The sequence below is a fragment of the Coregonus lavaretus genome (assembly GCF_964263955.1).
Source record: "Coregonus lavaretus genome assembly, chromosome: 4".
NCBI lineage: Eukaryota > Metazoa > Chordata > Actinopteri > Salmoniformes > Salmonidae > Coregonus > Coregonus lavaretus.
The window spans coordinates 65,938,606-66,010,141 of NC_139991.1; the positions used below are offsets into that span (position 1 = coordinate 65,938,606).

The 71,536-nt window shown below is 43.8% G+C and overlaps 5 protein-coding genes across 7 annotated transcripts in view; 3 read left to right on the forward strand and 2 right to left on the reverse strand.

Annotated features, from left to right (window-relative positions):
* Nucleotides 1–2,564: 2,564 nt before the first annotated feature.
* On the forward strand, nucleotides 2,565–8,229 carry ppiab (peptidylprolyl isomerase Ab (cyclophilin A)). The gene is made up of 5 exons (XM_084160304.1): nucleotides 2,565–2,795; nucleotides 5,426–5,456; nucleotides 6,159–6,247; nucleotides 6,817–6,989; nucleotides 7,797–8,229. The coding sequence occupies exons 1-5, from the start codon at nucleotides 2,727–2,729 to the stop codon at nucleotides 7,927–7,929; spliced, it is 495 nt and encodes a 164-aa protein (XP_084016430.1). The 5' UTR covers nucleotides 2,565–2,726; the 3' UTR covers nucleotides 7,930–8,229.
* A 3,259-nt stretch (nucleotides 8,230–11,488) lies between these two features.
* LOC311128257 (RING finger protein 122-like) lies at nucleotides 11,489–22,079 on the reverse strand. The gene is made up of 6 exons (XM_084160308.1): nucleotides 21,756–22,079; nucleotides 18,838–18,997; nucleotides 16,659–16,704; nucleotides 16,190–16,231; nucleotides 15,907–15,989; nucleotides 11,489–14,105 (listed from the first exon to the last, which is right to left on the reverse strand). Exons 2-6 carry the CDS (start codon nucleotides 18,957–18,959, stop codon nucleotides 13,991–13,993), a joined length of 408 nt encoding a protein of 135 aa, XP_084016434.1. The 5' UTR covers nucleotides 18,960–18,997; nucleotides 21,756–22,079; the 3' UTR covers nucleotides 11,489–13,990.
* Nucleotides 22,080–35,846: 13,767 nt separating this feature from the next.
* dusp26 (dual specificity phosphatase 26) lies at nucleotides 35,847–37,012 on the reverse strand (the record flags this gene model as incomplete). The annotated part of the gene is made up of 3 exons (XM_084160303.1): nucleotides 35,847–36,067; nucleotides 36,433–36,644; nucleotides 36,834–37,012. The coding sequence occupies 3 exons, from the start codon at nucleotides 37,010–37,012 to the stop codon at nucleotides 35,847–35,849; spliced, it is 612 nt and encodes a 203-aa protein (XP_084016429.1).
* Nucleotides 37,013–52,715: 15,703 nt separating this feature from the next.
* LOC311128256 (U6 snRNA-associated Sm-like protein LSm1) lies at nucleotides 52,716–56,656 on the forward strand. Of its 3 annotated transcripts, none has more exons than XM_084160306.1 (4): nucleotides 52,716–52,896; nucleotides 53,368–53,436; nucleotides 53,536–53,651; nucleotides 55,778–56,656. In XM_084160306.1, the coding sequence occupies exons 1-4, from the start codon at nucleotides 52,827–52,829 to the stop codon at nucleotides 55,964–55,966; spliced, it is 444 nt and encodes a 147-aa protein (XP_084016432.1). In that variant the 5' UTR covers nucleotides 52,716–52,826; the 3' UTR covers nucleotides 55,967–56,656. The 3 variants fall into 3 exon arrangements, with proteins under 3 accessions (XP_084016432.1, XP_084016431.1, XP_084016433.1); XM_084160305.1 differs by having other exon boundaries at nucleotides 52,736–52,896; nucleotides 55,757–56,656; XM_084160307.1 differs by having other exon boundaries at nucleotides 52,736–52,896; nucleotides 55,811–56,656.
* A 10,086-nt stretch (nucleotides 56,657–66,742) lies between these two features.
* LOC311128252 (carboxyl-terminal PDZ ligand of neuronal nitric oxide synthase protein) overlaps nucleotides 66,743–71,536 on the forward strand; it is a 135,483-nt gene continuing 130,689 nt past the window's right edge. Inside the window, exons 1-2 of the mRNA XM_084160301.1 lie at nucleotides 66,743–67,353; nucleotides 68,199–68,270. Coding sequence (XP_084016427.1) covers nucleotides 67,249–67,353; nucleotides 68,199–68,270 — 177 coding nt within the window. The 5' untranslated portion in view covers nucleotides 66,743–67,248. The remainder of the gene's footprint in view (nucleotides 67,354–68,198; nucleotides 68,271–71,536) is intronic.

Consider the following 71,536-nt stretch of genomic DNA (forward strand, 5'->3'; position numbering starts at 1 on the left):
ATATTTTTTATAACCCAACCCTGATCTGTACTTCTCCACAACTTTGTCCCTGACCTGTTTTGAGAGCTCCTTGGTCTTCATGGTGCCGCTTGCTTAGTGGTGTTGCAGACTCTGGGGCCTTTCAGAACAGGTGTATATATACTGAGATCATGTGACACTTAGATTGCACACAGGTGGACTTTATTTAACTAATTATGTGACTTCTGAAGGTAATTGGTTGCACCAGATCTTATTTAGGGGCTTCATAGCCAAGGTGGTGAATACATATGCACGCACCACTTTACCGTTATTTTTTGTTGTTGAATTTTTTGAAACAAGTTATATTTTTCATTTCACTTCACCAATTTGGACTATTTTGTGTATGTCCATTACATAAAATCCAAATAAAAATCAATTTAAATTACAGGTTGTAATGCAACAAAATAGGAAAAACGCCAAGGGGGATGAATACTTTTGCAAGGCACTGTATGTCAAGTCTACGCATACAGTTTGATGCACATGTTGGATAAATCCAATGTATGCACCACACAGAACACAGAACAAACGCACTGCAACTGCAGCATTCCATTGGAAATGAATGTATTTCTGGTGTACCAAAACGCAATGAAGCAGTTGGTCTGCTCCAGGCGTAAACACATAAGCCATGTTCCATCAGGAAACTGGGCCCTGGGCAATACCTACAGCAAGCTGTGTACTGTATCTACACAGATGAGGTCATACAAAGCTAGCACACAAAAGGAGATGGGAGGGATTTTGTAGAGGGAGAAAGCGAGAGAGAAGAGGAGAGAGATACAGAGAGAGGTGTCTCATATCAGGCCAGTTGGTAAATAAGGAAACTACTGGATGTTTGAACTGTTTGTTTTGCCCTGGGTAGGGCACATAGAGAGGGGAAGGAGGAGAGGGTGAGTCAGAAGCCAGACATGGGGAGCTCACCTCCACTCACACCCTGTCTGTCTCTGGTACTCCTCCCTTCTCACTCTCTCTGTCTCTCTTTCATAACAACTATACTGCAGAGACATTTAAACATGCACAAATGTACACACACACTTTCAAGACAATCGGAATGGATCAAAGCATCCCCAGTGAACTGTGAATTGATGGAGAAAGGAGAGGTGGACAAATTATGCTGACCATGTGTTTCCCAAATGTCAGGGAGTGAATGTGTATTCTCCCTCCCTTCCTTCCTTCCTCCCTCTCTCTTCCTCTCCAGCCCAGTAACACACATTTAAAACAAAAGCCTATTGCCAAGGTTTAAACAGCCATTCTGCTTCCTCTCCCTGGGTCTTTAGCCTGAGGGGACTATCTGTCTTGTTCCCACCCATCTGAGGTTGTCATTGGTTTGTAAAGTTTTTGTATGATAGGCCTACCTAACTGTTTAGAGCACCAGATGTTGGATGTGCAATGTTTAGTTTAAGAACATCTGTATCCTATTCATTTTTTTATTATCATGATAATATTGTTGTTATTAGAGTAATTAAAGTGTTGGTGAAGCTGTGCACATCTGTCCTATATGTGTTTAAACTAGCAGAGGCTATGAGTTAGGAAACATGTCAAATTCATAATGTCAGAAGACATACGGGGCCTGTATTCACACATCTTTCAGATCATAATGAATAAGATTATATGTACAGGGGGGACCAGATCCTAGATCAACATTCCTACTCTGAGATGCTTTGTGAATATGGGCCATGGTTACTATATGAGACATGAACAGCACATGCTATGTAAGAATTTTTAATGGTTTATTATTGTCTAGATGATGATGCTTAGAGGCCTATGTCAGTTAATACAATTAATGAAATGTTGAATTGTCCTATTTAACTGCACACCAGTTTTTCTAAAGATGATTTCCATATTTTCCATCCGTTTTATAAGTAAAAAATGTCACTTCTGAATGATCATGCTTCCCTAGTTTTCTCTTTACTGTATTCGGTCCCCCTAGCAGGGTAGGCTACAGGAAAGAACACCCTGACGTCATCCCATGTTCAGCAGAACTCAGGCTCGAGTCAGCAACCCGATACAATCGATTCACCCGCAACATTTCAGGCGTGGCCCCCCACGCATGCGGTAGCCATCACGCAGGCACACACACACACAGCACTTTTGCTAATCTGGCAATCATAGAAGATTATTCACGATGCAACACAAAAGCTCTGTATTTTATTACAATCATTCGTGATGATGCCGCATATATTCCGCGAGCGCTTTGTCCAGTGGTGATCGAGAGAAACAGGCCATTCCGGATCCGTTGCACCATACAGATCCATTGATAACTCACTTTTATATTTGACCCATAATGGCGATTTTATTCGGCAGGAGACGCCCTGAAATTCACGAACGCGCCACCACCAGAACACACCCACACTTTCCCTGGCAGCGCATTGGGCAGAATGCGATTTCGTTATATGTATGAACCATAATGGGCCAATCCCGATGTCAATCACTAGTCCGTCCCCTAAACCTCGCTGATCAAACGGGCGTGCAGGGGAAGGGACAATTGTTCTAATTTATTCACCCGCGAGACCTTTAATCGGTTAAAGCTGATGCCACTCAGTGGCCCCAGTCTTCTTATTGGTTCGCATTGGCTCAGGGGGCTTACCGTGGTGCGCATATATATGTCGTGTACACAGCAGCATTTCCGTTCCGATTCAGCTGCGGCACCGTCCAGTAACTACTGTCTGCACACGTGTAGTTTCACGAATTTAAAAAACCGTTAAATCCCAATAATGCCTAACCCCAGAGTTTACTTCGACATCACTATCGGCGATACTCCCGCCGGAAGGATTGAGATGGAGGTAAGGAGTAGAGCAAATCGGCTTTTTGCGACTAAATTAACTTTCTGCTCTACTGAACTTTTTAGGTACCTTTTAAAATAATTGTTAATTTCTCGTTCGGTCTACTCTAACTCGCTGCTAGGTAGTTGAATGTACCCGGGATGCTGTCAGACTCGGTTCCACGTGCTCCTCTTTAACGTGTTGACTAACTAATTACTTGGCTGGCTAACAAGCAAACGTTAGTTTCATTGAAAGCTCCTCAACTTTGCTCGTAGTTAACAGTACCTCGCTTGATTTGCGTACATTTTAAACGATGTCTGTCAATAATTGAAATTGTGGGTTATATTTGCTGTTAGTGTTTACTTTGGGCTTTAACACGATATTTGTGTTGCAATGTTTTCATACCGGTAAATAAATCGAAGTTCTTTCTGAAGCAGAGGTTGAAACACTTGGTATAAAATGTATTTCGCTTTCGCTATGACTTACTCAAATGTTACTGCAATCTTGGAAGACATGTGAACGTAAAATGTTTATTTGCATTGATTCGATTAACATAACTAGCCAGGCTATGTACTGTAGCTAACTAGTCACCGCACATGCCATTTTAGCCGGTCGCCATTTTCAGCATCATTTTTTCGTCTCTCCAGATGCCATTTTGAAAAAGGAGGATGCAGGTTTGGAAGGGAACAAAACGTACCAAAAAGTACTAACCGCAGGCTGTTTTGATTACGTACAATCGCTGGAATTAATTTAGTTTGATAAATCTGAAATATATTAATGCTGCCATATACCAGCCATATTTGCATTTTAAATTCAAGTTAATGCACCAAGGAGCATGTGGCCCATGGGCCATCTGCTATCCGATGTGCTGCGGTTATGCGATCTGTATTTATCGTTATAACGTAGACTATATTTTGCATAAGGCCAGACCTCTTCAGTCGTCTCACCATGTGGTAAAATCTCGCTGTTGTCATTGTGACTGTTCAATAATCGTTTTCCATTCAAACACAAGGCCCAAGATAGCCCGGGTGCCCAATAAACCCCTGCATATCCCCAGTGTCCATTAACTTCACAATAAGATCTCAATTTTACGTTATTACAATTTAGTGACATCAAATCTCAAGATTTTGAATTGAAGTTGTAGGTGGAGTGTTGGCACCAGAACGCACGTCCCATGCTTGCACATTTTGTTTAATCTTCCAGTAGCACGTGGACATGAAGGCACGCTTGTCCACCCGCAAGGCCTCCGCGAAATCCAGGAGTATCAAATGCTAATCCTTTTTCAGATTAAACATTTCACAGTATCTTTCAAATGGCAAAAGGGACTGTAGTGGTTTACTCTTCTAGCGGTGACTTTTGATGCGATTTTACAACTTGGTCTCCAAACCCTTTGTCATCTGGTGGGAGGGAGCACATGTGTCCATGTAGCTGACGCCATTGTTTGACGCAGAGGCCATGCTGGCGCCAGTAGGAGGCCTTGGTTTGGTGGTGCTTGCCAAACTAAAGGTAGCCAGGCCAGCGAGCAAGCCTGTTAGATGTTTGTCCAAATCAGATTCGGGATCAATAGGGCATGGGACACAACTGACCTTAGATTAGCCTCTATGGGGCTTGGGCAACTTGATCCTATGGCATTGGCGAACTCCAGCGGTGGAGTGGGTTGTCCTTAGTTACCACAGCCACAAAGTCAATGGTCTTTGTGATACATTCATGACAAACATTTGCTCTTTGGTCTTAATCTAAGGTTAACAGTGGGGATGGGTTTTAAAATCAAGCGTTTAAAAATATATATGTTAGTAATGTGTGCTTAGCCATTGACTTTGTGGCTGTGGTAACTGGTGACTTCGCTTTTCTGCGTAAACTTGTTCCTCTGAGTGGAAAAGTACTAGCTCCAGATGTGGGTGTGTCTGGGGCTAGAAGGGAGGAGATCTGCTGTGTAGCCTGCGCCTGGTGTTCAATGCAGAGGCCCTCCCATCACTGTAGCTGCCCAGTGGTGGGTAAGGCAAGTTGTGAAGGGGCCTATATGTTGCTGTTATCACTTTCCACAGATGGCTGACACTTGTCAGGAATATAATTGACTGTAACTGGCCCCTAGACACGGATCTAATGTCTTCCCATCCCTCCTAATGTATTCAAAATGTTTTGTGTAAACTGATCCATGATCAGTGCCTTACGGGAAAGTAGAATTTAAACTTATACCATGAGTGTTTAGCTGATAGTGTAATGTGAGCAGGTAGATTGTATAAGGCAATATGAGATGGTGCACACTGCTCATGTGGTGGAATTCTGACATCCTTGCCTGTAGCTGTGGTTGCCAGTTGTTGCTAGTCTGTTGCCGGGACTGTCACAAGGTAGGTTGGAAATGAACAGCTTCTGTAGAGCTGCACCTATCTCGCACAACCAGTGTGTTATCATTCTCACATGGGAGTTCTGGTGGATCAGAACGGATGGAACGGAATGAGAACACAACACCTTGAACAGACGTTGTCTAGCCCCAGTCTGCCTTGGTTCCTGTAGTCAATGCTTTAACGGTCTTTCACTTCCAACCCTGCCTTACCCTCACCTTGCTCATTAGTGACAACTGGTGCTCTTTCTGCATGCTGTTTCCTCTTCATTGATTGTGTATGCTAATGAAAAGCCCTCTTTTCTTGCAGCTTTTTGCTGATGTTGTCCCCAAGACAGCAGGTAAGACTGCTTCAATAATTGAAACTTCCTGAATAATTCACATTCTCTGCAAATGATGTTTATCTCACGATGGTCTTCCAAACCTTGTGGTTGTGACGACACTGCCTAATGGCAACAACTGATGCAGTCTAATCATACCAACACTCCACTCAGCCCCTTCCAATGGTGCCTCTGTCATGTCCCACCATATATACAATGAACCGCTGATGCGTGTAAATGCAAAAGGGCAAGGCTGCTTCCGCAAAGTAAGCAGTAGCAGAGTGTGGCCCGCTGTGAATGGGTTTACTAGGCAGAGTGGGGCCCCAGCCTATTGTTAGTCCTCATGGCCTGGTTGACAGCCTGTGAACTAAGCCCTGCAGACATGGCCTATTTGCTGCCTCTGCAACGGACTGGGGTTACGATGCACAACATGTGGTTAGGTAGCAAACTTGTTTTAGTGATGTCATACATTGGGGCGTTTTGTTTCAATCTGAGTGATTCTATTTATTCAGTAATTGCAATGCTTTATCACCCAAAAAGCCTTGGCTTGTACGTCACTGCTCTGTTTCAAAGATGTAATGCAAGTGTATTTGGAATAACCAACCTTGTCAGTCTTGATATTTCAATGATCAGTAGCATTTTCTCTCTTTAAGCAACCTTTATGCCTTTAAGCAGCTATGCCCAGTCACTGATAGTAACATTGCCTGTTTTTCCCCCCCCCAGAGAACTTCCGTGTCCTGTGCACTGGGGACAAGGGGTTTGGCTACAAGGGCTCCAGCTTCCATCGCATCATCCCCGGTTTCATGTGCCAGGTGAGTGGGGGGGTCGGGACCTGAACATAGGTCAGCGTGTGTATTCTGAGACGATTTCTGAATACAGGCACTGATCTGACTATAGCTGACTGCTTCAACCAGACTCAATGCTAGACCCCCACCCACCATATGGTTAATTGACAGAAATGTAGTGAATAATTTACGTGTTCTCTGCAAGTGATGTTTTTCTCACGATGGTCTTCCAAACCTTGTGGTTATGACGACACTGCCAAATGGCAGAACTGATGCAGTTGGGATTCTTCTAGAAAATAGGACCCTTTCCAGTGGCATGATTTTAGAGAAGGGCTAGTTATACAAAATAAATGGTCATGATGTCCCTAACTCACTTTATCTATCCTGATTGCCTAGTCACTTACCCCTGCTTACATGTAGATATTAACTCAGTTAACTCATACCCCTGCACATTGACTCTGTACCGGTACGCCTTGTACATAATCTCATTATTTTGTTACGATTTCCTTATTTTTATGCACAAATAATCGGGCTTGTAAGTAAGCGTGTTCAGCGCATGTGACAAAATTGTATTTGATTTCTTTGCCTACCTTCAGGGTGGTGACTTCACCAACCACAATGGAACCGGGGGCAAGTCCATCTACGGCAACAAGTTTGCTGATGAGAACTTCACCCTGAAGCACACAGGCATGGGCTGTCTGTCCATGGCCAACGCCGGCCCCAACACCAACGGGTCCCAGTTCTTTATCTGCACTGCTAACACCGACTGGTGAGGAACGCACACACAGTTGAGACTGATTTAATTGAAATTTCATGTAAAATTGATACATTCTCTGCAAGTGATTATCTCACGATGGTCTTCCAAGCCTTGTGGTTGTGACGAGACTGTCAAATGGCAACAGAGCTGATGCCGTCACCACTCCTCAGCCCCGTCACCACTCAGACCCGTCATTGGTGCCTCTCTGATACATGCGTGCACACCACTCGCGCTGTCAAAACAGGCAGCCCGATTCTAATTTTTTTATCCCCTCTCTCAGTAACTTTAAAAAAATCAGATCAGTTTTGAAAAAGATGTGATTGGTCAAAAGACCAATTGGTTGAAGACATTTTGGAATTTGGCTGCTTGTGTAAAACACCCTAATGCTCTGACACGACTGAGATGCTGCAACACTGGCTGAAAGGCAACTTGTAGCACACTGTAAAGTAGTGTCCTTCAGGGCAGCACACCACTGGGCTGCTATGGTAATTGTGTAACCGGCGATTATGGATGAAGAGAAATAGCAGTTTTAATATGGTTATTGGAATGTTTTGATTAACGTTATTTTCAAGTAGACATTGTTCACCCACTAGCCCTGCTGTAGTGCCTACTGCTAGGCTAACATGCCAGGGAGGAGAATGTCTATTTTGCACTTTGAATGGTTATAACAATGACATTTGCCAGACAAATGTTACTACAAACATTGTCTATCCTGTTTGCCCTAAACCTCAGGAATACTGAGCACTGGTTGTTGGTCAAGGAAGAACACTGCTGTAACCTCTCTAGCGTTGGTACCCACACTCTGAACTCTCTCTCTAGGCTGAACGGCAAGCACGTTGTGTTCGGTAAGGTGGTCGAGGGGCTCAACATCATCGCTAGCATGGAGAAGAAGGGTTCCAGCAGCGGCAAGTGTTCCGCTAAGGTCGTCATCGCTGACTGCGGAGCACTCTGAGCACCCGTCCCTCACTCTTGCCCTTTCACCCCCTCCTTCCCGCCCTCTCTTCACCCCTTGTTCCCTCCACGCAGCTCTAAGTATCGACCTCTCCTTACTTCCCTCATCGCTCCCCTCCCCCAGAATCAGAAATATTCCCCTTCATTGAGATTAGTTTTTTTACCATTCCTCTCCCTTAGGGAACGGTTTGTCCTATGTCTGAAATTGTTTCATTTGTGGCTTGCCTTTATTTTGCATTTTGAATTGTCCCATGAGGACCACTTTTGTTTAACAAAATCAGAATAAAGTGGCAAAAGACTCCTTAACTGTGTTGGTGTCACTGAATAAGAGTGGATGTAATGTGAGTTTGAGGTGTTATTTTGGTTCAATTAGTGTTCTGTATATGGCACTACATACAAATGGTAAGTATTTGCTGGGGTAGTTGGAATCTCTGGTAATGTGAACCAAGTTATTCAACAACCAGCCCAAATGAGCTCTTAACAAAGCATGTTATACTCTTGCATGCATCCCTGGCTAGGAGAATAATACCCAGTTAACTTTACCTACATATTCTTAAATGGTTCTTTCAAACAATATAATTCATACTAATGGAATAGAGGTTTATGGATGTGGGTACGCAGAGCCACTGGCCCCTCATTAGTTTTATTTTTACCTCCACACCATCAGTTTCCCATCCCTGGTCTACATGATTAGGTGACCTGCATATACTGATTGAGCCAATGTCATGCGCCGCTATCAATACAGCAGAAGGTGGGACATGTTTTGTGTTCAGTTCACTGGCGGCTTTACTCAACTCCAACCCGCCGAGTATTAGTTGGACATTTTACTATTGTCTAGATGAGGACATTTACACAAACCTGTAGGCTAAAATTGAGGAGCATTTGTTGCTTTTTGTGTGAAACACTTCATACCTTTCACCACCAGAGGTGAGCCTAGTCTTACTTTTTAAAGGTTCAATGCAGCTCTTTGCGACCAAATCATTTCACAATTAAGTGCTTTACTGTGATTTATTTTCAATCAAAATGGTCAAAAACACAGCTTAGCAAAAGGCAATTTATCAAGTAAGGGTTTTGCTAGGACTGTCGCAGTGGTGAGGGGAACCAGAACTAGCTGTTATTGGTAGTTTTGGAACTCTTTCTCATTGGTCTATCTCAGTTGTTGCCTGGTGACTTCAAAATGGGCTGAAATTTCAAGCAGTCTTTTCAAACTGCTCTCACTAAACAGGCATTATTGCCAATTTCACTACTCCTACAGTGTGGAAATGTATATGGTATGTGGTCCTCTGTAGCTCAGCTGGTAGAGCACGGCGCTTGTAACGCCAAGGTAGTGGGTTCGATCCCCGGGACCACCCATACACAAAAATGTATGCACGCATGACTAAGTCGCTTTGGATAAAAGCGTCTGCTAAATGGCATATTATTTATATAACACAGATCATGCTTTTGACTGCACTGGGCTTGAAATGTGAGTGCATATTTGGTATCTAGAACAGTAAGCACGTGATTACCCTCATGATGGACACCCCTACAGCTTTTCCACTCTACTGAGAAAAGACAGTATAGGAAAATGTGGATCTTTCTTGTTTACAAGGCAACAGGAACTAGTTTTCCGTTTAATACTCTGGTGAGTTGGTAAATCGCAGGCATTGTACGTTTGCCCACTGACACAGACATGATCGGTCTATAATTTTAATGGAAGGTTTATTTGAACAGTGAGAGACAGAATAACAAATCCAGAAAAACACATTTCAAAAATGTTATACATTGATTTGCATTTTCTGTAGCTCAATTGGTAGAGCATGGCGCTTGTAACGCCAGGGTAGTGGGTTCGATCCCTGGGACCATCCATACGTAAAAATGTATGCATGCATGACTAAGTCGCTTTGGATAAAAGCGTCTGCTAAATGTCTTATTATTATTGAGGGAATTAAGTATTTGACCCCTCTGCAAAACATGACTTAGTACTTGTTGGCAATCACAGAGGCCAGATGTTTCTTGTAGTTGGCCACCAGGTTTGCACACATCTCAGGAGGGATTTTGTCCCACTCTTTGCAGATCTTCAAGTCATTAAGGTTTCGAGCCTGACGTTTGGCATCTCGAACCTTCAGCTCCCTCCACAAATTTTCTATGGGATTAAGGTCTGGAGACTGGCTAGGCCACTCCAGGACCTTAATGTGCTTCTTCTTGAGCCACTCCTTTGTTGCCTTGGCCATGTGTTTTGGGTCATTGTCATGCTAGAATACCCATCCACGACCCATTTTCAATGCCCTGGCTGAGGGAAGGAGGTTCTCACCCAAGATTTGACGGTACATGGCCCGTCCATCATCCCTTTGATGTGGTGAAGTTGTCTTGTCCCCTTAGCAGAAAAACACCCTCAAAGCAGAATGTTTCCACCTCCATGTTTGACGGTGGGGATGGTGTTCTTGGGGTCATAGGCAGCATTCCTCCTCCTCCAAACACGGTGAGTTGAGTTGATGCCTAAGAGCTCGATTTTGGTCTCATCTGACCATAACACATTCAACCAGTTCTCCTCTGAATCATTCAGATGTTCATTGGCAAACTTCAGACGGGCCTGTATATGTGCTTTCTTGAGCAGGGGGACCTTGCGGGCGCTGCAGGATTTCAGTCCTTCACGGCGTAGTGTGTTACCAATTGTTTTCTTGGTGACTATGGTCCCAGCTACCTTGAGATCATTGACAAGATCCTCCCGTGTAGTTCTGGGCTGATTCCTCACCGTTCTCATGATCATTGCAACTCCATGAGGTGAGATCTTGCATGGAGCCCCAGGCAGAGGGAGATTGACAGTTCTTTTGTGTTTCTTCCATTTGCGAATAATCGCACCAACTGTTGTCACCTTCTCACCAAGCTGCTTGGCGATGGTCTTGTAGCCCGTTACAGCCTTGTGTAGGTCTACAATCTTGTACCTGACATCCTTGGAGAGCTCTTTGGTCTTGGCCATGGTGGAGCGTTTGGAATCTGATTGATTGCTTCTGTGGACAGGTGTCTTTTTTATACAGGTAACAAACTGAGATTAGGAGCACTCCCTTTAAAAGTGTGCTCCTAATCACAGCTCGTTACCTGTATAAAAGACAACTGGGAGCCAGAAATCTTTCTGATTAAGAGGTCAAAGACTTTCCCTCATTAAAAATGCAAATCAATTTATAACATTTTTGACATTGATTTTTTTGTTATTCTGTCTCTCACTGTTCAAATAAACCTACCATTAAAATTATAGACTGATCATTTCTTTGTCAGTGGGCAAACGTACAAAATCAGCAGGGGATCAAATACTTTTTTCCCTCACTGTAGAGATCATAGTTGTGCAGCATGTCCATTGCAACAGATACTGAAGGGCAGTCTGTCAAGTCTGGGTAACACTTTAACACAACATGTTATGGCATGGTCATAACACTGTCATGATCCATTCCGTTATTTTATGGCTGGTTATTTTACCTGGCAAGCAGTTTCCTTTCATTTGAAAGCTTGTTTGTTAAATCCTTTGTTGTAATGAATTCTTTAGTCATGTTTTTTTATATAGTTTAATACACTTTAACACATTTGACATTTTAGTCATTTAGCAGACGCTCTTATCCAGAGCGACTTACAGTTAGTGAGTGCATACATTTTCATACTGGCCCCCCGTGGGAAATGAACCCACAACCCTGGTGTTGCAAGCGCCATGCTCTACCAACTGAGCTATAGGGGACACTGTCGAAGCAGTATGACCGTCCTACGCCTCTTTACTTGGACTAAGAAAATACAATTGACACGCAAGCATTGTGACCATCATAATCATAAGCCAGGTAGGCCTATCACATACATGCCCTTATATCAGTCAAAAAGAGTGCCTTGTCCTGCTCCTGAAATCTTCTCATGCATTCATCCCAGTCATCAGCAACAGAGCATTGGGGTAGGTGCGTGTCTGACATCAATGTGTGCACAATTGCAATGGTAATTTAATATGGTCAATTTCAAAACATTTTATATAACGTTGACACATAGGCTATGGTGTAATGGAATGTTTTGTCTTCTGTGGTAGGGTCTGTGGGTTTTGACACTCATGTAGGTGTCATAACCAGCCATAAAATAACACTATATATCACAACAGGTCTAAATATGTGTCATAACGTGTTATGACCCTGGGTGTCAAGTAAAGTGTTACCTAAGTCGGTATATTCCATCATTGTTATGTGAGGAGTGAAGCTCCTGTAGTCAACTTCATCAATACTCTTTTATTTAATTTGTTTTAGTTTCAGAGGATCATATTACTGAGCCTATTGACTTATAGCTTGAGTTTTGTTTGTTGCTTAACACCCAGGAATTAGGTAATCGCTTGATGACCATGGTAGAAAGGACCGAGCCATCCATATTGAGACATCTATTTTTAATCAAGGGTTGGGCTTAGGAGTGAGGTTAAGAGTAAAGGTTAGGCCAAATAGTTAAAATCGTTGCGTTTGAAAAGTGCTGTGCTTCTGTCCTCTTCAGCACGGTCAGAAAGTGATGTCCGCCCCAGGCCCACATCTCTCTGCTGTCCTGCTGTAGCCTTCCTCAAGACTTGGGCTGTGTCTGAAATGACATTCTATTTTTACTGCACTATAGAAATAGGGTGCCGTTTTGGACACAGTCATCATACTTATTGATTTCTGGTGCGTAGTGTTCTAACCTAAAAACCCAGGAATGAATCAGATGACTCATACACACATTGCTAGGCTACCATCTGTGCATCAATGGGCCTATCCTCTGGTGGGAAAGTACGATTCACTATCTGGTCATGGTAGAGAGGATGGAAGAAAAGCACTTTCTAATCACAAATATGATTTTAACCCCTAACAGATTTGTTTGTCAGTTCTGACGATATTGTTGCTTTTGTTCGCTTTGCGATTGTCAATTCAAGAAAAGAGACTTCTTCGTTCACACACCACAAACACGGTTGGACATAGATCAAAACAGACACATAGTATCTTCTCATATTTACAAAAGCAGATATTGTACAAATGGGGACTGTTTACTTCGCTATTGGGCGGTGCCTGTGCTTCAGTGCATGTTACCACACAGAAAGGAATGGTTCCAAGTCTCCCTTTACTTTAAATATAATTAACTGGAAAGGCTTGTTTGGCAAATCTATAAGGTAATACTGGTCAGGATAAATACATTGTAGTTGTTGGTCCCTCCTACAGTTCATAACAGGAGTGTGTGTCACACCCACTTAATATAAGCAGGATGCACAGACACATGGCATAGTCGGAAGAAAACGTGTTCTACATCATATATTTCTATCGGGGCGTTCAGCAATGCAGCCCTTGAGTTATCTCAAGTACTCTCTTCACAGGTAGCCCCTCTTCCAGACTGACTAAGGGTTGAGATTGGAGTTTTAGTCCCAGAGTTTGTGGCTTTGTGAATCCTTTCTTCATGAAGAAGTCTGTTCAAAAGTGGGCACGCTGGTGGAGTGAGCACTGTAGAGGCTTGGGCAGTCAGTCAGTATATGACTGATTCTACCTGATACGGTGTAGTATGACATACTAAAGTACCCATAATGATGATAGTTTGGTGGGTGCTTATATTTGTCCTATTTCATGTGTTTTTTGCATATCCCAACTCTCCCTGAGACACCCTCAGAGAGTGGGGTCACATCCAGGGTCTGCCATTAAAAAAGTGCCTTTCTCAATGGCACGTCGACAGATTTACACCTTGTCGGCACGGGGATTCAAACAAGCAACCTGTCCCAACACTCTAACTGGTAGGCTACCTGCCGCCCCTGTGTCCCATCTCCTTATCAATAAATGAGGGTGTGAAGTCTGAAGCTTTCCCAATAGTTATGGTGTCATGTGGTTTCGTCACTGGTCCCAAAGAACAGACTGTCCCGTCATTTTGCTTCAACGACGTATAGTCCGTCCCGGGACCCCTAAACCAGTCTGTTCCGTCGTACCACCATATCAACATCCTACACCAGTCCGTTCCAGCTGTATCGTCATTGCAACCCGCTACACCAGTCCGTTCCAGCTGTATATTCATAGCAAACCCGCTATACCAGTCCTTTCCAGCTGTATCGCTATAGCAACCTGCTACACCAGTTCGTCCAGCAGTGTGCCCAGACTGTGGCGTTGTTCAGGTGGCCCAGCGATGTGCTTGTTACACATGGGACACACACAGCGCACCTCCAGCCACTTCACCAGGCACCTGCAGGGCCAAGCAACAAGTCAGTATAACACAGACATATACAGTGCCTTCGGAAAGTATTCAGACCCCTTGACTTCTACCACATTTTGTTACGTTACGTCGTTATTTTAAAATTGATTAAATAGTTTTTTCCCCTCATCAGTCTACACACAATACCCCATAATGACAAAGCAAAAACAGGTTTTTAGAAATGTTTGCTAATTTATTTATTTTTAAAAATAAAAAACGGAAATATCACATTTACATAAGTATTCAGACCCTTTGGCAGCAATTACAGCCTCGGGTCTTCTTGGGTATGACGCTACAAGCTTGGCACACCTGTATTTGGGGAGTTTCTCCCATTCTTCTCTGCAGATCCTCTCAAGCTCTGTCAGGTTGGATGGGGAGCGTTGCTGCACAGCTATTTTCAGGTCTCCCCAGAGATGTTAGATTGGGTTCAAGTCTGGACTCTGGCTGGGCCACTCAAGGACATTCAGAGACTTGTCCTGAAGCCACTCCTGCAATGTCTTGGCTGTGTGCTTAGGGTCGTTGTCCTGTTGGAAGGTGAACCTTCACCCCAGTCTGAGGTCCTGAGCACTCTGGAGCAGGTTTTCATCAAGGATCTCTCTGTACTTTGCTCCGTTCATCTTTGCCTCGATCCTGACTAGTCTCCCAGTCCCTGCCGCTGAAAAACATCCCCACAGCATGATGCTGCCACCACCATGCTTCACCGTAGGGATGGTGCCAGGTTTCCTACAGACGTGACGCTTGGCATTCAGGCCAAAGAGTTACATCTTGGTTTCATCAGACCAAAGAATCTTGTTTCTCATGGTCTGAGAGTCTATAGGTGCCTTTTGGCAAACTCCAAGCGGGCTTTCATGTGCCTTTTACTTCCGTCTGGCCACTCTACCATAAAGGCTTGATTGGTGGAGTACTGCAGAGATAGTTGTCCTTCTGGAAGGTTCTCCCATCTCCACAGAGGAACTCTAGAGCTCTGTCAGAGTGACCATCGGGTTCCTGGTCACCTCCCTGAGCAAGGCCCTTCTCCCCCGATTGCTCAGTTTGGCCGGGCAGGAAGCTCTAGGAAGAGTATTGGTGGTTCCAAACTTCTTCCATTTAAGAATGATGGAGGCCACTGTGTTCTTGGGGACCTTCAATGCTGCAGACATTTTTTGGTACCCTTCCCCAGATCGGTGCCTCAACACAATCCTGTCTCGGAGCTCTACTCTAATTCCTTCGACCTCATGGCTTGGTTTTTGCTCTGACATGCACTGTCAACTGTGGGACCTTATATAGACAGTTGTGTGCCTTTCCAAATCAATTGAATTTACCACAGGTGGACTCCAATCAAGTTGCAGAAACATCTCAAGGATGATCAATGGAAACAGGATGCACCTGAGCTTAATTTAGAGTTCATAGCAAAGGGTCTGAATACTTATATAAATATGGTATTTCTGTTTTTAATTTTTTATAAATTTGCTAAAAAATCTAAAAGCTTGTTTTCGCTTTGTCATTATGGGGTATTGTGTGTAGATTGCTGAGGAACATTATTTTATTTAATCCATTTTAGAATAAGGCTGTAACGTAACAAAATGTGGAAAAAGTAAGTCAAGGGGCCTGAATACTTTCCGAAGGCACTGTATGTACACATGCAAGCACACACGCATGTACAGATACACATGCACGCACGCACATACACTCACAGACAGCACCTCTAGCAATTTCACCAGGCACCTGCAGGACAAGCAACACCTCAGTAACACACACGCACACACTGGCACATCATTTCCATCTGCTTGGTGTGAGGTGAAGTGACACTTGCCTCCGGTGAAAGGCATGTTGGCATGGCAACACTCCTAGCTCATCTTTTACTCTGAAGTCCTCCAAGCACACCGCACATGTCTGCTGCGATTGAGAGAAGGGGAGGGAGCACAATGGGGAGAGAGAGAGATAAACCAGGGGATAAGGAGAGAGAGAGAAAAGAGAGAGCGAGAGAGAGGAGGGTAGGGAGACAGCGATGGGGAGTAAAATAGTAAAAAGAGTCAGTACTAAAGAGGCATAATGAAAAGATGAAAAAACTGAACTAATCATGTGACAGAACTAACCCCGTGTAGATTCAGTTTCTTTGTATCCCCTTTGAACACCACCTGTGAAAAAGCATAATTGATTAGAGCTAGAATTGCGAGACAGACATTGAATGAAACACATTTTCAATTCAAAAGATGAAGGGATGTTTGATGACTAAAATATCATTTGGATGTTTCTGCACTCATCACTAGGGGGCCTAAGACACTGTGAGGATTGAGATGGCGTTCCAGGCTGTCTTCATTGCAGTTACAATAGATTTCTCTAATGTATTTCTGAGATGTTAAGGACTTCACCAGGCGCTTCTGATAATCTACACAGCACGACTGCACTAGAGGTGACATGGAATGTACCCGGAGTTTGTACGCAAAGATGTGATGACGTAACTGTGTTATACATGCAATGTGCTGAACATGACTGACTTACAGAAGACACTGTGCAGTAATGTGACATCCTATAGCTGTGTGGTGTTGTTGTGATGTGGCTTACCGCTTTGTATCCAAACCTTTCTCGTTGGGCCTGGTGCCTGAGTTTACTGGGAGAGAAGAGAAAGAGAGGAGATACTTTTAGTCCAACTGAGTGAGAATACGTACAGACAGACAGACACACACACAGACATAGACATCAGCTGTCTGAATCAACCTGTTTGAGTGACATCCGCTGACACTGGCAGCTTCCAACCAGAGCAATATACACAGAGATAGTCATGATGATATTTCAGTTTTCAAATGTTACTTTAACAGGGATAATTAATTCTGTCTACAAATGACCATGTACGGTACCACGTTTTCATCCAACAGATACATCTTAGTAAAGAGGCACGCGCTCACTGTGCCCAGTCAGTTTCAATGGGCCCCCTTTCCTCTCCTCTCCGCTCTGCCACTGTGAAAGGACCACATTGTGGAGCAGAGAGGCTCATACCCTGGACACAGTGCTGTGTTGTTCACACAGAACACTATCCCACTCCATTAAGGCTCAAGAGCTCTTCAGATACCAGAGCAGTTTCCAGCTACCACTGTCATATATCCTCTTTGTCACAACACACCACAACACAACACAACAGAAACACAACACACCACAACACAACACACTTTTAGTTCCAGCCTGGGGCTGCTGTCTGAAGCCTTAAATAGACTCAGGGACAAACCATGCTGATAAGCATCTGCAACTGATTGTTTGAGTTAGGAAGTACTTAAGGACAGAGGAAACATGAGGAGGGGGTCAGAAGGGGGTGAGAATGGTGTCTCCCATAACAACAATAGCCTGGACCCGATTCTGAGGACCTTTTTAGAGAAGCCTTAGTCACAGTAACAGTAATAACAGTCTCTCTCACAAATACACACACGTCCGTAGATGTATTCTCATAACTCAGGACCCACCTCTTACAGTGCCTTCAGAAAGTATTCACACCCCATGACTTTTTCTACATTTTGTTACAGCCTGAATTTTAAATAGTTTAAATTGAGATTTCTGGTCACTGGCCTTGTGTTTTAGGTTACTGTCCTGCTGAAAGGTGAACTAATCTCCCAGTCTCTGGTGGAATTCAAACTGAACCAGGTTTTCCTCTAGGATTTTGCCTGTGCTTAGTTCCATTCCATTTATTTTCTATCCTGAAAAACTCTCCAGTACAAGCATACCCATAACATGATGCAACCACCACTACACTCTTAGAAAAAAGGGTTCCAAAAGACAGAATGATAGAATGATGAATAGATAGAGAGACTGAACAAAAATATAAATGCAACATGTAAAGTGTTGGTCCCATGTTTCATGAGCTGAAATAAAGGATCACAGACATTTTCCATATGCACAAAAGCTTTTTTCTCTCAAATGTTGTGCACACATTTGTTTACATACCTGTTAGTGAGCATTTCTCCTTTGCCAGGTGTGGCATATCAAGAAGCTGATTAAACAGCATAATCATTACACAGTTGCACCTTGTGCTGGCGACAAAAAAAGGCCATTCTAAAATGGTCAATTTTGTCACAACACAATGCCACAGATGTCTCAAGTTTTGAGGAAGCGTTCAATTGGCATGCTGACTGCAGGAATCTCCACCAGAGCTGCTGCCAGAGAACTGAATGTTAATTTCTCTATCATAAGCCGCCTCCAACGTCAGTTAAGAGAATGCAAATTTGCTCTTCACTGATGAATCCTGGTTTCAACTGTACCGGCCAGATGGCAGACAGTGTGTATGGCGTTGTGTGGGCGAGTGGTTTGCTGATGTCAACGTTGTGAACAGAGTGCCCCATGGTGGAGGTGGGATTATGGTATGGGCAGGCATAAGCTATGGACAACAAACACAGCCATTGAAGAGGAGTGGGACAACATTCCACAGGCCACAATCAACAGCTTGATCAACTCTATGCGAAGGAGATGTGTCACGCTGCATGAGGCAAATGGTGGTCACACCAGATACTGACTGGTTTTCTGATCCACGCCCCTACCTTTTTTAAAGTTATCTGTGACCAACAGATGCATATCTGTATTCCCAGTCATGTGAAATCCATAACTTAGGGCCTAATGAATTTATTTCAATTGACTGATTTCCTTATATGAACTGTAATTCAGTAAAATCTTTGAAATTGTTGCATGTTGCGTTTATATATTTTTTCAGTATAGATAGATAGATAGACTGACAGACTGACAGATAGATAGATATGTTTACCTGATGAAGTAGCAGCAGAAGATGAGGCTCAGGACGAAGACGAAGACTCCGGTCCCGAAGATGACCATGTAGATATTGAGAGGAAGGTCCTGGAATGCCACGGTAGACATGACCTCTGACATCTAGCCCCCGACCTGCTGTGACCTCTGATCCTTCACCTCTGACAGTTAAACAGACACACATATACAGTCGTGGTCAAAAGTTTTGAGAATGACACAAATATTAATTTTCACATCATTTAGCAGACGCTCTTATCCAGAGCAACTTACAGTTAGTGAGTGCATACATTATTATAAAAAAAAAAAAAATTCATACTGGCCCCCCGTGGGAATCGAACCCACAACCCTGGCATTGCAAACGCCATGCTCTACATCCCTGCCGGCCATTCCCTCCCCTACCCTGGGCCAATTGTGCGCCGCCCCATGGGTCTCCCGGTCGCGGCCGGCTACGACAGAGCCTGGATTCGAACCAGGATCTCTAGTGGCACAGCTAGCACTGCGATGCAGTGCCTTAGACCACTGCACCACTCGGGAGGTTACAGAGTCTGCTGCCTCAGTTTTTATGATGGCAATTTGCATATTCTCCAGAATGTTATGAAGAGTGATCAGATTAATTGCAATTAATTGCAAAGTCCCTCTTTGCCATGAAAATGAACTTAATCCCCAAAAAACATTTCCACTGCATTTCAGCCCTGCCACAAAAGGACCAGCTGACATCATGTCAGTGATTCTCTCGTTAACACAGGTGAGAGTGTTGACGAGGACAAGGCTGGAGATCACTATTTTTGGAGGATGGCCTGGTGTCAAGAAGGGCAGTGAGACAGACATCAGGGACAGACTGATATTCTGCAAAACGTACAGGGATTGGACTGCTGAGGACTGGGGTAAAGTCATTTTCTCTGATGAATCCCCTTTCCGATTGTTTGGGGCATCTGGAAAAAAGCTTGTCCGGAGAAGACAAGGTGAGCGCTACCATCAGTCCTGTGTCATGCCAACAGTAAAGCATCCTGAGACCATTCATGTGTGGGGTTGCTTCTCAGCCAAGGGAGTGGGCTCACTCACAATTTTGCCTAAGAACACAGCCATGAATAAAGAATGGTACCAACACATCCTCCGAGAGCAACTTCTCCCAACCATCCAAGAAAAGTTTGGTGACGAACAATGCCTTTTCCAGCATGATGGAGCACCTTGCCATAAGGCAAAAGTGATTACTAAGTGGCTCGGGGAACAAAACATCGAAATGTTGGGTCCATGGCCAGGAAACTCCCCAGACCATAATCCCATTGAGAACTTGTGGTCGATCCTCAAGAGGCGGGTGGACAAACAAAAACCCACAAATTCTGACAATCTCCAAGCATTGATTATGCAAGAATCGGCTGCCATCAGTCAGGATGTGGCCCAGAAGTTAATTGTCAGCATGCCAGGGCGGATTGCAGAGGTCTTGAAAAAGAAGGGTCAACACTGCAAATATTGACTCTGCATAAACTTAATGTAATTGTCAATAAAAGCCTTTGACACTTATGGAATGCTTGTAATTATACTTCAGTATACCATAGTAACATCTGACAAAAATATCTAAAAACCCTGAAGCAGCAAACTTTGTGAAGACCAATACTTGTGTCATTCTCAAAACTTTTGACCACGACTGTACACCCTGGAGGGAGACACATTATTATTATTTTTATGTTCATCACAAAAAAAGAAAAGCACATACAGTAGCTATAACACACACAGTAACAGTATGTAACCCAGGCCGTCTCTGTGGGTGGGTCAGGCAACAAGCCCCGGTAAAGCAGGAAGTGATGCAGTCTGGCTGCTGTGCAGCTGGCAGAATGTAGACTCTGAAGGCATAAAGATGCCCATAGACACTGATGAAAGGTCAGTTAGTATCTAATGGAAGGTTAGTAAGGATTGGGGGAGGTAAGATGATCATAGATCTCTGACTGTTGTCTATCTATGGGCTAGTCCTCTGTAAGACTGGACAGCACGAATGCCTCTAGCGGTATTGTCAGGCCTTGGTTCAAGTACAACAACCTACACACACACACATACATACTGCCCTAGGCAAGCCCTTGGCTAAAGACACTGTTTATATGCCTAAGCTCTATTGGTCAAGCGGCACGTGGTCAGCTCATTGGCTGAGAGAACAGAGATCACAGGGGAGGCACTCAGCCATCCTACCCAAATAAGGAAGTGGTTCACTATTAATGTCAATGTTATGCATTACCTCTCAGGCAGTGTATAAAATCCACTTGGGTGTGCACACACACATACTCACATACACACACACACACTGCAGGTTTGTGGTATGTGTCTGTTTGTGTGTGTCTGCGCACTCGGATGAGCAGATGTTGGTGTGGGTCACTGTTGGTAGAGAAACTAGATATGAGACCGTGATTTGGAAACACTTCATCCACTTTCTTTCCTAAGAGTATCTGAATGAATATATATATTGGTGTGTGTAATATAAAGGAGAGAATCATTCTGAAGAAAGTTTACTCTTGTCGCAAAACTTGCCATAAACGCACTTGGATATCAATAACTGTCTTCGCACAAAAGTGAAGTTATGCACACTGCACATTCACAGTGACGTCAAGTCACCAAGGGACAATGACATGATACCATCACGATGATCATAGCCTATAATGTATTTATCAACGGAGGATATGTATCGTCGACTTTCCAATGTATTAGAAAATATTCTATATAGTGAATCCAAGTAATCATTGTGTTATGCGCTCAAATTGCGCATTATCATCCAGTTTCTCATTTAAAAAAGTATAATAATGGTGTCAGCTCATACATTTTCTTCTTGCATGACCATCAAAACAATGCAATATCACGCAGCGATTAAGTGAATCTTTTGGAAAACAAGAAACATTCAGAGATACAAATGTGTCCTTATGCGTAAATGCTTACCGTTATAACGGATAAGGCGCATGAATAGCGCAGACTTTCCCTCGATGGTAGAACATTTTTATTCTTCATCAACAACACTGGATCGTCGTGTCTGGCTGCTCCGGCAGCGCGTCACATCTCACGTCTGGACTATTCTCTCTCTGTCTTTGTCTCTCTCTCTCTCTCTCTCTCTCTCTGGCCCTTCTTTTCCAATGTCCAACCCCAAACAGACATAAACAATAAAAAATGTTCCCACTGGGCAACAACTGAACGAATCAACATTGTTTCCACGTCATTTCAAGATTTGCAACAATGTAAGGGAATTTCGTGTTTTTTCCACCCAAACTTTGACCTAAATCATTTACAGATTTGTTTTGGTTGATTTCTCGTTCAATTCACGTTAGTTGACAACTCAAGTAACTAAACGTTGAACTTACGTCTGTGCCCAGTGGCTTGCCATGAGATATATATGTGAGGAAAAAAAGACTACGAAAAAAAGTTGACAGGCAGATGCAAAATGAGTGATCGTGTATCGTATCTTACCGCATCTGTGCCGGGTTGCATCTGTAGACAATTTTGCTTGTGGATTCTACATCAGTCGTTATTATCCTAAGGACACATCATTACCGTTACAGCTACAATTCCTGCTAATGTTGATGAATGCGACGATTGGAAACAATTCTTTTTCTCGCCTCCTCTCTCCACCCCCGCCCTTTCATAATGAGTGAGACGCGGGAAGCGCGTACACATCTGAGACAGAGCTTGAAGTTCAGACTGCTTTATTTTCAGTGTGTTGCTAAGCTGATGTTATACATTACGATAGACTTGTATATTGGGCATATGAATTTACCTATAAAACAGATACCATTTTATACTGTACTACAACATTTTACACTAGGTGAAAAAGTTCTCACCAGTGGACAGTGTTTCATCATCTCACACAGTGGCTGTATTATGTACCAATCTCTGTACCAATCTCATGAACCATCTAAGAACTTGAACCACCATGAAGACCAAACACTGCTGTCAAGTCCCAACTATGTATATGAGCAGGAAATGACCCATGACCTTGTACTACTGTCTGCTACATGTCAGAAAGAGGAACCCAAATATCCCCTACAACATCTAAAACTTTCATCAGGATGTTTGTGATTTGCCAGTTTGGTTCCTGCATGGCTGAATGTTTTAGCCCTGTGGTTCCAAGACTGTTCTGTGCTGTTGAGCTGACCTACAAAGTCAACCAAAACAGACTTATGTGTCTGGAATCTAAAGCCGTGGCCCTGACCTTATAAAGGAGTGGTGTCCTATATTATAGGATTTTGCTCCAGCCCAAGCAGCAGCACACCTGTTTCAACATATCATACCATATTCTTCAATCAAGACTTCAGTTGAATCAGGTGTGTTATTTACTGCTTGGCACCTATGTTTTTTCTAAATGAAGAGCAAAGAGCCTGCAAAGTGATATACCCTTTACAATCCATCACATGGCAAAATAAGACCATGGCACCAGTGAACATATCTCACATACATTCAAGGCCTGATGGGGGATGGATGAAGACAAGTGGCTTTCAACCACCGTAGCAACTGGGGGAAGCTTGTGGTTGATTGCTATGCAGCCGAATGATGATGATGAGTCTACATGACCTTGGAGCCAATAATAACCATATGGCAATTATGGCAACTGTGTTCATTCTATACAACACAAATTGCCTCTAAACATGCTCAGCTTTTAGTCTGGGATAAAGCTGCATCCATCCAATACAAGCCTAATCATGGACAATAGAGCCATACACATAGACAATAGAGTCCTACACACATTGTGTGTAGTGGTGATGTCAGCACAGTGATCAAGTTTCATCCTATGACAGGAAGTGTGAAATGTGGATGGAGAAAATCAGACAAAGATCTGCCATGTCTGTTTCCTCTGATCAGGATATAAAAAATTATGACAGCAGCACAATATAGCTCAACTCCGCCACATCTGGATGTCACTTTGTTGTGACCAGGGCCACATCTGGATGTCACTTTGTTGTGACCAGGGCCACATCTGGATGTCACTTTGTTGTGACCAGGGCCACATCTGGATGTCACTTTGTTGTGACCAGGGCCACATCTGGATGTCACTTTGTTGTGACCAGGGCCACATCTGGATGTCACTTTGTTGTGACCAGGGCCACATCTGGATGTCACTTTGCAGGGTTGTGACCAGGGCCGGTCCTGGCCATTCTACTAACATCCTAGGCCAGACAAAAAAATTGCCACCCCTACTACATTAGTCCCAGTAAGCAAAATTACATTGAAAATATGTTTAGGTTCTGAATGAAAGGTGAAAATAAGTATTTTCCAGATGTTGAAAATACGTATTTTCCGGACGTTGAAATCAGGTTAATTTTTGGTTCTGAATTAAAGTTGAAAAAACATTATTTATAGACATCTATGTTTGGGCCAAATCAAGGCTGGTCTTGACTGGACAAAATCTGAACTAAACATAGACATCTGCACCAAAGAAAGACGTCCTGTCTGGACAGGACCAAAATAATATATCCAAAAGGCGTCAGCGTCGGTCCGTGCTTACTGAAGTATAGCCTACAGTGTCACCTGAAATTTAATTTTAGGAATGCCCATCTATATGGTAGGTCTATCGTTGGTCGGACAGGACCAAAAAAAGACGTAGACGTCGGTCCTTGCTTACTGGGGTGTAGCCTACCATGTAGGCCAGCAATGGAATTTTATGAATGCCCATCCATGTGGTAGGCCCATGTTTTAGCCCTGTGGTTCCAAGACTGTTCTGTGCTGTTGAGCTGACCTACAAAGTCAACCAAAACAGACTTATGTGTCTAGAATCTAAAGCCGTGGCCCTGACCTTATAAAGGAGTGGTGTCCTATATTATAGGATTTTGCTCCAGCCCAAGCAGCAGCACACCTGTTTCAACATATCATACCATATTCTTCAATCAAGACTTCAGTTGAATCAGGTGTGTTATTTACTGCTTGGCACCTATGTTTTTTCTAAATGAAGAGCAAAGAGCCTGCAAAGTGATATACCCTTTACAATCCATCACATGGCAAAATAAGACCATGGCACCAGTGAACATATCTCACATACATTCAAGGCCTGATGGGGGATGGATGAAGACAAGTGGCTTTCAACCACCGTAGCAACTGGGGGAAGCTTGTGGTTGATTGCTATGCAGCCGAATGATGATGATGAGGCTACATGACCTTGGAGCCAATAATAACCATATGGCAATTATGGCAACTGTGTTCATTCTATACAACACAAATTGCCTCTAAACATGCTCAGCTTTTAGTCTGGGATAAAGCTGCATCCATCCAATACAAGCCTAATCATGTACAATAGAGCCATACACATAGACAATAGAGTCCTACACACATTGTGTGTAGTGGTGATGTCAGCACAGTGATCAAGTTTCATCCTATGACAGGAAGTATGAATTGTGGATGGAGAAAATCAGACAAAGATCTGCCATGTCTGTTTCCTCTGATCAGGATATAAAAAATTATGACAGCAGCACAATATAGCTCAACTCCGCCACATCTGGATGTCACTTTGTTGTGACCAGGGCCACATCTGGATGTCACTTTGTTGTGACCAGGGCCACATCTGGATGTCACTTTGTTGTGACCAGGGCCACATCTGGATGTCACTTTGTTGTGACCAGGGCCACATCTAGATGTCACTTTGTTGTGACCAGGGCCACATCTGGATGTCACTTTGTTGTGACCAGGGCCACATCTGGATGTCACTTTGTTGTGACCAGGGCCACATCTGGATGTCACTTTGTTGTGACCAGGGCCACATCTAGATGTCACTTTGTTGTGACCAGGGCCACATCTGGATGTCACTTTGTTGTGACCAGGGCCACATCTGGATGTCACTTTGTTGTGACCAGGGCCACATCTGGATGTCACTTTGCAGGGTTGTGACCAGGGCCGGTCCTGGCCATTCTACCATCCTAGGCCAGACAAAAAAATTGCCACCCCTACTACATTAGTCCCAGTAAGCAAAATGACATTGAAAAGATGTTTAGGTTCTGAATGAAAGGTGAAAATAAGTATTTTCCAGATGTTGAAAATACGTATTTTCCGGACGTTGAAATCAGGTTAATTTTTGGTTCTGAATTAAAGTTGAAAAAACATTATTTATAGACATCTATGTTTGGGCCAAATCAAGGCTGGTCTTGACTGGACAAAATCTGAACTAGTCTGGACAGAACCAAAGTCTGGACAGAACCAAAATAATATATCCAAATGGCGTCAGCGTCGGTCAGTGCTTACTGAAGTATAGCCTACATTGTCACCTGAAATTTAATTTTAGGAATGCCCATCTACAGTGGGGGAAAAAAGTATTTAGTCAGCCACCAATTGTGCAAGTTCCCCCACTTAAAAAGATGAGAGAGGCCTGTAATTTTCATCATAGGTACACGTCAACTATGACAGACAAATTGAGAGAAAAGAAATCCAGAAAATCACATTGTAGGATTTTTAATGAATTTATTTGCAAATTATGGTGGAAAATAAGTGTTTGGTCACCTACAAACAAGCAAGATTTCTGGCTCTCACAGACCTGTAACTTCTTCTTTAAGAGGCTCCTCTGTCCTCCACTCGTTACCTGTATTAATGGCACCTGTTTGAACTTGTTATCAGTATAAAAGACACCTGTCCACAACCTCAAACAGTCACACTCCAAACTCCACTATGGCCAAGACCAAAGAGCTGTCAAAGGACACCAGAAACACAATTGTAGACCTGCACCAGGCTGGGAAGACTGAATCTGCAATAGGTAAGCAGCTTGGTTTGAAGAAATCAACTGTGGGAGCAATTATTAGGAAATGGAAGACATACAAGACCACTGATAATCTCCCTCGATCTGGGGCTCCACGCAAGATCTTACCCCGTGGGGTCAAAATGATCACAAGAACGGTGAGCAAAAATCCCAGAACCACACGGGGGGACCTAGTGAATGACCTGCAGAGAGCTGGGACCAAAGTAACAAAGCCTACCATCAGTAACACACTACGCCGCCAGGGACTCAAATCCTGCAGTGCCAGACGTGTCCCCCTGCTTAAGCCAGTACATGTCCAGGCCCATCTGAAGTTTGCTAGAGTGCATTTGGATGATCCAGAAGAGGATTGGGAGAATGTCATATGGTCAGATGAAACCAAAATTGAACTTTTTGGTAAAAACTCAACTCGTCGTGTTTGGAGGACAAAGAATGCTGAGTTGCATCCAGAGAACACCATACCTACTGTGAAGCATGGGGGTGGAAACATCATGCTTTGGGGCTGTTTTTCTGCAAAGGGACCAGGACGACTGATCCGTGTAAAGGAAAGAATGAATGGGGCCATGTATCGTGAGATTTTGAGTGAAAACCTCCTTCCATCAGCAAGGGCATTGAAGATGAAACGTGGCTGGGTCTTTCAGCATGACAATGATCCCAAACACACCGCCCGGGCAACAAAGGAGTGGCTTCGTAAGAAGCATTTCAAGGTCCTGGAGTGGCCTAGCCAGTCTCCAGATCTCAACCCCATAGAAAATCTTTGGAGGGAGTTGAAAATCCGTGTTGCCCAGCGACAGCCCCAAGACATTACTGCTCTAGAGGAGATCTGCATGGAGGAATGGGCCAAAATACCAGCAACAGTGTGTGAAAACCTTGAGAAGACTTACAGAAAACATTTTACCTGTGTCATTGCCAACAAAGGGTATATAACAAAGTATTGAGAAACTTTTGTTATTGACCAAATACTTATTTTCACCCATAATTTGCAAATAAATTCATAAAAAATCCTACAATGTGATTTTCTGGATTTTTTTCCCTCATTTTGTCTGTCATAGTTGACGTGTACCTATGATGAAAATTACAGGCCTCTCTCATCTTTTTAAGTGGGAGAACTTGCACAATTGGTGGCTGACTAAATACTTTTTTCCCCCACTGTATATGGTAGGTCTACCGTTGGACGGACAGGACCAAAAAAAGACGTTGACGTCGGTCTGTGCTTACTGGGGTGTAGCCTACCATGTAGACCCATGTAGCTCAGTTGGTAGAGCATGGCGCTTGTAACGCCAGGGTTGTGGGTTCGATTCCCACAGGGGGCCAGTATGAAAAATGTATGCACTCACTAACTGTAAGTCGCTCTGGATAAGAGCGTCTGCTAAATGACTAAAATGTAAAATGTAAAAATGTAGGCCAGCAATGGAATTTTATGAATGCCCATCCATGTGGTAGGCCCACCATTTGTAAAACAGGCCGTTGCATTGGCGTTATTAGTCCTGATTCCTGTGACTTATCAATTTAGCTATTTAAGCACTGAAAATCAGCTACCCAACTTTATCAGGAGGAGTTATCGTGAGCCTATTTGCAATGCGTTTACACAGCGGGAAATGCAGAAGTATTTTAATTTTAGCTATGATCAGCGGGTAAAAAATGTACAGATACGAACCACTGATCATGACAATTTAGACAACTGGATGAAACTCCTGGAGAGCAGTTGTGAGTAGCCTGATTGTGCATTCCATATTGTCCATTTTACTTTGACCCCTGCATGATCTAAAAAGTATCTGTCTCATTACATTGTCATAAAAAATTTTCTCCAACCTGTAGGCTACAGAAAAGTCCACATACAGTACTCTTTCTACGTTATACTGTATCTGCTACATGATTTATGTTAGATTATTTTATTTTGACGGAATGTTGGTGGAGTGCCGCAGCGATGCAGCTCTCCAACAGCATCCTGAAGAGGCCTGCTGGGATTGTACATAATAAATATTTTGCATCCCTGCTTTTGACAAAGTGGGTACTGCTTATCACAGGGCGGCATCAGTGCTCACCTAAAAAGCCCATATGCCACTGGTTGAGAGAGAAATTGTCATTGTTTTGGGGCAGTATTATGTGAGGTTTTACGTGTTGTTGGAGGTGCATCTTGGTCAGTTTAGCCCCGAAAATGCTGTCCTCGTCAATCTGCCGTCATAGGTGGCCCCCTAATTCTGCTGAATGAGCGGGCCGGCCCTGGTTGTGACTCCAATGAGGTCAGGGAAGGGAAAACTTGAAGAGAGCCTGAAATAATATCTCAACATCACTTATCAACTACATCCTCTGTGTTAGATTCCAGTACTGTAAGTGATAGATGGGCAGTGGAAGATTTCTGTTCCCAAGCTCGTCACACGCACGCACGCACATACACACGTGCACGCACATAAGCACATAAGCACACTGCAAACACACATACGCACACGCACGGGCATATACACCGCAAACACACACACGTACACGCATCGCATGTGTACGCACCCCAAAACACACACACACACACACACACACACACACACACACACACAACTTGGGTAGTCCCAAGAGAGGCAGAAGGAAGGGACATCTGTGAGTTGTTATACACATGTGCAAATGGCACAGCCGCACACGGGACCATGTCTCCCAAAGAGACATAATTTCTCTATAAAAAATATTACAGCATAATTATGTTACTGTAAAATACCTTTTTACTGGAATACCAGGATCAGGAAACAGCTCCACAGCACCACCTAGAGGTCTAATATAATAGAACGGACTAAACAGAATAGAAAAGAGTACAATAGATTTTAAACACACATTCCTGTTCTTTTTCCTTGTAGACATATTTCAGTGCCTTCAGAGTGTTCACACCCCTTGACTTTTTCCACATGTTATTGTGTTACAGCCTGAATTTATAATTGATTACATTTAGATTTTCTTTACCCCATAATGTCAAAGTGGAATTATGTTTTTCAAATTGTTTTTGCAATTAATTTAAAATGAAAAGCTGAAATGTCTTGAGTCAATAAGTATTCAACGCCTTTGTTATGGCAAGCCTACATAAGTTCAGGAGTAAAAATGTGTGCAATAATAGTATTTAACATGATTTTTGAATGACTACCTCATCCCTGTACCCCACACATACAATTATCTGTAAGGTCCCTCAGTCGAGTAGTGCATTTCAATCACAGATTCAACCACAAAGACCAGGGAGGTTTTCCAATGCCTCGCAAAGAAGGGCACCTATTGGTAGATGGGTAAAAATAAAAAAGCAGACATTGAATTCTCTTTGAGCATGGTAAAGTTATTAATTACACTTTGGATGGTGTATTAGCATACCCAGTCACTACAAAGTTACAGGCGTCCTTCCTAACTCAGTTGCCGGAGAGGAAGGAAACTGCTCAGGGATTTCACCATGAGGCCAATGGTGACTTTAAAACAGTTAGAGTTTACTGGCTGTGATAGGAGAAAACTGAAGGTGGATCAACAACATTGTAGTTACTCCATAATACTAACCTAATTGACAGAGTGAAAAGAAGGAACTTGCAATGCGTTTGTAACAAGGCACTAAATACTGCAAAACATTATCCTGAATACAAAGTGTTATGTTTGGGGCAAATCCAATACAAAACATTGCTGAGTACCACTCTCCATATTTTCAAGCATATTGGTGGCTGCATCATGTTATGGGCATGTTTGTAATCGTAAAGGACTGGGGAGTTTTTCAGGATAAAAAAGAAACAGAACAGAGCTAAGTACAGGCAAAATCCTAGAGAAAAACCTGGTTCAGTCTGCTTTTCACCAGATATTGGGAGATTAATTCACCTTTCAGCAGGACAATAACCTAAAACACAAGGCCAAATCTACACTGGAGTTGCTTACATGGAAGACAGTGAATGTTCCTGAGTGGCCGAGTTACAGTATTGACTTAAATCTTCTTGAAAATCTATAGCAAGACCTGTTGTCTAGCAAAGATCAACAACCAACTTGACAGAGCTTGAAGCATTTTAAAAATAACAATGGGCAAATGTTGCACAATCCAGGTGTGCAAAGCTCTTAGAGACTTACCCAGAAAGACTCAGAGCTGTAATCGCTGCCAAAGGTGATTCTACAAAGTATTGACTCAGGTGTATGAATACTTATGTAGCCACCCTTTGCCTTGATGACAGCTTTGCACACTCTCGGCATTCCCTCAACCAGCTTCATGAGGTAGTCACCTAGAATGCATTTCAATTAACAGGTGTACCTTGTTAAAAGTTAATTTGTGGAATTTCTTTCCTTCTTAATGCGTTTGAGCCAATCAGTTGTGTTGTGACAAGGTAGGGGTGGTATACAGAAGATAGCCCTATTTGGTAAAAGACCAAGTCCATATTATGGCAAGAACAGCTCAAATAAGCAAAGAGAAACAACAGTCTATCATTACTGTAAGATGTGAAGGTCAGTCAATCCGGAAAATGTCATGAACTTTGAAAGTTTCTTCAAGCGCAGTCGCAAAAACCTTCAAGCACTATGATTAAACTGGCTGTCATGAGGACCGCCACAGGAAAGGAAAACCCAGAGTTACCTCTGCTGCAGAGGATAAGTTCATTAGAGTTAACTGCACCTCAGATTGTAGCCCAAATAAATGCTTCACAGAGTTCAATTAACAGACACATCTCAACATCAACTGTTCAGAGGAGACTGCGTGAATCAGGCCTTCATGGTCGAATTGCTGCAAAGAAACCACTACTAAAGGGCACCAATAAGAAGAAGAGACTTGCTTGGGTCAAGAAACATGAGCAATGGACATTAGACCGGTGGAAATCTGTCCTTTGGTCTGATGAGTCCAAATGTGAGATTTTTTAGATTTTTTCCAACCACCGTGACTTTGTGAGACGCAGAGTAGGTGAATGGATGATCTCTGCATGTGTGGTTCCCACCATGAAGCATGGAGGAGGAGGTGTGATGGTGTGGGGGTGCATTGCTGGTGACACTGTCAGTGATCTATTTAGAATTCAAGGCACACTTAACCAGCATGGCTACCACAGCATTCTGCAGCGATACGCCATCCCATCTGGTTTGCGCTTAGTGGGATTATCATTTGTTTTTCAACAGGACAATGACCCAAAACATACATCCAGGCTGTGTAAGGGCTATTTGACCAAGGAGAGTGATGGAGTGCTGCATTACATTTACATTTACATTTTAGTCATTTAGCAGACGCTCTTATCGAGAGCGACTTACAGTTAGTGAGTGCATACATTATTTTAATTTTCATACTGGCCCCCCGTGGGAATTGAACCCACAACCCTGGCATTGCAAACGCCATGCTCTACCAACTGAGCTCATCCCTGCCGGCCATTCCCTACCCTACTCTGGACGACTCTGGCTAATTGTGCGCCGCTCCATGGGTCTCCCGGTCGCGGCCGGCTACGACAGAGCCTGCATCAGATGAACTGGCCTCCACAATCACTGGACCTCAACCCAATTGAGATGGTTTGGGATGAGTTGGACCGCAGAGTGAAGGAAAAGCAGCCAACAAGTGCTCAGCATATGTGGAACTCCTAAATATGTCATTTACATAAGTATTCAGACCCTTTACTCAGTACTTTGTTGAAGCGCTTTTGGCAGCAATTATACACTCGAGTCTTCTTGGGTGTGACGCTACAAGCTTGTCACACCTGTATTTGGGGAGTTTCTCCCATTCTTCTCTGCAGATCCTCACAAGCTCTGTCAGGTTGGATGGGGAGCGTCGCTGCACAGCTATTTTCAGGTCTCTCCAGAGAAGTTCGATTGGGTTCAAGTCCGGGCTCTGGCTGGGCCATTCAAGGACATTCAGAGACTTGTTCCGAAGCCACTCCTGCATTGTCTTGGCTGTGTGCTTAGGGTCGTTGTCCTGTTGGAAGGTGAACCCCAGTCTAAGGTCCTGAGTGCTCTGGAGCAAGTTTTCATCAAGGATCTCTCTGTAATTTGATCCTGACTAGTCTCCCAGTACCTGCCACTGAAAAACATCCCCACAGTATGATGCTGCCACCACCATGCTTCACCATAGGTATGGTGCCAGGTTTCCTACAGACGTGACACTTGGCATTCAGGCCAAAGAGTTCAATCTTGGTTTCATCAGACCAGAGAATCTTATTTCTCATTGTCTGAGAGTACTTTAGTTGCTCTTTGGCAAACTCCAAGCGGGCTGTCATGTGTCTTTTACTGAGGAGTTGCTTCCGTCTGGCTACTCTACCATAAAGGCCTGATTGGTGGAGTGCTGCATAGATGGTTGTCCTTCTGGAAGGTTCTCCCATCTCCACAGAGGAACTCTGGAGCTCTGTCAGAGTAACCATCGGGTTCTTGGTCACCTCCCTGAGCAAGGCCCTTCTCCCCCGATTGCTCAGTTTGGCCGGGCGGCCAGCTCTAGGAAGAGTGTTGGGTGGTTCCAAACTTCTTCCATTTAAGAATGATGGAGGCCACTGTGTTCTTGGGGACCTTCAATGCTGCATAATTTTTTTGGTACCCTTCCCCAGATCTGTGCCTCGGCACAATCCTGTCTCAGAGCTCTACAGACAATTTCTTCAACCTCATGGCTTGGTTTTTGCCCTGATATGCACTGTCAACTGTGGGACCTTATATAGACAAGTGTGTGCCTTTCCAAATCATGTCCAATCAATTACATTTACCACAGGTGGACTCCAATTAAGTTGTAGAAACATCTCAAGGATGATCAATGGAAACAGGATGCACCTGAGCTCAATTTCGAGTCTCATAGCAAAGGGTCTGAATACTTATGTAAATAAGGTATTTCTGTTTTTTATTTGTAATACATTTGAAAAAAATTCTAAAAACATGTTTTCGCTTTGTCATTATGGGATATTGTGTGTAGATTGATGAGGAAAAACATTTGTTTAATCAATTTTAGAATAAGGCTGTAATGTATGAAAATGTGGAAAAAGGGAAAGTGTCTGAATACTTTCCGAATGCACTGTACATATCTATATATATATATATATATATATATATACACACAGGTTTATTTTTTGGGGGGACCTGCGGTCCGTATTGACCCCGTTCTGTGTCCGGATCCAGTCCGCGCTCCACCAGTTGAGTATGGAGGGTCTATGTCATGGAAAGAGCAGGTGTTCCTAATGTTTTGTACACCCAGTGTATGTTCTATGATATATATCTATTACTGTAGAAATGGCCACACAAGATGACAGACAGCTGAGAGAAGTATATATTTGAACAATACAGAAATATATATAAGTATGAGAGAAAATATAAGGGTAAGAGCGTCTGCTAAATGACTAAAATGTAAAATGTAAAATATAAAAAAACATAAGTATTCAATGCAAAACTATAGGTGATAATAAACTATACTTTAAACTGTTACACAGGTTAAACTGTCAGGTTATTGAAGTGTTACACTTAAGGCGACAACCTCCCTGCTCATTTTGTTCTTTATATACAAGTTCACAGACCGGTGACACAAAAAGAACAAACCTAAAAAAATTATTCAAGTATTCCTATTGAAAAGGGTCTCTATATGAAATGGAAAGGTAGAAGAGTAGAGTGGAAATAGGCACAGAGACATACAGGATCAATAACCTCAACGAACCCTACAGATACATACTACACAGGGACAGAATTACAAGATCACAGCTAACGTTCACAGTTACAGAGGCCTGTAAACAAACCTCTGCCCACCAGGGGCCTACTGGGACCAGAATCGGCCTGGCCATTTCTAACACATTATTCTAACACATTATCAGCCAAATAATGATAATTCTGTATGTGTAAAACCCCAAATTTTCTGCTGTACACAGAGACATCGAGTCAACAGATCACTTCAACACTCCACTGACTGAGCATGATCACATACACAAGTCCAGCGCTTACATACTGTACTGTACATCTATATATAGTTTGCTACATTAGCTAACTTCTCACACCTAATACTGTAGTACACCTGTAGTAATAACACAGTAATACTGTAGTACACATGTAGTAATAACATAGTAAAACTATAGTAATACTATAGTACACCTGTACACCTGTCCCGAGTGGCGCAGTGGTCTAAGGCACTGCATCGCAGTGCTAGCTGTGCCACTAGAGATCCTGGTTCGAATCCAGGCTCTGCTGTAGCCGGCCGCAACCGGGAGACCAATGGGGCGGCGCACAATTGGCCCAGCGTCGTCCAGGGTAGGGGAGGGAATGGCCAGCAGGGAGGTAGCGTTTGCAACGCCAGGGTTGTGGGTTCGATTCCCATGGGGGGCCAGTATGAAAAAAAAAAAAATTGATAAGAGCGTCTGGATAAGAGCGTCTGCTAAATGACGTAAATGTAAATGTAAATGTAGTAATAACATAGTAATACTATAGTATTACTATAGAACACCTGTAGTAATAACATAGTAATACTATATGAATACTGTAGTACACCTGTAGCAATAACATAGTAATACTATAGTAATATCATATTAATACTGTAGTAATACTATAGTACACCTGTAGTAATAACATAGTAATACTATAGTAATTCTGTAGTACACCTGTAGTAATAACATAGTAATACTGTAGGTGCAACCCTAACATCCTGACACTGTTTAGAGATCAAATCAAATGTTATGAGTGGAGACCACACATAAAGTATGTGCCACACACATAGAGGCTACTTGAGGTATTCATAATCAACTAACAGGAATATTTTCAGAGTTGGAGTAAATATTAGCATTGGATAATCAATCATTCTGACGTGTCATCAATTCCATACACAAGCCTTCTTGACTTTGTCTGCATGCATTGTTGAGGTCCATATAAATTCTGTCAATTGGCATTAATTAATTGGCATTCCTATTTTAAATATTGAAAACTACTAATTGAAAATAATTGGCACTTGCTGAATGAACTAAACTGAAATGGGATTGAGCTCAACCCAGCTTGCCATTATGCAGAAGAAATCCCCAAGGTTCAGCTGGTACAGAAGCCTAGCTCATAAAATAACAAAAAACACAGTAGGCAGTAGGTAGCTACAGATGTAGGATCTTACTTTGATCTGTATTGTCACAGCAAAATAATCCTGCAGCAACAGGATTTGAACGTTTAGTCCATAATGTTGCTTGATTTCTGGTTATGAAAAGATGAAAAAGAAAACAGACAACTATTGTCACACGACCACCCAGCAGGAAAAAATTGGCACATGACGTTTCTGGTTGTAAACTGGTTTTCTGGTTGTAAAGATGTGATAAAACCAGATTCCGACCAATTGGTCTCTGTTTCAACCAGATAAATATGTATTTTTCATGACGAGATCAAGACATCATCGTGTTAGCCTGTTAGCTCTAGGGAGAGGTTGGGGAGTGTAGAGCCTTGCGGCTGTCCCGGAGGATGCCGTCTAGGCCGTTGAGCTGCCGTAGGAAGCCCCGGTTGGGGATAACGCCGCGGTGGTCCTTCACCGCCTTGATGGCCTCCACCAGGGTCAGGTTCTGACGGATCATAAGGTAGGCCAGGACCAGCGTTGCCGAACGACTCACACCCACCGCACAGTGTACCAGCACCTTACCTAGAGGGGAGGGAAGGAGAGAGAGAGAGAGAGAGAGAGAGAGAGAGAGAGAGAGAGAGAGAGAGAGAGAGAGAGAGAGATGAGGACCTGTTGACCTCCAGGGTAATAGTCATCCACAGGTACACATACAGGAACATCTGAACAGATCAACAGGTGTGGGATTAATATTTGTAGATGGTGTGCACCTGAGTACCTGTTTAGGTGTGTGTTTGTGCAGACGTGTATGTGTGTGTGTGTGTGTGCCTGCGTGAACTACTGTTTGCGAGGAGGGCCAGTCTTGAAATGTTGCAGGTGAATCGATTGTCCTGACTCAAGCCTGGGTTTTGCTGAGTGTGTGTGTGAGAGAGGAACACAAATGTACTTACCACCGCTGCTGAGGGCTCTGTGTATGAACTCTGCAGCGGGGTAGAAGTTGACACTCATGTCGAAGGAGGGCGAGTCGTGGGCCTCGATGCCATGGTAGGTGATATCCATGCCAGCGTAGGACTCCGCCCCGCCGCGCCACTTACTCTGGGCACAGTTCAGGATGTGGGTGATGCCAAGCCGTGCCAGCTCACGCCGGTCTGATGCAATGTCTCTGCAGTACAGTTGGGTTGGGGAGGGGAATCACTCAATTGATCAATTAATCAAGCAACCAATCGCAAAATTAGCTGAAATGAAGCAGTAGGCCTAGCATACTATACTATCTCTTATGTTAGAAAAAAAATTTTGTATAACATATTAGACTTTGGAAAAAGCACAAGGTTTTGCAGCCTAGGTTACTCACTGGTCCCCGATGTAGAGCCTAGGCCAGACCTCGTCGGCATGGTTACACGCTGTTTTCCCGGTGTAGAGGAGCCGTTCCAGCTCAGACACTGTCAGCACCGGGGTCCCGCGCTCCGAATCTTTCCTGTTGGGAGATCTCGAGCTGCTCCGGGACCGGGAGAACCGGGACATGAACGCCATCTGGAGTGTGTGCTTCTGGTAGAAAAAGAGCACATTTTTGTTGGTTGCGTTCCAGACCGTCAATATCACAGCAGCATGCGCGTATGATAAGATTGGTTTATCAGCTCTTAAAATGTTAAATTCTTCTCATGGCATTATGAGATCTGTTTATCTGCACAACGTTACTTTGTTAACAACTTTGTTAACAATACTTTTTTACTCGATATGTAAACGTAGCCCACTCATGTAGCCTATGAGTGAATATATTTCGTTAATAAGAAAACATATGTTTTGTTGCGTGCAAATGCTGGTGTAATTGCCGTCAGATAACACACAATTGACTCGCAGAGCATAAACATAGCTATATGAACATATCCACATTTTAAAGGTGGGCTACATTTCTCTGCAATAATACGAGAGTGAATAATCAACATTAAAGCGCGTCTATTTCTCTGATTCGCTTGAATTTATTTGATGTCTGTTTATTCTCGAGCTTATGCTTGATGCTACACAGTATCAAATAGCGTTATCTACACAATGCCATACATATTCTAACAACAATACACACCGGAGGAAAACAAATCACACAATAAGAATCATTCACCTTCTTCCTTCTCGTTTCTCTTTCTATCTCTCGAGCGTCTCCCCTCCTCTCCTCCTCTCCTCACGCGACTACAGGGCGCCCATACTATCCGCCATGTTCCTCGCCTTTTAAACATGATACAGCAACAGTAGGATGTAAAAATCATCAATAAACCCCGACAATATTTGACAATAAACAGATTCACAACAACATATTATTTACCAGGCAAATTTCAGATAACACATATTTTTCCTCAATAATGTAGCATACCTATGTTATTACTTTATTATGTTTACGAAACATTGTTTTGATAGCAACTAATTAGATTATTAGATTATATTTCAGAAATGAGCTTTTCACTAATGATACTGACCAATAAAACATTTAGTCTAATAATATTAAATAAAGGCTGCTATAGATGATGAAGGATACAATAGTTTAGACCAAAACACAACAACACCGAAGGTAGCCTAGAGGTTAAGAAGTTGGGCCAGTACCTGAAAGGTTGCTGTTTCGAATCCCGAGCTAACTAGGTCAAATCTGTCGATGTGCCGTTGAGCAAGGCACTTAACCCAACTCGCTCCTGTAAGATGACACTAAGCTACAGGACTGTTTTGCTAGCACAGACTGGAATATGTTCTGGGATTCTTCTGATGGCATTGAGTAGTACCACATCAGTCACTGCCTTCATCAATAAGTGCATCGATGAAGTCATCCCCACAGTGACCATATGTACATACCCCAACCAGAAGCCATGGATTACAGGCAACATCCGCACTGAGCTAAAGGGTAGAGCTGCCATTTTCAAGGAGCGAGACTCTGGACGCTTATAAGAAATCCCGCTATGCCCTCCGATGAACCATCAAACAGGCAAAGCGTCAATACAGGACTAAGATTGAATCGTACTACACCGGCTCCGACGCTCGTTGGATGTGGCAGGGCCTGCAAACTATTACAGACTACAAAGGGAAGCACAGCCGCAAGCTGCCCAGTGACACAAGCCTACCAGACGAGCTAAAATACTTATATGCTCGCTTCGAGGCAAGCAACACTGAAGCATGCATGAGAGCATCAGCTGTTCCGGATGACTATGTGATCACGCTCTCCGTAGCCGATGTGAGTAAGACCTTTAAACAGGTCAACATTCACAAGGCCGCAGCGCCAGACGGATTACCAGGACGTGAACTCCGAGCATGCGCTGACCAACTGGCAAGTGTCTTCACTGTCATATTCAACCTGTCCCTGACTGAGTCTGTAATACCAACATGTTTCAAGCAGAACACCATAGTCCCTGTGCCCAAGAACACTAAGGTAACCTGCCTAAATGACTACAGACCTGTAGAACTCCCATCTGTAGCCATGAAGTGCTTTGAAAGGCTGGTCATGGCTCACATCAACACCATTATCCCAGAAACCCTAGACCCACTCCAATTTGCATACCGCCCCAACAGATCCACAGATGATGCAATCTCTATCGCACTCCACACTGCCCTTTCCCACCTAAACAAAAGGAACACCTACATGAGAATGCTATTCATTGACTACAGCTCAGCGTTCAACACCATAGTGCCCTCAAAGCTCATCACTAAGCTAAGGACCCTGGGACTAAACACCTCCCCGAGTGCTGAAGCACGTAGAGCGTAAAAATCATCTCTCCTTGGTTGCAACACTCACTACCGAGTTCCAAACTGCCTCTGGAAGCAAGGTCAGCATAAGAGCTGTTCGTCAGGACTTTAATGAAATAGGTTTCCATGGCCGAGTACCCGCAAACAAGCCCAAGCGTGGAAACGTGTTCTCTGGAGTGATGAATCACACTTCACCATCTGGCATTCCGACAGATGAATCGGGCTTTGGCAGATGCTACCTGCCCCAATGCATAGTGCCAACTATACATTTACATTTTTGTCATTTAGCAGACGCTCTTATCCAGAGCGACTTACAGTTAGTGAGTGCATACATTTTATTTATTTATTTATTTTTCATACTGGCCCCCCGTGGGAATCGAACCCACAACCCTGGCGTTGCAAACGCCATGCTCTACCAACTGAGCTACATCCCTGCCGGCCATTCCCTCCCCTACCCTGGACGACGCTGAGCCAATTGTGCACCGCCCCATGGTTCTCCCGGTCACGGCCGGCTACGACAGAGCCTGGATTCGAACCAGGATCTCTAGTGGCACAGCTAGCACTGAATCATTATTCCTCCTTCACCAAACTTTATAGGGGCTATTTTTCATGGTTCGGGCTAGGCCCCTTAGTTACAGTGAAGGGAAATCTATATATTTTTATTTATTTACTTTTTACTCCCCAATTGGTAGTTACAATCTTGTCCCATCGCTGCAACTCCCATACGGACTCGGTAGAGGCGAAGGTCGAGAGCCATGCATCCTCCGAAACACGACCCTGCTTCTTGACACACTGCTCGCTTAACCACAAAGCGAGGTCCATACAGAAATTATTTGTTGAGATCGGTGTGGAAGAACTTAACTGGCCTGGATCTCAACCCCATGGAACAACTTTGGGATGAATTGGAACGCCGACTGCGAGCCAGGCCTAATCGCCCAACATCAGTGTCCGACCTCACTAATGCTCTTATGGCTGAATGGAAGCAAGTCACTGCAGCAATGTTCCAACATCTAGTGGAAAGCCTTCCCAGAAGAATGGAGGCTGTTCTAGCAGTAAAGGGGGAAACTACTCCATATTAATGCCTATGATTTTGGAATGAGATGTTCAACGAGCAGGTGTCCACATACTTTTGGCCACGTAGTGTAGTTTCACAAGCCAATGCTAACTAGCTGGAAGTCAGTCATTGCGCTAACTCTAGTTAGCAATTGCGCCACAGATAGAACAATGAGACAGATATTTCACCAGATGTATAAATGTAAAGCATCCGCTTGGCGTTTCCACTCACTACCAAATATGCTGGTGAGAGAAAGCCCAGTGGCCGGCAGTGGGCGAAGATGGAACGAGATGGATTTTGGCCGACATTCTTCAAATGTTCTCATTGATGAAACATTTGATGTCAATACAGTTTTCTGTTCCCAAAAATATAATCTGTTACAAACAGAGTGGAATAAGGTTTGTAGACTTTAACCTTTGCCAAAGTTTCCAAAAATTGCGTTGTTTTGGAGTGCAAGTGTGAATTGAGTTATTGTACATGCGCACGTCACAGTGTAGGCGTTCCCTGACGGAAAGATGCAAATACATGCTAGAACGTGCCAATAGGATCTCACTAGCTCGTGCTTAGCTCTGCCCCCCTCCTTGCTTGTTCTGCCCACGATGACTCTTTGTTCCCATTGGAACAATGATAAACTGTGGTCTATCTTGGGTTAGTTATAAACATCTTTGATTGCTCTAGCGCTAGTTAGCAACTTTCTCCGAACTGCACGCAGAGACCTAAAAATGGTATCCGCGAGTTCATCTGACTCTGGGGAAGTAGAAAATCCCGATGTATCTATCCCTTTAAGGACCACGACAGCCACCATGTAAAGGATATTTGATATTTGGGGATGTTCCCCAGTGCTGGAAGGAGGGCCAGAGTGAAACAGTTTGGGGACCCCTGAGTTAGAGGATAGCGATGACAGGCCTACTCTCCAGTACCACAGAACAAGCCTTGGAGAGAAATGAACCAGAGAGGATCTGACTATGTTATAGCTATAAGATATATCATTTTGGTCAGTGGTTCAGCAATTTATTATCACAAGTTCTGTCTTGGGAAAATCAGGGACTGATTGCTGAAGAAAATATTATTGACATAACTAGCCATGAAAGTGCTATAGGCTACTGTACCTCAACACATTTATCTTGTCACTATAAAAACAAAAAATGCATCTATTCCTCAGCTCTTCCAGGACAGCCCCAACTTTGTCCTGTCAGACCTCAACATGCAGTTGTTGGATGGGGCTTACAACAGCCTTCACAACCCCCACCTATGGTCCTTCTACAGCCTGCAGGACAGGCAGGAGAGACTGTTTAAGGCTGGCTGTAGAACCACTGATCAAAAGGTAGAATACATACACACACACTCTCACTACTTGTATGTTATTGTTGCTATCTTACTCATAGACATGTGCTGTGTAATGGACTAAAACAGAAATGTCTGAGTTTTGAGGCCTCCTTTATAAATAGGTGCTCTGTTCCCGGAGTGCAAATGTATTGGATAAAGAAATGAATTAACTCTACGTAAATAAATAATGAAATTTCAGATAAGAAATGACTTCCTGCCACTGAGGGGGGCAGGTGCACACAAACAGAACCAGGAAGAGAGTTACAGACAGGGATGTTTACGTAAAGTCATTGGCTTTGGTGCCTTGGTCCTTCACACACACATTTGTACACAGGTACTATATAACACACAGACACAAGCTCACACATGGTTTCTCATCTCTCCTTCTCCCTCCTCCTCCTCCTCTTCTCTAGACTCTCAGGTAAGGGTAACATGTTTCTCTGAAGTGATTGTGCTCCATGAATGTAAGAATATGCTGACATTGAAGACAGGAGCAGCAGGTGGCTTCTGTTGGTTTAATACAAGGAAGTTGTATCTAGATTTTGGATGTGAATATGTCTTGATGAAACCTGATTTATTTTAAAATATATATACAGTATTGCCAGAGACAGGGGCACAACTTTGGTTTTAGAAGTGGGGGGGACGACATAATTATTATAAACACTCTAAACAGCCTACCCGACCGCTCTGAGGCATCCGCATGGTCCTAAAGCACACCGTTGCCGTCCCTATTGAAAGTAACGCCCCTGGCCAGAGACATGTTCAGTTACAGTTACCATGGAACATTTGTCCTGCACTGACAAGAAAAAAAACTAAATTCACAAGAAAATCTACTATTTCCTGCCTGAATGTTTTCTGTTTTTATGTCTACAGGAACGGATGGGGTTAGGTTCATGTCTGTGTGGACAGGAGACTCCATCGCCATCCCATGTACCTATCATCAGGATTACCAATAGCAGTGGTAAGACCTCAATATCTGATGCCATCAATCTGAGAACCTTCACTATGGCTATGAAAAGTCTAGAACAAAGTGATTCTGATATTTACTGGTGTGTAGTGGAGAAGAACGGACCAGATGAATGGATAGAATTGTTCAAACTAGTCATTACAGGTAAGAAGATCCCTGCACTGCTTGTATCTGTGTTTAGTAAAGCACAATGAATAATGCTCAGTAATATCCCATGGATAGTCCTGTTGATGAGTGTGTCACTGACATCCTTAGATAATTACTGACATTATTGCTTCATTTTCTGATAACTATAGCTGTGCAAGGTGACCCAGGAAATGTAAATAAAATGTTGAATGGCATAAATGTTAGTACTGTAGAATAATGAAAAATGAAAACAATTCTGTCAGTCTATTTTGATAATGAAACTTACACATCATGTAAATGAGTGGTCTGTTGGATTAAGAGTCTTGAATGGACCTTGTTTTTCTACTCCTGAGTTCTTGTGTTCTGAACCTCTCTGTTTAGACAGTCCTATTGTTGACCAAGAGGAGACTGGCGTTGAGGGAGGTAGTGTTTTTACATCAATACCAACTATTCAAGAGATCTTTGTTGTACAAACCACAACACAGATTACCATCACCAAATCAAATCAAATCAAATCAAATCAAATTTTATTGGTCACATGCGCCGAATACAACAGGTGCAGACATTACAGTGAAATGCTTACTTACAGCCCTTAACCAACAGTGCATTTATTTTAAACAAAAAAAGTAAGAATAAAACAACAACAAAAAAGTGTTGAGAAAAAAAGAGCAGAAGTAAAAATAAAGTGACAGTAGGGAGGCTATATATACAATAGAATAAAGTGACAGTAGGGAGGCTATATATACAGGGGGGTACCGTTGCATAGTCAATGTGCGGGGGCACCGGCTAGTTGAGGTAGTTGAGGTAATATGTACATGTGGGTAGAGTTAAAGTGACTATGCATAAATACTTAACAGAGTAGCAGCAGCGTAAAAAGTATGGGGTGGTAAGTATCATCAGTAAGTACGGAGCATACTCTTTTCACACAATATTGTGAATCAGTAATGCGAAATCTTCCCGTTTTGATATAGGTTCTGCTTTATATTCCCACTTTGATCCTAGTCTGTGAAGTACTGACACTTTGTTTTTTCTTAAACATTGACAGCGATGCCAATACCAACCACCCAGGCACTCTCAGTTATGACTGGAGAATATGCACTCTCCTCTTCCACCTCTCAGGCCTCAGTCAACAACACACACCATGGAGCCCAGCGATAAGTGTAGGCTACACTATCCTATGGTCATTATGCAAAGATTTAATGAATTACTATCGCAAACCAATGTTATTCTTCTACAGATGGGAGCGAACACTATTCTACCTGCCGAAAACGGTTAATGCAGTGCTCTTTTTCCTGTGCACCATCATGGCTGTGGTGAAGTTTAGGACAAACCGACTCCGAGGTCAAACTGAGGATGAGTAGAAACCTCTGAGGTGCCGTCTGGAGCATCACTTCACACACCAATGTGGACACACTCTCACACTCACTCCCTATTGAAAAGTTATTGAATGTGTTTAACAGACATTTAAAGTGTGTGTATATGAATGAGGGTTTCATGGTTAACCTATGTGTAAATGGAACTCATGATGACCAAAGTGTTGTTGACAGTTAGTTCTTAAGTTGTTTCACAGTTGATATTTGGTCGCTTTGCATCATATGATGCAAAATTCATCATACAGAGATGATTTCTGTATTTTGAAGTTACATATCTTGAAAGTTGATTGCTGACAAGTAAAACATTTTGGGACTACAGTATGTCAACAATGGACTAATGAAACAAATACCAAAAGATCGTTTTTGGGTGGAGTTGAATCAGAGCCTTGGAGTACCATTCTGTTTATGTTTCCAGCTTTATAAATGGAATATAAATGCTTTGCTAATGAACCGTTTTAAAGACACCACTAATGATGTGAGCTCTGTGTTCTGTGGGTTTGAGTGTGAAGTAGTTTGCTGAGTTGGAGTAAACAATAGAGAGTACACTAAAGCTCAGCGGTAATTTCTCATGACATCATGGAATGAGTTTACCTGAAACCTGCAGCCTTCCGGTGAAGCTGCTTCATGTTAGAGATAATTGTGATTTTGAGCTGTGTCTATGACCAGAGTTAGTTTCCTGTATGGATACAGACTATTTACTATTTATTTAGGCTCAAGATCTGTGTATTTATTTAGGCAAAGGGAGTTCATATCTGGATTTTATCTAAATGTCTTAGAACCACATTAAGACTGGGTTGTGGTCTGGAGGACCATGAAACATGAACCTGCTTTTGGTGTGGGGGTCTGTGGAAGTTTTGGTTTAGCACTTGTCACTCCATCTCTGCAGAGTGAGCTGGGGTTCTGTCTCTCTCTCTCTTCCATCTCTGCAGTGTGAGCTGGGGTTCTGTCTCTCTCTCTCTCTCTCTCTCTCTCTCTCTCTCTCTCTCTCTCTCTCTCTCTCTCTCTCTCTCTCTCTCTCTCTCTCTCTCTCTCTTCCATCTCTGCAGTGTGAGCTGGGGTTCTCTCTATCTCTCTCTCTTCTATCTCTGCAGTGTGAGCTGGGGTTCTGTCTCTCTCTCTCTCTCTCTCTCTCTCTCTCTCTCTCTCTCTCTCTCTCTCTCTCTTCCATCTCTGCAGAGTGAGCTGGGGTTCTCTCTATCTCTCTCTCTTCCATCTCTGCAGTGTGAGCTGGGGTTCTGTCTCTCTCTCTCTCTTCCATCTCTGCAGAGTGAGCTGGGGTTCTGTCTATCTCTCTCTTCCATCTCTGCAGTGTGAGCTGGGGTTCTCTCTATCTCTCTTCCATCTCTGCAGAGTGAGCTGGGGTTCTGTCTCTCTCTCTCTCTCTCTCTCTTCCATCTCTGCAGTGTGAGCTGGGGTTCTCTCTATCTCTCTCTCTTCTATCTCTGCAGTGTGAGCTGGGGTTCTCTCTATCTCTCTTCCATCTCTGCAGAGTGAGCTGGGGTTCTGTCTCTCTCTCTCTCTCTCTCTCTCTCTCTCTCTCTCTTCCATCTCTGCAGTGTGAGCTGGGGTTCTGTCTCTCTCTCTCTCTCTCTCTCTCTCTCTCTCTCTCTCTCTCTCTCTCTCTCTCTCTCTCTCTCTCTCTCTCTCTCCCTCTTCCATCTCTGCAGTGTGAGCTGGGGTTCTCTCTATCTCTCTCTCTTCTATCTCTGCAGTGTGAGCTGGGGTTCTGTCTCTCTCTCTCTCTCTCTCTCTCTCTCTCTTCCATCTCTGCAGAGTGAGCTGGGGTTCTCTCTATCTCTCTCTCTTCCATCTCTGCAGTGTGAGCTGGGGTTCTGTCTCTCTCTCTCTTCCATCTCTGCAGTGTGAGCTGGGGTTCTGTCTCTCTCTCTCTTCCATCTCTGCAGAGTGAGCTGGGGTTCTGTCTCTCTCTCTCTCTTCCATCTCTGCAGAGTGAGCTGGGGTTCTGTCTCTCTCTCTCTTCCATCTCTGCAGTGTGAGCTGGGGTTCTCTCTATCTCTCTTCCATCTCTGAAGTGTGAGCTGGGGTTCTGTCTCTCGCTCTCTCTCTCTCTCTCTCTCTCTCTCTCTCTCTCTCTCTCTCTTCCATCTCTGCAGAGTGAGCTGGGGTTCTCTCTATCTCTCTCTCTTCCATCTCTGCAGTGTGAGCTGGGGTTCTGTCTCTCTCTCTCTTCCATCTCTGCAGTGTGAGCTGGGGTTCTGTCTCTCTCTCTCTTCCATCTCTGCAGAGTGAGCTGGGGTTCTGTCTCTCTCTCTCTCTTCCATCTCTGCAGAGTGAGCTGGGGTTCTGTCTCTCTCTCTCTTCCATCTCTGCAGTGTGAGCTGGGGTTCTCTCTATCTCTCTTCCATCTCTGCAGAGTGAGCTGGGGTTCTGTCTCTCTCTCTCTTCCATCTCTGCAGAGTGAGCTGGGGTTCTGTTTCTCTCTCTCTTCCATCTCTGCAGTGTGAGCTGGGGTTCTGTCTCTCTCTCTCTTCCATCTCTGCAGAGTGAGCTGGGGTTCTGTCTCTCTCTCTCTTCCATCTCTGCAGTGTGAGCTGGGGTTCTGTCTCTCTCTCTCTTCCATCTCTGCAGAGTGAGCTGGGGTTCTGTCTCTCTCTCTCTTCCATCTCTGCAGAGTGAGCTGGGGTTCTGTCTCTCTCTCTCTTCCATCTCTGCAGAGTGAGCTGGGGTTCTCTCTATCTCTCTCTCTTCTATCTCTGCAGTGTGAGCTGGGGTTCTGGGTTTCCTACTCATTCTCTCTCCTCCATCCCTCAGGGCCCAAACCCTGAGTGTCAGGGTGAAATGATGTTCAGCAGTACAGTGATTCCTCAGCAGCTCAGGACAACTCAGAGTGTAAACATTAAACCAAAGATCACAAACTCCTCTGCACACTCCACTGGCTTCCATTCCAAGCTCGCATCCACTACAAGACCATGTTGCTTGCCTACAGAGCAGCAAGGGGATCTGCCCCTCCCTACCTTCAGGCTATGTTCAAACCCTACACCCCAACCTGAGTACTCCGTACTGCCACCTCTGGACTCTTGGCCCTTCCATTGACTTTGCCAATAGCTACTTTATTGAGAAAAAATGACTGACATATGTGGTTGTCCCACCTAGCTAACCGGAAGTCGTTCTGGAGAAGAGCGTCTGCTAAATTACTCAGATGTCAATGTAAACTGTAGGCCTAAGCACTAATAGATGGTTAAGCACATGTCCTTCAATTCTATCGAGTTAGTTTGAGGATAAAAATGTAGGCCTATAACATGTTGTTTTCTTACTTAGGATTTATCCAAAGATATTACATTTGGCCACTAGTGCCCCCTAAAGGCAACTCTCCATTTGGTGTCAGCCAGGCTATCTGCAGGCATCCATCTTTGTGAAATCATGAGTAGGCCTACGGTACACTGAGTGTACAAAACATTAGGAACACCTTCCTAATATTGAGTTGCACTCCGTTTTCCCCTTAGAACAGTATAGGGGCATGGACTATACAAGGTGTCGAAAGCGTTTCTACAGGGATGCTGGTCCATGTTGACTCCAATGCTTCACACAGTTGTGTCAAGTTGGCTGGATGTCCTTTGGGTGATGGACCATTCTTGATACACATGGGAAACTGTTGACTGCATTGCTGTTCTTGATGCACTCAAACTGGTGCGCCTGGCACCTACTACCATATACAGTGGGGGAAAAAAGTATTTAGTCAGCCACCAATTGTGCAAGTTCTCCCACTTAAAAAGATGAGAGAGGCCTGTAATTTTCATCATAGGTACACGTCAACAATGACAGACAAATTGAGGAAAAAAAATCCAGAAAATTACATTGTAGGATTTTTTATGAATTTATTTGCAAATTATGGTGGAAAATAAGTATTTGGTCACCTACAAACAAGCAAGATGTCACGATCGTCGTAAGCAACGGACCAAGGCGCAGCGTGATATGCGTACATCTTTTTAATGTGTACTTAGCAACACGATACAAACAACAAAAACAACAAAACGAAACGTGAAGTCCTCGGTCATAAACACACAAACCTACACGGAACAAGATCCCACAAATGACAAGTGCACAAAAGGCTGCCTAAGTATGGTTCCCAATCAGAGACAACAAGCAACAGCTGATTCACGTTGCCTCTGATTGGGAACCACCCCGGCCAACATAGAAAACACATGAACTAGAAACTGAACATAGAACACAAAACATAGACCCTACACACCCTGGCTCAACATATAAGAGTCCCCAGAGCCAGGGCGTGACAGTACCCCCCCAAAGGCGCGGACTGCGACCGCGCCAACTAAATCCAACAGGGGAGGGGCCGGGTGGGCATTCCGCCTCGGAGGCGGATCCGGCTCCGGGCGTGACCACCACCCTCTAACTACCCCCCCATAGCGCCCCTGGTCTGGTCTGGCCCCGCTGGCTGGAGCTGGACTGGACATCGGTGGAGCGGATTGCTTAGGCTCCGGTGTGGAGCAGCTGACCGGTACCTGACCAGGCACCGGTGAAACAGGCACGGGCTGTGCCGGACTGACAACGCGCACCACAGGCTTGGTGCGGGGAGCAGGAATGGGCCGGACCGGGCTGACGACGCGCACCACTGGCTTGGTGCGGGGAGCAGGAACGGGCCGGACCGGGCTGATGACGCGCACCACTGGCTTGGTGCGGGGAGCAGGAACGGTCCGGACCGGGCTGGCAACGCGCACCACTGGCTTGGTGCGGGGAGCAGGAACGGGCCGGGCCGGGCTGGCGACGCGCACCACAGGCTTGGTGCGAGGGGCAGGAACAGGCCGGGCCGGGCTGGCGACGCGCACCACAGGCTTGGTGCGAGGGGCAGGAACAGGCCGGGCCGGGCTGGCGACGCGCACCACTGGCTTGGTGCGAGGGGCAGGAACAGGCCGGGCCGGGCTGGCGACGCGCATCACAGGCTTGGTGCGAGGGTCAGGAACAGGCCGGGCCGGGCTGGCGACGCGCACCACAGGCTTGGTGTGAGGGGCAGGAACAGGCCGGGCCGGGCTGGCGACGCGCACCACAGGCTTGGTGCGAGGGGCAGGAACAGGCCGGGCCGGACTGGGAACACGCACCACTAACTTAGTGCGGGGAGCAGGAACGGGTTGGGCCGTACTGGGAACACGCACCACTAACTTAGTGCGGGGAGCAGGAACGGGTTGGGCCGTACTGGGAACACGCACCACTAACTTAGTGCGGGGAGCAGGAACGGGTTAGGCCGTACTGGGAACACTTACCACTAACTTAGTGCAGGGAGCAGGAACGGGTTGGGCCGTACTGGGAACACGCACCACTAACTTAGTGCGGGGAGCAGGAACGGGTCGGGCCGGACTGGGAACACGCACCACTAACTTAGTGCGGGGATCAGGAACGGGCCGGACCGGACTGGTGTCACACACCATTTGCTTGGTGCGAGGAGCGGGACTGGGTTTCCTCATAAACCTCCGCTCCCTCTGCTGCCTACTCAGTTCCTCTCGCCGTGCCTCTACTCTCTCCTTCTCCCTTATCGCCTCCAGTAGCTCCTCCCTCTGACCAACTAACTCCTGCTCCCTCATGACCAATAGCCCCCGTAACCTGGTGGCCTCCTCTCCTATTCTGCAGATACGCCCTGTAGCTGCCTCCAGCAGCCCCATCGTCCATGCCGTGTGCCCCCCCCCAAAAAATGTATTGGGGGTGCCTCTCGCCTGTCCGACGATGACACTGTTGGCGCCGTACCTCCTCTCTCGCCAGGGCTTTAACCTTTGCCCATGGCCCTTTGCCCGCGAACATGTCCTCCCAGGACCACCATTGGCCCACCTGGGCCATCGCCAACTTCTCCAGCTCCTTACCCGGCGTTTGCTCCGAAACACGCTGCTTGGTCCTGTTATGGTGGGATCTTCTGTCACGATCGTCGTAAGCAACGGATCAAGGCGCAGCGTGATATGCGTACATCTTTTTAATGTGTACTTAGCAACACGATACAAACAACAAAAACAACAAAACGAAACGTGAAGTCCTCGGTCATAAACACACAAACCTACACGGAACAAGATCCCACAAATGACAAGTGCACAAAAGGCTGCCTAAGTATGGTTCCCAATCAGAGACAACAAGCAACAGCTGATTCACGTTGCCTCTGATTGGGAACCACCCCGGCCAACATAGAAAACACATGAACTAGAAACTGAACATAGAACACAAAACAAAGACCCTACACACCCTGGCTCAACATATAAGAGTCCCCAGAGCCAGGGCGTGACACAAGATTTCTGGCTCTCACAGACCTGTAACTTCTTCTTTAAGAGGCTCCTCTGTCCTCCACTCGTTACCTGTATTAATGGCACCTGTTTGAACTTGTTATCAGTATAAAAGACACCTGTCCACAACCTCAAACAGTCACACTCCAAACTCCACTATGGCAAAGACCAAAGAGCTGTCAAAGGACACCAGAAACAAAATTGTAGACCTGCACCAGGCTGGGAAGACTGAATCTGCAATAGGTAAGCAGCTTGGTTTGAAGAAATCAACTGTGGGAGCAATTATTAGGAAATGGAAGACATACAAGACCACTGATAATCTCCCTCGATCTGGGGCTCCACGCAAGATCTCACCCAGTGGGGTCAAAATGATCACAAGTGAGGTGAGCAAAAATCCCAGAACCACACAGGGGGACCTAGTGAATGACCTGCAGAGAGCTGGGACCAAAGTAACAAAGCCTACCATCAGTAACACACTACGCCGCCAGGGACTCAAATCCTGCAGTGCCAGACGTGTCCCCCTGCTTAAGCCAGTACATGTCCAGGCCCGTCTGAAGTTTGCTAGAGTGCATTTGGATGATCCAGAAGAGGATTGGGAGAATGTCATATGATCAGATGAAACCAAAATAGAACTTTTTGGTTGCATCCAAAGAACACCATACCTACTGTGAAGCATGGGGGTGGAAACATCATGCTTTGGGGCAGTTTCTCTGCAAAGGGACCAGGACGACTGATCCGTGTAAAGGAAAGAATGAATGGGGCCATGTATCGTGAGATTTTGAGTGAAAACCTCCTTCCATCAGCAAGGGCATTGAAGATGAAACGTGGCTGGGTCTTTCAGCATGACAATGATCCCAAACACACCGCCCGGGCAACGAAGGAGTGGCTTCGTAAGAAGCATTTCAAGGTCCTGGAGTGGCCTAGCCAGTCTCCAGATCTCAACTCCATAGAAAATCTTTGGAGGGAGTTGAAAGTCTGTGTTGCCCAGCGACAGCCCCAAAACATCACTGCTCTAGAGGAGATCTGCATGGAGGAATGGGCCAAAATACCAGCAACAGTGTGTGAAAACCTTGTGAAGACTTACAGAAAATGTTTGACCTGTGTCATTGCCAACAAAGGGTATATAACAAAGTATTGAGAAACTTTTGTTATTGACCAAATACTTATTTTCCACCATAATTTGCAAATAAATTCATTAAAAATCCTACAATGTGATTTTCTGGATTTTTTTCCCTCATTTTGTCTGTCATAGTTGACGTGTACCTATGATGAAAATTACAGGCCTCTCTCATCTTTTTAAGTGGGAGAACTTGCACAATTGGAGGCTGACTAAATACTTTTTTTCCCCACTGTACCGTTCAAAGGCACTTAAATATTTTGTCTTGCCCATTCACCCTCTGAATGGCACACATACACAATCCATGTCTCAATTGTCTCAAAGCTTAAAGATCATTCTTTAACCTGTCTCCTCCCCTTCATCTACACTGATTTAAGTGGATTTAACAGGTGACATCAATATGTAATGGAAGAAGTAGGTGTTTCTAATGTTTTGTACACTCAGTGTATGTTCCAGCAGAGGAAAGCAGCACAGCAGTGACTGGGATCTTTGGGTTAAATTAGTCCATATGGTATAGTCTCTGTGGGAACTTAGAGAAGAATGAGTAGACCAACAGAAGCAGTAAGAGAGTTAAAGACAGTAATATATTTGTATTTTATAGAACGCAGATAATGGCCAGAATTTCCATCCATGGTCAAACTCCTAACATGAATACATTATCTCACACTTTTGGCGTCACTGGGGGACGTGGTCCTCTGTAGCTCAGCTGGTAGAGCACGGCGCTTGTAACGCCAAGGTAGTGGGTTCGATCCCCGGGACCACCCATACACAAAAATGTATGCACGCATGAATGTAAGTCGCTTTGGATAAAAGCGTCTGCTAAATGGCATATTATATTATATTTATATTATTATATTATAATGGGAAAATGAAACCAACCAAGAATGGTACTGGGTCGTCTCTAGTTACCACAGCCACAAAGTCATAATTATGACTAAACCCCGCCTATTTTTAAAAATGTTTTATCTTCTTACAATCTGTTTTTAAATCTAAGCCTAAATTTACCCCTAACTTTAACCACACTGCTAACCTTATGCCTAACCCTAACCTTAAATTAAGACCAATTTCGACTTTGTAGCTGTGGTAACTAGTGACAACCATGGTATTATACAGGGATAAGAATTGGGTGGAAAAGGATTTTGAAGATAATATAAATTATTATTGGTGTCTATTCGAGTTTAATATTATAACATACAGACAAATAAATATATTATGTAATAACCACTCTAGAATTAAAACCTCAAGCGGCGTCAAATTTGGTTTGACCAATAGTAGCAGAGAACGGGGCTACCCAACTGTCTCGTGCGTACGTTACATAACAGGAAGTGTTTCATCGTCGCCCGAACCGAACTGCACGAGAATTCCATGGCCTGAAAGGACAGTGACACAACAGCAAATAACCCCTCTAAATTTGCACCAAACATCGTGTACATGAGATTTACAAGCCGACCAAAAATGAACTACATGCCAGGAACAGCCAGCCTCATCGAGGATATCGATAGTAAGTCGATGGCGCTGCATGGCCACTCCAAGGCTTGCTTACGCCGCTAGCCGGTGTTGTGTTGAGATGCACCGGTTTCTACCACTGGCTGTTGGTTGGTTCTGGTAGAGGGTTTTCGAAATAATGTCCATTGATATATTTGTTAGATAACAGCTTCTAAAGCAGTGCCAACATGACATGCACACACATGGCATTACCAGAGGACATGATGTGCGCACCTGGCACTCCGATGAGTACACACCTGAACACTGTTATCAAATCAACTGTCAGTAGCCTGCATAGCTACCTCCCTATGTCTGGGGCAACGGCTGTAGGCCGCAATTGTAAGCAGAACATGACCAGTAGGCTACTAATCTAACCATTAATAATCATGTTCTCTTTTCATAAGCCACCAACAAAAATGCACACTTAAAACCATAGTAATTGCATCATATGCAATGCAATGATTTTACTGCATGTTTCAATTTACAGAAAAACATCTCGTCCTGCTCAGAGATGGAAGAACATTGATCGGCTTTCTCAGAAGCATTGATCAGTTTGGTATGTAAGTATTCGGACCATTGCATTGCAATACCATTGTATTGCATACCACATAGTCGGAAAGCAACCAAGCATTTTTGCGTGTTTGTGTGTGTGTAGCCAACCTGGTGCTACAGCAGACGGTGGAGCGGATCCACGTGGGCAAGAGGTATGGAGACATCCCTCGAGGAATCTTCATCGTCAGGGGAGAGAACGTCGTCCTCCTGGGGGAGATCGTAAGTCGGCAACACACACACATAGACCCCCCTCTACACTCCAAGTATGGGTAGTTGCATCCCAATATGGCGACCGGAGTATGGGGGAGTGGGTGTATGAAAAGCGAATCGGCTATTTGGGCAGATTTGTTGCCACTTAAGACTGTTTTTCGTGGCTGATTGGGCTGCACTACGAGTCGATAGTAAGCTGCTATTGTCCGTTTTATAACTGAACATTTACAATTATTTGTGTAAAACTAACAGTGAAATACAACTCAGACCCATCCTCTGGCTTCAAAACAGAAGTCCAAACTCTCGCGGTACAGTAGCTCAATGTACGATAGTTGCATGGCAAGAAACGGAAGGAAAAGAGAATTTGTAAGTCGCTCTGGATAAGAGCGTCTGCTAAATGACGTAAATGTAAAACATAGCTCAGTCAAAACCGTCTAACCTATCGCAGAGCACTTTTGACACGCCCACTACTTTCCTTTCCACATGTCCACTCCTTTCCTTTCCACATGTCCACTCCTTTCCTTTCCACATGCCCACTCCTTTCCTTTCCACATGCCCACTCCTTTCCTTTCCACATGCCCACTCCTTTCCTTTCCACATGCCCACTCCTTTCCTTTCCACATGCCCACTCCTTTCCTTTCCACATGCCCACTCCTTTCCTTTCCACATGCCCACTACTTTCCTTTCCACATGCCCACTACTTTCCTTTCCACATGCCCACTCCTTTCCTTTCCACATGCCCACTCCTTTCCTTTCCTTTCCACATGCCCGCTACTTTCCTTTCCACATGCCCGCTCCTTTCCTTTCCACATGCCCACTACTTTCCTTTCCACATGCCCACTACTTTCCTTTCCACATGCCCACTACTTTCCTTTCCACATGCCCACTACATTCCTTTCCACATGCCCACTCCTTTCCTTTCCACATGCCCACTCCTTTCCTTTCCTTTCCACATGCCCGCTACTTTCCTTTCCACATGCCCGCTACTTTCCTTTCCACATGCCCGCTACTTTCCTTTCCACATGCCCGCTCCTTTCCTTTCCACATGCCCACTACTTTCCTTTCCACATGCCCACTACTTTCCTTTCCACATGCCCACTCCTTTCCTTTCCTTTCCACATGCCCGCTACTTTCCTTTCCACATGCCCGCTCCTTTCCTTTCCACATGCCCACTACTTTCCTTTCCACATGCCCACTACTTTCCTTTCCACATGCCCACTACTTTCCTTTCCACATGCCCACTACTTTCCTTTCCACATGCCCACTCCTTTCCTTTCCACATGCCCACTACTTTCCTTTCCACATGCCCGCTCCTTTCCTTTCCACATGCCCGCTACTTTCCTTTCGACACACACACTCCTTTCGACACGCCCACTCCTTTCCTTTCCACATGCCCACTCCTTTCCTTTCCACATGCCCACTCCTTTCCTTTCCACATGCCCACTCCTTTCCTTTCCACATGCCCACTCCTTTCCTTTCCTTTCCACATGCCCACTCCTTTCCTTTCCACATGCCCACTCCTTTCCTTTCCACATGCCCACTCCTTTCCTTTCCACATGCCCACTCCTTTCCTTTCCACATGCCCACTCCTTTCCTTTCCACATGCCCACTACTTTCCTTTCCACATGCCCACTACTTTCCTTTCCACATGCCCACTCCTTTCCTTTCCACATGCCCACTCCTTTCCTTTCCACATGCCCACTACTTTCCTTTCCACATGCCCGCTCCTTTCCTTTCCACATGCCCGCTCCTTTCCTTTCGACACACACACTCCTTTCGACACGCCCACTACTTTCCTTTCCACATGCCCACTACTTTCCTTTCCACATGCCCACTCCTTTCCTTTCCACATGCCCACTCCTTTCCTTTCCACATGCCCACTCCTTTCCTTTCCACATGCCCACTCCTTTCCTTTCCTTTCCACATGCCCACTCCTTTCCTTTCCACATGCCCACTCCTTTCCTTTCCACACACCCGCTACTTTCCTTTCGACACACACTCCTTTCAACACGCCCACTACTTTCCTTTCGACACACCCACTCGCCCATACTCCGGTCGCCATATTGGGATGCAACTACCCCCTTCTCCTACACACACATACACAAATGTCTTAGTGTGTGTGTATACCTGTGAAGGACCTGGAGAAGGAGAGTGACACCAGTCTGCAGCAGGTGTGTATCGAGGACATCCTGGAGGAGCAGCGGCTGCAACAGCAGAGCAGGCAGGAGGCAGAGAAGACCAAACACCTGGCCCTGAAGGAGAGAGGCCTGGTCATGCCCAGACCAGACATCATGGACGAATACGGAGTACAGCACCAATACTGACCGGTATACATACATACATACATACATACATGTCCATGATACATGCGCACACACACACACACACACACACACACGGTCAATAGATAATGATCCAAGTTCACCATCTTTACTTTACCTTTGAGAGTGAATCCCCAATGTACTGGGCACCTATGACAAAGCACCTTATTTCACATTCAGAGTTTTATATTATGTTTCCCTAAGAGTATCATGGCACTGACATAAATGTACAGTATTTTGTTTGAACCATTCTTTTAAACTATTTTGTGAGGTGTAATGAAATCTACATTTTGATTTGTACAGAAGTGAAAAGATGATTAATCAAAGTTGTACATCACTGGAAAGGCCTTTGTTTGTATTAAACATGTTTATTTTTTAGAACATGGTGTGTCGTGTGTTATCAGTGGTTGTGTTTGTAGGTTAGCTGTAGTTTAAGTTTGAGTAGCTAGGTCTATCGGAGGTACCAGTCCAAGATATGGCGAAATCTCACTAGTGTACCTGCGGCTGAGCCTCCTTTTGGAGCAGTTCTATATCTGACCAGTAGAGGATGTGCTTGCACTACTTTAGCCATGCATCTTTACTCGCCTCTTTCTGCATATGTCTGGTGTTCGTGTCACTGAAGAAATTTGCAGCTAAAATGCCAGATATCATTTGATTAGGCTTATTACACATGAATATGACACCTGAGTAAACTTGTGCTTGATTATGTTTAAATTCGTGCCTGATCTGATAAAAAGCTTTAAAAAAAGGCTTGGTTTCAAATGCTATCCAATGAATTATAGATATTGGTAGCGTATAATAAATGTTTAACATATTTCAAATAAATATGCTAAATTAATATTTTGTGTGTGTATGTAAAAGCAGGCCATATTCACTCAATACATCCCTTCATCGGTCACCCTGGAAACAGCTTCACCTCATTCTTTTTTCTGTTTCATCTGTATCTTGTATGCTAACACCATAGTTGGTACTGTTCACACTGTGTGCTACATTGTTACTAAGCTACAGCATCTATTTTACACTCACTGTAGTGTACACTCTTAGAAAAAAGGTTCGATTCCCACGGGGGGCCAGTATGAAAAAATTTAAAATAATGTATGTACTCACTAACTGTAAGTCGCTCTGGATAAGAGCGTCTGCTAAATGACTAAAATGTACATTTAAATAAGCACAGGTTCAAGCTGCATGCAGCGCCCCTGGATGGAGAGCATGTTGTGAGGTTAAGGGCCCAACGGTAGGGGAATATTTTGGGGATGAGAACCCAGAAGCCCTCCAGTTGTCAGATCAATTCTGTTTTTTTACTAGCGCTCAGGCGGGATTCGAACCAGACACCATTGGGCTCGATCCGAAAATGTGGTTGGAGGCGCTATATGTATGGTGTGACGCAATTGCGCAGCCTCCGGCCAAATTGAGCTCTGTACTGCATCGCCATGCTTCTCTCAAATTTTTTAACAATGCGGAGGGCTAGGTATAGCTCCACATTGACATGATTGGTTGACGGTAGGTGAGGGCGGGAGGTCCTGTATAAACACAAACTCACTTCCTTGACAACTTCCTTCACAACAGCTCTGCACTGCTCGGCAATGCGCAAGAAGCACATGAATGCCCTGACTTCTGCAGAGGCCATATCACCGGAAATGTTGCACGGCCAATGCAGATGACGGATTGACCATGCAGCGCCTTTTTAGCTCCTGGGCTACCTTCCTGCTGGACTGGTTCCAGAGAAGAATAAAAAAGGAGCAAAAACATGAGTTCATCTCCAGAAATAAGCATCAGTTTATCTGCCAAAATGAAGACAAAATGCTATGCAGACATAATTATTATGATATAGAAGAACAACTTACATGCAGTTTAAAGAGGCATCTTCTGCCTCTGATAGTTGTGGGTTACTGCCAGACTGAGAAAAACATAGATACTGTGTTAAGTCATGTAATGATTAACTAGTCTATTGAATCACCAAGACTTAAAGCCAATTTATGCTTGATCTGAAAATGTGGTTGGAGGCGCCGTATGGATGGTGTGACGCAATTCCACAGCCTCTGGAGGCATGCAGAGGCCAAATTGAGCGCTATACCGCATCGCCATGCACCTCTCAAATTCTGGAACAATGTGGAGGCTCCATATTGCTCCTCATTGACATGAGTGGTTGACAGTAGGTGAGGGCGGGAGATCTTGTACAGTGGGGGAAAAAAGTATTTAGTCAGCCACCAATTGTGCAAGTTCTCCCACTTAAAAAGATGAGAGAGGCCTGTAATTTTCATCATAGGTACATGTCAACTATGACAGACAAAATGAGATTTTTTTTTCCAGAAATTCACATTGTAGGATTTTTTATGAATTTATTTGCAAATTATGGTGGAAAATAAGTATTTGGTCAATAACAAAAGTTTCTCAATACTTTGTTATATACCCTTTGTTGGCAATGACACAGGTCAAACGTTTTCTGTAAGTCTTCACAAGGTTTTCACACACTGTTGCTGGTATTTTGGCCCATTCCTCCATGCAGATCTCCTCTAGAGCAGTAATGTTTTGGGGCTGTCGCTTGGCAACACAGACTTTCAACTCCCTCCAAAGATTTTCTATGGGGTTGAGATCTGGAGACTGGCTAGGCCACTCCAGGACCTTGAAATGCTTCTTACGAAGCCACTCCTTCGTTGCCCGGGCGGTGTGTTTGGGATCATTGTCATGCTGAAAGACCCAGCCACGTTTCATCTTCAATGCCCTTGCTGATGGAAGGAGGTTTTCACTCAAAATCTCACGATACATGGCCCCATTTATTCTTTCCTTTACACGGATCAGTCGTCCTGGTTCCTTTGCAGAAAAACCGCCCCTAAGCATGATGTTTCCACCCCCATGCTTCACAGTAGGTATGGTGTTCTTTGGATGCAACTCAGCATTCTTTGTCCTCCAAACACGACGAGTTGAGTTTTTACCAAAAAGTTCTATTTTGGTTTCATCTGACCATATGACATTCTCCCAATCCTCTTCTGGATCATCCAAATGCACTCTAGCAAACTTCAGACAGGCCTGGACATGTACTGGCTTAAGCAGGGGGACACGTCTTGCACTGCAGGATTTGAGTCCCTGGCGGCGTAGTGTGTTATTGATGGTAGGCTTTGTTACTTTGGTTTCATCTGACCATATGACATTCTCCCAATCCTCTTCTGGATCATCCAAATGCACTCTAGCAAACTTCAGACAGGCCTGGACATGTGCTGGCTTAAGCAGGGGGACACGTCTTGCACTGCAGGATTTGAGTCCCTGGCGGCGTAGTGTGTTATTGATGGTAGGCTTTGTTACTTTGGTCCCAGCTCTCTGCAGGTCATTCACTAGGTCCCCCCGTGTGGTTCTGGGATTTTTGCTCACCGTTCTTGTGATCATTTTGACCCCACGGGGTGAGATCTTGCGTGGAGCCCCAGATCGAGGGAGATTATCAGTGGTCTTGTATGTCTTCCATTTCCTAATAATTGCTCCCACAGTTGATTTCTTCAAACCAAGCTGCTTACCTATTGCAGATTCAGTCTTCCCAGCCTGGTGCAGGTCTACAATTTTGTTTCTGGTGTCCTTTGACAGCTCTTTGGTCTTGGCCATAGTGGAGTTTGGAGTGTGACTGTTTGAGGTTGTGGACAGGTGTCTTTTATATACTGATAACAAGTTCAAACAGGTGCCATTAATACAGGTAACGAGTGGAGGACAGAGGAGCCTCTTAAAGAAGAAGCTACAGGTCTGTGAGAGCCAGAAATATTGCTTGTTTGTAGGTGACCAAATACTTATTTTCCACCATAATTTGCAAATAAATTCATTAAAAATCCTACAATGTGATTTTCTGGATTTTTTTTCCTCAATTTGTCTGTCATAGTTGACGTGTACCTATGATGAAAATGACAGGCCTCTCTCATCTTTTTAAGTGGGAGAACTTGCACAATTGGTGGCTGACTAAATACTTTTTCCCCCCACTGTATAAACACAAACTCACTTCCTTGACAACTTCCTTCACAACAGCTCTGTGCTGCTCCGCAATGCGCAAGAAGTATGAATGCCTAGACTTCTGCAGAGGCCATATCACCATAAATGCTGCATGGCCAATGCAGATGTTGGATTGACCATGCAGTGCCTTTAATGAGCTCCATTTGACCTCTGCAAGGATCCAGAGGCTCAGCAATTGCATCAAACCCTCCATAAGGAGCCTCCGGATCACATTTCCAGAGCAAGCATAAATTGGGTTTAGCAATTGGGGGCTGGTGCGGGTGAACATACAGCTGACCCACGTACCACTAGCCTACTTGCAAGTAGCTTACCATTAAGCATGTTATTTTTCAATGTATTAAGGTAAGCAAAGTTGATTATTTAATTCAAATACATGAAGCCAAAGTATGATAAACCATAGGCCAGATGAAGTGTTATTAGAATTTGAGCATGTTTGTAAGCAGCTAGCTAAACAGAAAAGGCTACTTGAATTTGCCACTTTACAAGCTAGCCAGCTAACTCTTTCAAATAAATGTTATTTTTATTATGGGATATGCCAAATAGAGCTACAGACCCAGCCTGACATTGGCAATTAGTTAATTGTTAATTTTTATTTCAGTGTGGAGTCAATTGAGGGACTAGCCTATGTTTCGTGAAGCCATTAGAAGACTGTTGCTGACTGAGAGGAGATAAGTTATACATAATCTATTTATAATAAATGATGTATAATAAGAGCTCCGCATTTGCGTCAAACCCTTTATATGGAGCCTACGGATCGCATTTTAGGAGCAAGCATAAATTGGCTAAAACCCGCAAATATAAAAAATGTCTGTAGGCTAGTGAGAGACAGCTGAAGGATTTTTTGACAGGGGTTGCGTGATTTTTTTTAGCAGATATGTTTTGCTTATAATTTCCGACATTTTGGTGGGCTATTTGTTAGTCAACTTGTCTATAATTATATACAGTGGGGAGAACAAGTATTTGATACACTGCCGATTTTGCAGGTTTTCCTACTTACAAAGCATGTAGAGGTCTGTAATTTTTATCATAGGTACACTTCAACTGTGAGAGACGGAATCTAAAACAAAAATCCAGAAAATGACATTGTACGATTTTTAAGTAATTAATTTGCATTTTATTGCATAACATAAGTATTTGATCACCTACCAACCAGTAAGAATTCCGGCTCTCACAGACCTGTTAGTTTTTCTTTAAGAAGCCCTCCTGTTCTCCACTCATTACCTGTATTAACTGCACCTGTTTGAACTCGTTACCTGTATAAAAGACACCTGTCCACACACTCAATCAAAAAGACTCCAATCTCTCCACAATGGCCAAGACCAGAGAGCTGTGTAAGGACATCAGGGATAAAATTGTAGACCTGCACAAGGCTGGGATGGGCTACAGGACAATAGGCAAGCAGCTTGGTGAGAAGGCAACAACTGTTGGCGCAATTATTAGAAAATTGAAGAAGTTTAAGATGACGGTCTAGGGCTCCATGCAAGATCTCACCTCGTGGGGCATCAATGATCATGAGGAAGATGAGGGATCAGCCCATAACTACACGGCAGGACCTGGTCAATGACCTGAAGAGAGCTGGGACCACAGTCTCAAAGGAAACCATTAGTAACACACTACGCTGTCATGGATTAAAATCCTGCAGCGCACGCAAGGTCCCCCTGCTCAACATTTTACATTTTTCATTTTAGTCATTTAGCAGACGCTCTTATCCAGAGCGACTTACAGTTAGTGAATACATATTTTTTTTATACTGGCCCCCCGTGGGAAACGAACCCACAACCCTGGCGTTGCAAACGCCATGCTCTATCAACTGAGCTACATCCCTGCCGGCCATTCCCTCCCCTACCCTGGACGACGCTGGGCCAATTGTGCGCCGCCTATGAGTCTCCCGGTCGCGGCCGGCGGCGACAGAGCCTGGATTCGAACAAGGATCTCTAGTGGCACAGTTAGCACTGCGATGCAGTGCCTTAGACCACTGCGCCACTCAGGAGCGCCAGCGCATGTCCAGGCCCGTCTGAAGTTTGCCAATGACCATCTGGATGATCCAGAGGAGGAATGGGAGAAGGTCATGTGGTCTGATGAGACAAAAATAGAGCTTTTTGGTCTAAACTCCACTCGCCGTGTTTGGAGGAAGAAGAAGGATGAGTACAACCCCAAGAACACCATCCCAACCGTGAAGCATGGAGGTGGAAACATAATTCTTTGGGGATGCTTTTCTGCAAAGGGGACAGGACGACTGCACCGTATTGAGGGAAGGATGGATGGGGCCATGTATCGCGAGATCTTGGCCAACAACCTCCTTCCCTCAGTAAGAGCATTGAAGATGGGTCGTGGCTGGGTCTTCCAGCATGACAACGACCCGAAACACACAGCCAGGGCAACTAAGGAGTGGCTCCGTAAGAAGCATCTCAAGGTCCTGGAGTGGCCTAGCCAGTCTCCAGACCTGAACCCAATAGAAAATCTTTGGAGGGAGCTGAAAGTCCGTATTGCCCAGCGACAGCCCCAAAACCTGAAGGATCTGGAGAAGGTCTGTATGGAGGAGTGGGCCAAAATCCCTGCTGCAGTGTGTGCAAACCTGGTCAAGACCTACAGGAAACATATGATCTCTGTAATTGCAAACAAAGGTTTCTGTACCAAATATTAAGTTCTGCTTTTCTGATGTATCAAATACTTATGTCATGCAATAAAATGCAAATTAATTACTTAATCATACAATGTGATTTTCTGGATTTTTGTTTTAGATTCCGTCTCTCACAGTTGAAGTGTACCTATGATAAAAATGACAGACCACTACATGCTTTGTAAGTAGGAAAACCTGCAAAATCGGCAGTGTATCAAATACTTGTTCTCCCCACTGTACATGCAGCTTCTCTTCAGTCATTAGCCTATATGTTGCCCTAGAAGACTAAAATAAACCCTTGCTCACCGGAATAATGTCATAAATGTATACAATGAATGCTTCAATCTAGTTGACGTTGGTAAAGTTTTCTTTGTCATCTCTACTTCTTTCGCAGAGCAAAAATGTTTATGTACTAGGGAGAAAATGCAATAACTAAATAAAAACTGGAAGATTTTCGGTGTAAAATGTCCAAATGACATCAGTTAGACCGGTTGCAAGGAAATAGAAAGCTGTGAAAATGACCCAACATGTTTTTGATAAGATTTCAGGTCGTCTTGGATGCATATTTTATGTGGTTGAAATACTATCAGCTTTTATGATGCTGATAAAGATATCACCTCTACAGATGGTCCCTAATTGCACATTTGCGTTCTCTCAAGACGCTGAAAGAAATATATCCTATTTCTCCACACCTGTTCCCGAGTCAAAATGTAGGCTACATTTGTTGTAGACCTATAATTTTACTGCAAGAAATGCCCTAATTCTGCTGGAGTAAATATTAAGGCTATGTGAGAGGTTATAGACTTACTGTTAGTGTCCAGATTTCAGTTTCCATTTAACCCATCTGAACAGTATAGGCTACAGTTCCCTTGACGTGCCATAGGCCTATTTGAATTCCCCGTCTTGTGACTGTCAAATTTGTATAGCGTGCCTCACAATCATCACACATAACATAGCTGGCACTGCAAGCATCCTCTTTTACCACTTCACCAACTCTCCATTTAGCAGCTTTTCTCTTATTGAATTAAACTCCGACTTTTTCTGCCCATTGCCAAAAGCATTTGGCGATTGGTTTGTAGATTATTTGGTGCGTTGCTACAGTTAGACCCTAAAGCTTAGGTTTACGCAAAAATGCCCGATAGCCAAAAAATAATGAACGAAAAAGCTCAATGTAGCCTATAGATAGGCTATAAATTGCACAAGAATGATACATTTCTGGATTTTTTTATGTAGGCTATTGTTTTCTCTTTATTCAAGCTGCCCGCCACCCACCCGCCCTTCATCCGCACAATACAGTGCATTCGGAAAGTATTCAGACCCCTTGACTTTTTCCATATTTTGTTACATTACAGCCTTATTCTATAATGTATTAAATTGTGTTTTCCCCTCATCAATCTACACACAATACCCCATAATGACAAAGCAACAACTGTTTTTTAATAAATGTTTGCAAATGTATTTTTAAAAAAAACGGATATATCACATTTAAATAAGTATTCAGACCATTTACTCAGTACTTTGTTGAAGCACCTTTGGCAGCGATTCTTCTTGGGTATGACACTACAAGCTTGGCACACCTGTATTTGGGGAGTTTCTCCCATTCTTCTCTGCAGATCCTCTCAAGCTCTGTCAGGTTGGATGGAGAGCGTCGCTGCACAGCTATTTTCAGGTCTCTCCAGAGATGTTCGATCGGGTTCAAGTCTGGGCCACTCAAGGACATTCAGAGACTTGTCCCGAAGCCACTCCTGCGTTTTCTTGGCTGTGTGCTTAGGGTCGTTGTCCTGTTGGAAGGTGAACCTTCGCCCCAGTCTGAGGTCCTGAGCGCTCTGGAGCAGGTTTTCATCAAGGATCTCTCTGTACTTTGCTCTGTTCATCTTTCCCTTGATCCTGAAAATCATCCCCACAGCATGATGCTGCCACCACCATGCTTCACCATAGGGATGGTGCAGGTTTCCTCCAGACGTGAGGCTTAGTATTCAGGCCAAAGAGTTACATTTTGGTTTCATCAGACCAGAGAATCTTGTTTCTCATGGTCTGAGAGTCTTTAGGTGCCTTTTGGCAAACTCCAAGTGGGCTGTCATGTGCCTTTTACTGAGGAGTGGCTTCTGTCTGGCCACTCTACCATAAAGGCCTGATTGGTGGAGTGCTGCAGAGATGGTTGTCCTTCTGGAAGGTTCTCCCATCTCCACAGAGGAACTCTGGAGCTCTGTCAGAGTGACCTTTGGGTTCTTGGTCACCTCCCTGACCAATGCCCTTATCCCCCGATTGCTCAGTTTGGCCGGGCGGCCAGCTCTAGGAAGAGTCTTTTTGGTTCCAAACTTCTTCCATTTAAAAATGATGGAAGCCACTGTGTTCCTGGGGATCTTCAATGCTGCAGAAATGTTTTGGTACCCTTCCCCAGAACTGTGCCTCGACACAATCCTGTCTGGGAGCTCTACGGACAATTCCTTCGACCTCATGGCTTGGTTTTTGCCCTGATATGCACTGTCAACTGTGTGACCTTATATAGACAGGTGTGTGCCTTTCCAAATCATGTCCCATCACTTGAATTTACCACAAGTTGACTCCAAACAAGTTGTAGAAACATCTCAAGGATGATCAATGGAAACAGGATGCACATGAGCTCAATTTCGAGTCTCATAGCAAAGGGTCTGAATACTTATGTAAATACGGTATTTCAGTTTTTTATTTTGAATAAGTTAGCAAAAATGTTTAAAAACCTGTTTTTGCTTTGTCATTATGGGGTATTGTGTGTAGATTTATTTAATCCATTTTAGAATAAGGCTGTAAACTTAACAAAATGTGGAAAAAGTCAAGGGGTCTGAATACTTTCCGAAGGCACTGTATTTTATGACCCTAAACCCGCCCGCCACGCGGATATGACTGCGGATAGTGATGATTTGCAGTCAACCTGCACATCATCACTACTTGGAAGTTGGTTCAACCACCGTCCTCTTGTGTCATCACAATGGAATGGATTGGCAGTTGTTTTTTTAATCGGAATGGCACTCATATTGAATTGACCAAAAGGTTCTATATAGACCACCTTTTTTTTTATCTAAGAGTGTATGCTTTTATTAAACACATTATTTTCTGTTGCTTCTAGCTATCATTTAGTTTGCAACAGCACGGGTGTGTTTGAACCTTGTTGTTTGCCACTCAGACAATGTTGCAAAATATGAATTTGATCTTCCCCTTGCCATAGAGAGCTGGTGTCGGACGTCAGCTAGCCATTTGTCTGACCAGGCGAAATCATGCAGCAGCATCATTAATATGGATATAAATGTCAATGGAAAACAGCTCAAACAAATTAAAAAGGAATGCTAGCTGTCATTTCAGAGTTTGATGTTACTGGTTAGCTTTTGTTAGCTGTTGATTTCTAAAATCCCCATTAGACCTACACTCTGGGGTAGTGATAGAAACAATGATGTGTATAAACCCTGGACTGACAGGGGCGCTGTATTGAAGCCACCGCGCAGCCTTCTTGGTACTCCTCCTCCATTGTAAAAACTATTTTGGAAGCTACATTTATTCTATTACAGACACCATAATGTATACATGTCATTTTGTCCTTGAAACGTTGAATTGAAATACTGTCGAATTCCATTCATTTCTATGGAGGACTGCTACTACTGGGGAGTGCCAATATGGCCGACAGGTGGTTTCAAAGCCCCTTAATGTCCAATACATAGCATCAGCAATCCAGGGTTTATATACATCATTGGATAGAACCCTCAACGTTCTTCGCCTTCACTGGGTAGGTAGGCCTATATAATATATATAGAACCTTTTTTAGTAAAGTGTTCTTTAATCTCGTCCAAATAACCCAAAAGTTCTATATAGAACCCAAATAACCATTTTTTCTAAGAGTGTAAGCTCTACAGTTGCTACATTGTAGCCAGTGATGTAGTGGTATGGTTAATCAAAATGTGGCTTCATTAGGCCATTCACCAGGCTGAGTTTCAACAATCTGAAATCAGTAGAAGTCAAAAACCATGTTACACTGTGATATGATTTTAAAGAAATGGGGTTGACTGGACAGAAAGGGTGGGACATGTACGATTATTTATGGTTGACGGTTTATTTGGCGACGTTTTCCCAGTAGACTGGGTTACGTCATGTATTGGAATTTCGCTCCAATCCGGACTCACTGAACTAATGTATATGGCTTTGAACCGCGAGGGCGCAGCGTCAACGCTATCAACAATCACCGAGATTCAAAAACACCCGGAAAGCGACATCCACCAGCAAGCGGCCACCAGCCACCTGCAACAGACCCATACTAGGGCTACCTTTCTGGGCATTGAGAGAAGTTACTATTGTGGTCTAGTATTGGACAGTCTATGGTTTGAATAGATTTGCTAAGCAGAGAACCCTGTACTGACAAAAGGAGTGCCAGCAGCAAGACTAGGCGCTCTTGGAATAAAAGAAAAAGAGGCGCCCAAATCTGTCCCTTCGGTGGACGGGATCCCCTCCATGCGCTTTGAGCGCCACTCTCGCAGAGCTATCGCAACAATGGACTCAGGTCTCCACGGGGAGCTCACTCTGTGTGCCATATCTCAGTGGGTCAGTGGTGGATATGCCTCGTAACGTGTGTTCTTTCCCATGTTAACATCGCTCTCTGATATTGTTTCCTTCACTCGCGTTTGGTAGAAGGTCCAGGGGAATAGGACTGAAGATGCCTGGACGGAACAGGTACAATCTGGTGGACGATGTCGCGGATTCGCGGGTCCCCCTCCATAATGAAGAGGCGTACCAACACGGGATACATTTCCAAGCTAAGGTGAAATGTATATCTACATTTTCTAGAATAAGCAAGGCACTTTGATGTTTTCCCTATATTTATTGTCTTTCCCATTGCGCGTCTTGAAAGAGTTCTGCCGCCGCGTTATATTTTGGTGTCCAACTTCAAAGGTCTCATTTGGGGTAGGACTAGCCTATCATTTCATTTTACATGATTGCATTATAAAACTCATGACTGGTGCACGTTTGTGGTAACGACGTGACTTATTTCTAGTGACTTGAGATACTTTGTCAAATTTCCCCCTCCCCCATATGTTGCAAATATGCTTTCTAGGAGTAAGTTTTCCAAACCTGCAAACATTCACATTTCCCTCCATCTCTGTAGCCTACTTTCACCAGAGTACTCAACATGGACTGTTCTTACTCAAACTATTGGTCATTAATTGCTCAAAAGGAGGCAAAACAGAAAACACAGAACATTATTACAGACGTTTAAGTTAGTAAAACACATATAATAAAGCCTAATGTTTGATGATTTGAGATTAATCCTACAAGATGCTTATAATAAAACACTACAAGTGTATATACCAGTGTAATAACAGTGGAAAAATAAATAACTAGTTATATAGGCTTACACAATATTAGACGGCTACATGTAATTAATTATTGGTTGCAATCGGCTACTAGGCTATGCATAACCACTTACACAGGATAATTATAGGGAGAGGTGTCATGCATTTTATAGTATGGTTATCAAAACATTGTGTTGTTGTGTTTTGTTGCATCTATAACTGTATGTTGAGTGTGTTGTCTGATCTAGAACTGTGCTCTTATGTGTTTTGTATAGCTGTCTTATCTATAACGTATCTTGTGTGTGTTGTTCAGTATGTGGGCAGTCTGGATGTTCCCAGGCCCAACAGTCGTATGGAGATCGTAGCAGCCATGAGGAGGATCAGGGTAAGACAAGCATCATCAACACTTTGATCTGCTTCTCTGCTGTTGATTGCTGTTGTTATTCTGAGAGCATCCACACACTGCACAGATCGCATAAAAACCAACTTGTGTAACATGTGAACCTACAGAAATACTGTGCATCCTCTCCAACAGCACAACTGACATGCATTTATCCACTCACTCACTCGCTCACTCTCACACACACACTTATAGAGATGCTGGAGAGGTGCTTGGCATGTGTGATGAAGAAGTCTCTCCTTTTCTCTCGGCCTGTATTTCTGTTTGTAGGCATTTGTCTATGCAGCTGTTTGTTCCTTTGAGAATGAGATCTGTGTTGTACACTAACTACAGCAGAGTAATACAGTGGCCGTTACAATACACAGTGATTACAATACACAGTGATTACAACACACAATGCAAACACTCTGTGTCTGTGGTGTTCACAATGGCCTTTCAGAAGGTAGCTGTTTATAGGACAATGAAGCTCATCCCTCTCATATGGGAATACCGTTAAAGGCTGGGGATATGTGTATTCTGCTGAAATGTGAAAGTACATTTTTTGGTGTGTGTGTGTATAAAGGGATAGAGATGACGTGCATACACACTGCTGGAGGGTATCGTGAGGGTGAGATACAATGGTCTCAGGAAGGTGTGTGTGTGTGGCGTCAACGTTGCTGTGGATTGGGGCATGATTATTACTGTGCTCTGCTGAATCATTGCTGCCATCATCGTTTAGCCTTACCCTTTAATTTGCCCAAGTATTATTTCCAACAGGAAGACTTTTGTAAAGATCTTAGAACGACACAGGTCAGAGCATGTAAAAAGTAACTGAAAGAGTGACTGAATAACCGTGAGTCAGCCGGTAGGTTGAGACATGACAAGGTTCTTACCAAAGCCTGACTTAACACCATGCATGGAGCAGACCCAGGGGAAATAACAGACAGATTAGTGAGCAGCTCTGACTGAGCAAAATATTGTTTCTTCTCAGTCTGTCAACATCTGTTGTTGTAGGTTAGAGTGTATTGTGTTTACAGTGAGCTTTCTTCAGCCACCTTAAGAAGTAGAGACGTTGTTGCGCCCTCTTGACAAGAGTGGTGGTGTTGACAAGTCCTCTGTGATGTGGACGCCGAGTAACTTAAAACTTGTGACTCTCTCTGCTACAGTCCCATGGATGTGGATCGGGGCATGTTCCCTCCTCTGTTTCCTGAAGTCAACAGTCAAGTCCTTTGTTTTGCTGATGTTGAGGGAGAGGTTGTTGGGAGAGGTTATCTTTTCTTGGAGGTAGGGCTGTGACATCTTGGTATTTGAGGTTATGGTAATTGGCCAGGCCAATGTACATGGTCACTGGCACATATCAGACTCAAAGGAAACACGTGAATTATTTCTGCAACTTCACTATTACCATTACACTTCATTATTATCAGTAGCATTTTATTATTATTATTGAAGTTATTATTACCTCTAAATATTAGTCTAGTATACAAATTAAGAAATGTCAGATTGGTGAGGATTGTCACATTTTTGTATTGACACAACTTAAAACATAGGCCAGGGTTCCCCAAGTAAAAAAGAAAAAGAAAAGGTTGTATTTTTATTGTTGGACATAAAAGATTGTAAAAACACCAGCAAATCAGCTCCAAGTGATTTTTATTTTGGAATCTATTCCAAAGTATTCCCACACATAATAGAGAGATACTGTACAGTGCCTTCAGAAATTATTCACACCCCTTGACTTTTTCAAAATGTTGTTGTGTTACAGCCTGAATTTAAAATTGATTCAATTGAGATGTTTTGTCACTGGCCTACACACAATACCCCATAATGTCAAAGTAGAATTTATGTTTTTCAAAATGTTTACAAATTAATAAAAAATGAAAAGCTGTTCAATAAGTATTCAATTCTTTGTTATGGCAAGCCTAAATAAGTTCAGGAGTAAACATATGCTTAACAAGTCACATAATAAGTTGCATGGACTCACTCTGGGAGCCATTATAGTGTTTAACAGGATTTTTGAATGACTACCTCATCTCTGTACCCCACACATACAATTATCTGTAAGACCCCTTAGTCGAGCAGTGAATTTCACACACAGATTCAACCACAAAGACCAGGGAGGTTTTCCAATTCCTTGCAAAAAGGAGTAGATGGGTAAAAATATAAAAAGCAGACATTGAATATCCCTTTGAGCATGGTGAAGTTATTAATTACACTTTGGATGGTGTATCAATACACCAAGTCATTACAAAGATACAGGCGTACTTCCTAACTCAGTTGCCGGAGAGGAAGGAAACCGCTCAGGGATTGCACCATGAGGCCAATGGTAACTTTAAAACAGTTACAGAGTTTAATGGTTGTGATAGGAGAAAACTGAGGATGAATCAACAACATTGTAGTTACTCCACAATGCTAACCTAATTTTCAGAATGAAAAGAAGGAAGCCTGTACAGAATACAAATATTCCAAAACATGCATCCTGTTTGCAACTAGGGACTAAAGTAATACTGCAAAAAATGTTTCAAGTTTTAATGTCACATGCACAAGTACAGTGAAATGCCTTTATTGCATACTCAAAGCCCAACAATGCAATAATCAATAACAATGTATTACTAGAAAAAAACACACGAGAAATAAGAATAAGAAATATGAAATACACAATTAAGTAAGTAAGCATACTATATACAGGAAATATTTAAAAAGTAAGTTCCAATACCATATTTACATGTGCAGGGATACTGGAGTGATAGAGGTAGATATGTATAGGGTAAGGTTACTAGGCAACAGGATATAAGATAAACAGGGTAGCAGCATCTTGCATGTGAGTGGGTGTGTGGGTGTGTAGAGTCAGTATAAATGTATGTGCATATTATGTGTGAGTGAGAAAATGGAGTGAGTGTTTGTGTGTGTGTTGGATTGACAGTGTGTGTGAGTGTAGGACCCTGTGAGTGTGCATAGAGACAGTGCAAATACTGAAATAAAAGGTCAATAAAGATTCAAGGTGAACTCGGTCCGTGTAGCTATTTTGTTAGCTATTTATCATTCGTATTGCTTGGGGATAGAATCTGTTCAAAGCAATTCACTTTTTTCCTGAATACAAAGTGTTATGTTTGGGGCAAATCCAATACAACACATTACTGAGTACCACTCTCCATATTTTCAAGCATAGTGGTGGCTGCATCATGTTATGGGTATGCTTGTAATTGTTAAGGACTGGGTCGTTTTTCAGGATAAAAAAGAAACGGAATGGAGCTAAGCACCGGCAAAATCCTAGA

What these genes read in the sequence shown, in the direction of transcription:
- ppiab (XM_084160304.1), top strand. Translation starts at nt 2,727, where the DNA reads ATGCCTAACCCCAGAGTTTACTTCGACATCACTATCGGCGATACTCCC. An exon ending in TCCCCGGTTTCATGTGCCAG is followed by an intron (nt 6,248 to 6,816) that starts GTGAGTGGGGGG and finishes GCCTACCTTCAG; the next exon opens with GGTGGTGACTTCACCAACCA. An exon ending in TGCACTGCTAACACCGACTG is followed by an intron (nt 6,990 to 7,796) that starts GTGAGGAACGCA and finishes CTCTCTCTCTAG; the next exon opens with GCTGAACGGCAAGCACGTTG.
- LOC311128257 (XM_084160308.1), bottom strand. Translation starts at nt 18,959, where the DNA reads ATGTCAGAGGTCATGTCTACCGTGGCATTCCAGGACCTTCCTCTCAAT. An exon ending in AGAAACTGAATCTACACGGG is followed by an intron (nt 15,990 to 16,189) that starts GTTAGTTCTGTC and finishes TCTCAATCGCAG; the next exon opens with CAGACATGTGCGGTGTGCTT. An exon ending in CAACATGCCTTTCACCGGAG is followed by an intron (nt 14,106 to 15,906) that starts GCAAGTGTCACT and finishes TTGGCCCTGCAG; the next exon opens with GTGCCTGGTGAAGTGGCTGG.
- LOC311128256 (XM_084160305.1), top strand. Translation starts at nt 52,827, where the DNA reads ATGAGATTTACAAGCCGACCAAAAATGAACTACATGCCAGGAACAGCC. An exon ending in CCTCATCGAGGATATCGATA is followed by an intron (nt 52,897 to 53,367) that starts GTAAGTCGATGG and finishes TTCAATTTACAG; the next exon opens with AAAAACATCTCGTCCTGCTC. An exon ending in CAGAAGCATTGATCAGTTTG is followed by an intron (nt 53,437 to 53,535) that starts GTATGTAAGTAT and finishes GTGTGTGTGTAG; the next exon opens with CCAACCTGGTGCTACAGCAG.